The 72,089-nt window shown below is 34.5% G+C and overlaps 1 protein-coding gene and 1 non-coding gene across 2 annotated transcripts; one reads left to right on the forward strand and one right to left on the reverse strand.

The window, feature by feature from the left end:
* Nucleotides 1-16,385: 16,385 nt before the first annotated feature.
* On the forward strand, nt 16,386-18,592 carry LOC115719972 (transcription factor MYB36-like). The gene is made up of 3 exons (XM_030649141.2): nt 16,386-16,616; nt 16,724-16,853; nt 17,419-18,592. Exons 1-3 carry the CDS (start codon nt 16,481-16,483, stop codon nt 18,257-18,259), a joined length of 1,107 nt encoding a protein of 368 aa, XP_030505001.2. The 5' UTR covers nt 16,386-16,480; the 3' UTR covers nt 18,260-18,592.
* Nucleotides 18,593-26,102: 7,510 nt separating this feature from the next.
* Nucleotides 26,103-26,209, reverse strand: LOC115721516 (small nucleolar RNA R71). The gene has a single exon (XR_004012533.1). It is a non-coding gene; the product is annotated as a small nucleolar RNA R71 (small nucleolar RNA).
* Nucleotides 26,210-72,089: the final 45,880 nt, after the last annotated feature.

Genomic DNA, 72,089 nt, shown 5'->3' on the forward strand with positions numbered 1-72,089 from the left:
TGTATTTTCTTTGATTCTCTTTATTTATTCTATTTATTTTAAATATATATTTATTTAATTAAAATTTCCAATTTAGAATGAAAAATTCTAAATATAAATTTTAATTTAATATTTATAAATTTTACTTAGATGGATATGAAAATAACATGAATTATTTCCATATTAGTAATAATTTCCAATAAATATTTAGAAAAAATATTTAAGTTGTTACAAAATTAATTTAAACTAATTTACAACTCAAATTTATTTTTCTATAAATATATATTGCATTTCGAAAAATTAAAGTATTCAAGGATACAATTTTCAAAAATGCATAATAAAATAAAAAATAAATCCTGGAAAAATTATTCTAATTTAATGTTGGCCCAAAATTAATTAATAAAATTAATTTACAACAAAAAATATAATTTTCCTATTTAATTAAATATATAAAAAAAAATTCAAATATTTAAGTATGATGATGAAAATCAACTTAAATATTAATTTTCTATTTAATTAAATACACTAGAAAAATACTTCAAGCAAAAATATCACCCATCTAGATTTTTCTTTGACTAATTAATTCAATTTCTAATAATATACTTTAATTCAATTTATTTTAAATTAATCAATTAATGAAAAAATCATTGATTTAAGTTGGTCCAAAATTAAAATAAATAATTTACAACTTTAATCTATTTTTCAAATAAAATTCGAAATTCCAGCATTTAAGAAATGCAATTTCGAAAATTGATTAATAAAATAAAGAAAAAATATATTTCGAAAATTATTTAAATTTAGTTGAAAAAATAAATTTCAACTAAAAATAATTTTCTATTTAATTAAATGTCATGAAAAAGAAATATTTAAGTATGATGATAAAATCAACTTAGATATTTAATTTTCAAATTAATTAAATGTATTAAATTCAAGAAATAAATAATTAAGTGTAGAGAAAGCTTAATTATTAATTTCTAGTTTAATACTAGGAAAAATATTCTTAAAATAAATTGTACCAAAATTAATTATTTAAATAATTAATTTCACAAGGTATAATATTTTCCTATTTAATATTAGAAATAATAAGTAGTCTAGAAATAACTATCTAGAAAATATCTTATTTGACTAAGTATCTTTTCCACAAAATTTGAAAAAATATCTAATTTAAGTTGTATTAGATAAAATCTAGAACTTAAATATTTTTCAAATTTAAATTTAATTAAATATCAAAAATTAAGTTGTAACCACTTAATTTGAAAATATTCCATTTTAAGTTAATATTCGAAAAGATATTAACTTAAAAAATATCTAAAGAATCTTAATAACCAATGCCTAAAATTCCTCAACTTAATTTTGAAATTTTGAATTCAAAAGATATTCAGATTTAAGTTGGTTAGTTGAAGATAACTAAATATCAACTTAAATAGGAATATTTAATGAAAAATTTAAATTAAGTTCCAGAAAGAATCTAGATGGTTATAATTCTATATTTAATTAAATACAAGAAAATACATATAGTTTAGCTTAGAATATAAAATTCTTTAAACTATGATTTTCTAAATTAATTTCAAAATAAATGAAATTAATTATGTTGCTAATCAATTTTAATTAGGTTAAACTAGTGTAATTAACCTAGTACAGTCATTCAAATCAGGCAAATGGGCCTTCACAATTGGGGTAGTTTAAGTGAGGGGGTGTTGGGTTCAGTATGTCGTACCCACTTCTATGGCTCCCAACTCTCACAACAAGACCCAAAAGAGAGGAATTTAACCTTAATAAGAACAACTGTTATTAATTGAATAGGCCCAAAAACTAAATGGGCCTAAATAAATTCTATCAATAACTATGATAATTTATTTTAGCAACATTAACCTATATGCATCTATAATAAAATTAAACACATAGGCTCACACAGGCACACTTTGGATGGGTCCTATCATGTTGCTAGGTCATACACAGATGAAAGAAGATTGTAAATATACCTGTTACAAATTATTATCTTGACCAAGGGAGCCATCAGATCATTAGATCTGGCAAAAGGTAACCATGGCTATTTGCAATCAAGTAATAATAGGTTTTAAAAACTTACATACAAGCTAAAACACATACTCCTGCAACAAGGTTAGCTGGATAGTTGGATGTAGGATTTATTTAATTTTAAATTAAATTTTTAAATTTCGAAAATAATTAATTAAATAATAAAAAAAATTCGAAAATTTTTAAAAAAAATTTGAAAAATTCGAAATTTTTTTTTAAAAAATTTAAATTTAAAATTAAACCTACAATTTTTGAAAAATTAGGTTTCAACCAACCTAAATATCATTTCAAAAATTTGCTAACTACTTTTAAATTTTAAATGTTATTTTATAAATAAAAATTAAATAAAAAATTAGAAAAGATAAATAAATATCTTTTCAGATTTTAAATTTAATTTAAATAAATAAAATAACAAAATTTAAAAGTTAGCAAAATATCTTACATCTATTTAAAATTACATGATTATAAATATCTTATTTGAAATTTAAATAAGGTCAAAATATCTAAAAAGATTTAATTTTAAAAAAAATCTTAAAAGATAAGATATAATTAAAAAATATCTTAAAAGATAAGATATCTTAAAAATATCTTAAAAGATTTTATAAATATCTTATAAAATCTGACCTTAAATTTAAAAAAAAAAAATAAGATATAATCAAATTTAAAAATAAGATAGATTTTTTTAAGCCAGAAGATAGATACTAATTCTATTCAAATTCAAATTACACTAATATCTTGAATTAAATTTAAAAAATATTAAATTAATTCAAAATGATAATTAGAATTGAATTAGGAATAGTAATAGTATATATACAAAACCATACAAAAAATCTGAAGTTAATTACATGAAAAAGCATGAAAAATCGAAGAAAAACGAAAAAATTCGAAACTGTACGGACAGATTTGCGATCGCAGGAAAATATCAGCACAGCCCTGATTTTTTTAAATCTTCCAAAAATCATAACTAATTCAAATAAAATCCAAATTAAGTTCTGTAAAAAGCTAACTTGCTTAATTTTTTCCATACTATCCAATAAAAATAATTCCAGAGATAAAATTGCAATTATTTTTCACGAAAATTTACAAACATCAATCAATCATCAAATAACACTCAATACAACATGATACCATCCAAAGAACATACAAACAATCGTTTTAAAGTCCAAATTTCTTGCAAGTAAATCAATTACCATGGCTCTGAGGCCAGTTGTTGGAAATTATTTTACCAGGATCTTAGATCTACTCACAAGTATGTTGATTAACACCCTAAATATGAACTTTCTAAAACGATGAAATAAACACATATAAAGTTAAGGAACCTTACATTGGTTGCAGCGGAATATAATGACTCCTTCCGTTCAGATATCTAGCCCTTGATTCCTTTCTGTAGCAGAGCATTATCAATATCTGAACCTGGATCTCTTTCTCTGATTCTTTGATGTTGAAACTCCTTCTTGCTGAAAGTCTTTCTTCACGATCTTCCTCACTATGATTGAGGTATCACTTGATGTGTGTGGGCACTACTCTAATCACTAAGGATTTCGAAATTCAAAGGAAGAAGAAAGAAGAAGTGGCAGCTAAAGATAGGGAGAGAGAAGGCTCAGTTTTTTTGAATCAGAAGAAGTGTGGAAAATTTAGTGTAATTTTCCTGAAGCCTTCACTATCTATTTATAGCATTCCACTAGGGTTAGGTTTGAATTATTTGGCATTAAAATAATGAAAAAAATCAGTTTAAATTTCCTACAAAAGTGGCTGGCCCTATACAAGTGGATTTGGGCCTCACTTTTTGCAATTTTGCAGTTTTATCTTTTCTGCATCTGATTTTCTCAAAAACGCCAATTTTCTAATTCAACCATTTAAATGCCAATTCTAACTATTTAATAACTATAAATAATTATTAAATAATATTGTCATTTATCATATTTATTAATTGAACCATACAAAGTATCATAATTAACAAATATGCCCTTATAAACTCTTTCTTTACAATTTCGCCCTTACTTAGTGAAAAATTCACAAATAGACATAGTCTAATTTGAGAATTATAATTGATTAATCAAAACCAATTACATGAGTCTTACAAGCAATATTATCTCAACTAGTGGGGGGACCATGGGTCTATATAACCGAGCTTCCAATAAGTAGATCAAGAATTTAGCACTAAAATTCACTAACTTATTAATTCTTCGTTGAATCCACGCATAGAACTTAGAATTGCACTCTCAGTATATAGAATGCTCTATATGTTCCACCATATAGACACATCATTAGTTATCCATTGTTATAATCCTAATGTGATCAATGATCCTCTATATGAATGATCTACACTGTAAAGGGATTAAATTACCGTTACACCCTACAATGTATTTATTCCTTAAAACACTTGACCCCGTATAAATGATATTTCAACTTATGTGAAATGAGTACTCCACCATTTATGTTCGTTTGGTCAAGCTCGAAGGAGATCATCCTTTACTTACTATTCGCCAGATAGAAGCTATAGATTCCATGTTTATGCTAGCGCTCCCACTCAATTGCACTACCGTGTTCCCAAAATGTACGTATCACCCTGACCTAAAAGTAGGCTTAACTAACAAATCAAAGAACACGAATAGCCTTTCAAGATTGAGCCTAATCATAACAGGATTAAGAACATTTGATCTAGGATCAACTTGGCGATATTGACTTGAATAGATTTTACGGTAAGTTTAATTAAATCTAAGTCAAAGTTCAATATCGGTCCCTTCCGATGCATACTCCATGCATCCAACCTGAGCTTTACTTTAACCAATGCTCTGGAAAGAACATAGCACTTCTCCAAATGCAAGTAAACTCTGTTGTAGATTATCATATCAGTAAAACCCTATGTCTGATAAATCTAGGAAACTTTATTCACATAGTCATGTTTACTTTCCAATGTGTTGACGGCACAATAAACAGGATCAAGTATGTGAAAAGGGTTTCAGATGAATTTATACATTATGTACATATAATCATGAAATAAATCATGTGAACCATGCAACATTAAATGTTATTTCTTATCTATATTAATAAGTAAATCTGATTATATTGAAATGAGTTTTATTTAGGGCATAAAACCCAACAGGCGACTATGTAAGACTTACAAGAATACGAAACAATGGTAGAAGCTCATAAGATAGAATTGCCTTGACTCTCGCCTAAACGGGACAACGCTGAATTCCAATCTTGATCGAATAAAAGGTTGCTAGAATGTTTGACATTTTAGATGAATTGACAACTCTATTCAATGGATGATGCTTTGACTCTCGCCTAAACGAGACACTGTATCAGTTTGTTGGAAACCTTGGAAAATAAACTATGTTAGATTTAGTATTTTTATAACATAAGTGATTATTTGTTTTCTGAACCTGCGTATGAATTTATAGAACCAAAACCTTACTTCTATTTATTGATATGTTGTAGTGCCAATATGAATAACCCTCATCCCGATCCACTCCTAGTTAGCATCTTTGCAAAAGAACTCAATAGTGTGAAAATGCATCCTGGTAGTTGCATTAACTCGCACCTATTGTTGATGAATCTGAAATTCCAAAAGGGAAATCTACTAGGAATTGATTTATCAAAGGAACAATGGGTAAAACTCATACTTTATAGTCTTCCTCAGGAGTATAACATTTTTGTTCTATATTATTTATTGAACAACCCTAACTCCTCCGACATGGACAAACTCGAGTCTGAGTTGAGGGCCCATGAGCGGGATCTGATTGCAATGAGACCTCCTAGCATTGCAAGCTTTAATCAGAGGAAGAAGATTAAGCATGAGGGCTCTAACAAAGCTGCTTCTTCAAATACAATTATCAGACATCATGTTCTATGTGCGAATTGTAATGGAAAGGGACATAAAGAAGAACAATGTCCCAGGCTTCTAGACAATTCAAACGAAGGTGATGCTTTTGTATTTGAATCATGTGTTTTAGAGAACGACAAATCCTCCTGGATTGTTGATTCTGGATCTACTAACCATGTATGTTCTTCATTGCAGCTGCTTGAAACTTGGGAGAATCTTTACCCAGATGAGTTAAAGCTTAAAGTTGGAAATGGCGAGTTGGTATCAGTTAAAGCAAGAGGAACAGCCCGAATCAAGTTTAATTCTAAGAAGTTTTTACTTTTAGAAAATGTTTTATATATTCCTAATTTTAGTAGAAACTTGATTAGTGTTTCATGTTTACAGACACAATTTTATATATTGAATTTTTCGAGTTCAAATTGTTCAATTTCTCGTAATGGATTTCATATATGTGTTGCAAACATGGAACGAGGGCTTTATGTTTTAAGACCTGATACTCAAATCTCACTAAATACTGAACTTTTCAATGTAGCTAAACCTAGAAGCCTTAAGAGAAAAGAGATTGGTAATGATGATCAAACTTATCTATGGCATTTACGTTTAGGTCATATAGGCTTTGATAGACTCAATAGGCTAACCAAAGACGGTCCATTGAAAAATGTCGTCTTAGGAGAACTGCCAGTCTGCGAGTCTTGCCTAGAAGGAAAAATGACCAAACGTTCTTTCTCTACAAAGGGAGAGCGTGCCAAGAACCCCTAGGGTTAGTATATTCAGATGTTTGCGGACCGCTGAATGTAAAAGCCAGAGGTGGTTATGAGTATTTCGTCACTTTCATTGACGATTTCTCTAGATATAGTTTTCTTTACCTAATGCAAAAGAAATCTGAAACGTTTGAAAAGTTTCAGGAATTTCATGCTTTGGCTCAAAACCAATTAGGTAAAACATTAAAGATCTTGCGAACTGATAGGTGTGGAGAATATATGGATATGCAGTTCAAAGATCATTTAATTGAACTTGGAATTGAATCCCAATATACTGCCCCAAGCACTCCACAGCAGAATGGAGTTGCAGAAAGAAGAAATCGCACTCTCTTAGAAATGGTTAGGTCTATGCTGAGTTACTCAACTCTGTCTACGTCCTTCTGGGGATATGCTATTCAAATGGCAAACGACATTTTAAATGTTGTTCCATCTAAAGCAGTCCCTAAGACACCCGTCGAACTATGGAATGGTCGCACACCTAGTTTGTGCCATTATAGGATTTGGGGGTGCCCTGCTCACGTCTTAAGTAAGAAAGAAGGCAAACTGGAATCCCAAACTGAGGTTTGCATGTTTGTCGGAAATTCTAAAGAGACTAGGGGTGGACTATTCTATAGTCACAAGGATAACAAAGTGTTTGTCTCTACAAATGCAACTTTCCTTGAAGATAACTATATGAAAGACAACAAACCGAAAAGTGAAATTGTATTAAAGGAAATGGTTAGGCCTAATTTCAAGAGTGTTATTCGTGTTCTTTGATTTGTTAGTTAAGCCTAAATCTTTAGTCTGGGCAATACATACATTTTGGGAACACGGTAGTGCGATTGAGTGGGAGCGCTAACATAAATATGGAATCTATAGCTTCTATCTGGCGAATAGTAAGCAAAGGGTGATTTCCTTCGAGCTTAACCAAACGAGATAAATGATTGAGTACTCATTTCACTTAGTTGAAATATCATTTATACAGGGTTAAGTGTTTTAAGGATAAAATACATTGTAGGGTGTTACGGTAATTTAAGTCCCTTTACAGTGTAGATCATCCATATAGAGGATCATTGATCACATTAGGATTATAACAATGGATAACTAATAATATGTCTATATGGTGGAACATATAGAGCATTATATATACTGAGAGTGCAATTCTGAGTTCTATGTGTGGATTCAACGAAGAATTAATAAGTCAGTGAATTTAAGTGGTAAATTCTAGATCTGCTTATTGGAAGCTCGGATATATAGACCCATGGTCCCCTCACTAGTTGAGATGATATTACTTGTAAGACTCATTTAATTTATTTTAATTAATCAATTAAAAATTCTCAAGATGGACTTGTCTATTTGAGCATTTAGCACTTATTAAGGGCAAAACAGTAAATAGAGATTTTGAAGGGCATATTTATTAATTAGGAAACTTTAATTAGTTTCATTATTAATAAAATAAATGATAATATATTATTTGATAATTAATTTTAATTATTAAATAATTAGATTTGTCATTAATATGGTTGAACAATGGAATTGGCGGTTTTTCACAAAACAGGAAACTATCAGTGTAGGAAAAGGAAAGTTGGAAAAGTGGCAAGCCTTGTTTCCACATTGCCTAGGTCGGCCACTTAGCTTCCTTTTCCCTTTGATTTTTTCAATTCCAAATGTCAGTCATAGCCCTTGGTGGTCTTCTATAAATAGAAGGCAAAGGCTTCAGAGTTACACACAACTGAAAAGCTTTTCACAGCATTATTCTGAAAGAATTTTCTCTCAGAAAATTCTCTCTGAGCCGCCACCCTCTCTCTCTCTCTTCCTTCAGTGTTTCGAAATGTATGAGTGCTAGAGTAGTGCCCACACACATCAAGTAATACCTCAATCATAGTGAGGACGGCTATGTAGAATTCAGAAACAACAAAGAAGGACTTTTGGGCTCAGATCTTGATTATACTCTGCTACAGAAAGGAATCAAGGGTTAGAGATCTGAGTGGGAGGAGACATATATTCCGCTGCAATCACTGTAAGATTTCTGATACTCTTATGTGTTTAATTTCATATCGTTTTAAAAGTTCATATTTAGGTTGTTAAATCAACATACTTGTGAGTAGATCTAAGTTCCTGGTAAAATAACTTCCAACACCATTAACCTACAAATAGGCAATGGCAAGTCCTGAACGAAAACAATGGTCAGTCGGCATGGATTAAAAAATGGATTCCATGAAAAAGAACAAAGTCTGGGAATATGTAGACGCACCCGATGACTATCGTCCAATTGAATGTAAGTGGGTCTACAAGAAGAAAAGAGGCTCTGGAGGCGAAGTCCAAACTTTTAAAACTAGACTAGTCACCAAGGGTTATACCCAAAGAGAAGGCATGGACTATGAGGGAACTTTTAGTCCAGTTGCCATGCTCCAATCCATTCAAATTCTTCTCTCCATAGCAGCCGCTTTCGATTATGAAATTTGGGAGATGGATGTCAATACAGCCTTCCTTAACGGAATTCTTGAAGAAACCATCTATATGGAGCAACAAGAAGCCTATGTTCTTCCAGGGTAGGAAAAGAAAGTTTACAAACTCAATAGGTCCATTTATGAACTTAAGCAAGCTTCTCGCTCCTGGAACAAAAGGTTTGATGAAATCATCAAAACCTACGGCTTTCTTCAGAATGAAGATGAACCTTGTGTTTACCAACTCAAGAAAAACCAAGTGGTAGTCTTTCAGGTCTTTTATGTTGATGACATTCTAATTATTGGCAAGAATATCAAGAAAATGACTGACATCAAGGAATGGCTTGATACTCAATTTGAAATGAAGGATTTGGGTGAAGCTGCATATGTTCTCGGTATTCAGATTATCAGAAACCGAAAGAATAGATCCCTTGCTCTCTCTCAAACAACGTACATAGATAAGGTTTTAGAGAGATTCTCATCGACAAACACCATAGGGGCAACAATGCCTTCTAGATTTGGTGTCCGTCTATCTAAGGAACAGTGTCCCACTGATCCTCAAGAGATAGAGGACATGAGAAGGGTTCCTTATGCTTCAGCAGTTGGAAGTCTAATGTATGCCATGTTATGCACTAGACCTGACATCTGTTATGCAGTAGGAATTGTGAGCAGGTATCAGAGAAATCTAGTACAAGAACATTGGAATGCTGTTAAGCATATTCTGAAGTACTTGAAAAGTGCAAGGCAATTCGTGTTAGTCTACAAGGGTGGTGCTTTGAATCCCGTAGGCTATACATATTCAGATTTTCAGGCATGTCTTGATGACAGGAAATCTACATCTGGGATGGTGTTTACTCTTTGGGGTGGAGCAGTGATTTGGAGAAGCGCTAAACAAACTGCAATTTCAGACTCTACCATGGAGGCAGAATACATAGCGGGCGCGGAGGCTGCTAAGGAACTTGTCTGGCTTAGAAAGTTCTTCACATGACTCGGTGTTGTTCCTGGAATGGAAAAACCACAGGTTTTGCTTTGTGATAACACTAGAGCCATAGCCAACAGTAAAGAGCCTCGAAGCCACAAGAGAAGCAAACACATAGAAAGGAAATATCACATCATCAGAGAGTATGTGGCAAGAGGGGATGTACTGGTGGAGAAAGTGGACACTGAGGACAACCTAGCTAATCCATTCACCAATGTTTTGGCAGGATCTACATTTGAAAAGCACCGACTGAATTTAGGATTAATTAAAATGTACTAATTGATTTATATTTGTGCAAGTGGGAGATTTTTCGGCTTTGTGCCCTAAATAAAACTCTATTTCAATGTAATCTTTATCATTTAATTATCAATAAAGAGACAGAAGTATTTTCATCACTTATTTAGTGTGTCATTTGGTTCATGTTATCATTTCTATGTTTATTTGATTTATAAATTCATCAAGACCCTTATCACATTGATATTCTTGTTTATTGTGTCGTCAGCACAGTGGAAAGTAATCAAGATTATGTGATTAAATATATTCCTAGATTTATCAGTACACAAGGTTTAACTTATATGATAATCTACAACATAGTTTACTTGCACCTTGGATAACTGCTATGTCCTTTCCAGGGCATTGGTTAAAGTAAAGCTTGGGTTGGATGCATGGAGTATGCATTGGAAGGGACCGATATTGAACTTGGATTAGATATGATAAATTTACAGTAATATCTATTCAATTCAATATCACCTTGTTGATCCTAGATCAAATGATCTTAATCCTGATATGGATTCGATCTCAAGAGTATTATTAATGTTCTTTGATTTGTTAGTTAAGCCTACTTTTTGGTCAGGGTGATACGTACATTTTGGGAACATGGTAGTGCAATTGAGTGGGAGCGCTAATCATAGATATGCAATCTATAGCTTCTATCTGGACATAGAAGTGAAGTGATGATTTCCTTCGAGCTGGCTAAACAGAGATAAATGGTTCAGTACTCATTTCAATGATTATGTTAGTTCACTGAAATATCATTTATAGGTGGCTAAGTGTTTTAAAAATAAAATATATTTAAGGGTGTAACGGTAAATTAATCCCTATACAATGTAAATCATCTATAGAGGATCATTGATTATTGGGATTATAACAATGGATAACTAATATCGTATCTATATCCTGGAACATGTTCTATATAACTGAGAGTGCAATTCCAAGTTCTATGGTGGATGCAATGAGGAATTAATAAGTTAATTAATTTACTTGGTAAATTCTAAATCTGCTTATTGGAAGCTCGAATATATAGACCGATGGTCCCCATACTAGTTGAGACAATACTACTTGTAAGACTCACTTAATTGATTTTAATTAATCAATTATAATTCTAAAATTATACTATGTCTAGTTTATGAATTTTTACTAAGCTAGGGCTTAATTGTGAAGAAAAGAGATTCTAGGGTTTATTTTTTAATTAAGAGACTTTGTTAAGTCTAATTAATGAATATATTAAATGACAATATTATTTAATAATTAATTTTAATTATTAAATAATTAGATTTGGCATTTAAATGGTTAGATTGGAAAAATGGCATTTTTGAGAAAGTAAGATGAAAAATTAGAAAAATGGTAAAATTGCAAAGTGGGGCCCACTATCCATGGCCGGCCACTTGGGAAGCAATTTGCCACTTTATTTTTTCATTATTTTAATGCCAAATAAATCTAACCTAACCCTAAGTGGTTTCTTATAAATAGGTAGTGATGGCTTCAAAGGAAAAGAAGATGCAAACTCATTCCTTTAGTAAATTTTTGAGCCACCTTCACTCTCCCTATTTGAAACCTTCTCTCTCTTTCTCTCTTCAAAACCGAAGCCCTATAGTGAAAAGAGTGAGTGCCCACACACATCAAGTAGTACTCAATCATAGTGTGTAAGGCTGTGAAGAATCCAGTTTCAAGAGAAGGAGATTCAGACTCAGATCTTGGTAATACCCTGCTACAGAAAGGATACAAAGGTTAGAGATCTGAGTGGAAGGAAAAATTAAATTCCGCTGCAACCACTGTAAGGTTCTTGAAACTTTATATGTGTTTATTTCATATCGTTTTAAAAGTTCATGTTTATGATGTTAAAAACATACTTGTTAGTAAATCTAGATCCTGGTAAAATAATTCCAACAGTTCCAGGCATAGGCCGGCCAGCCTAAGGACATAGTCCCTATGGCTGGATAGACCCCATGAAGGCCACCTATGGCCAGCCAAGCTTCAAACAAGGCCTCCTTGGCTGGCCAGGATCTGCACGGATCAGAGCACGTGTTTTTTCAAGAACTCAAACATGTTCTTCATATTCTTCGTGTTCTTTGTGACTCAAAGAGGCAAGAATCACAACAAAGGTCAATTTTAGTTCTTTTTCGTCTAAAAATCACACATTATCTATCCTAAGTCTATCATGTAGATCAAGATATCGAATGGACTACAATCTAACATAAGAATCAAAGAATATTCTAAACATGAAAAATGTTCATGCATTCATGGCAAAATTAATCAAACCAAGTGAAATGGCAGGAATAGAAAGCTTACCCACTACAAGATTTTGTTGGAGAAGAAGGTGGGAAGCTTGGATCGTTGAAACAGCGTAAAAATCTTGGGAAGAATGGTGCTTGTGGGTTCGACCAACTAGAGAGAATGAGGAGCTTTTAAAAGAGCAAGTTTCTAGTGAGAGAAAGTGAAAAGTTAAAATTGAGAAGTGAAAAAAGGGTTTCCCCCCAAAGGTCACTTATGTAGCACATGTGGGTCCCTTTTCTTCACTTACATCACATACACATCATAAAGGCAACTAAAGTAGTTATTTCTCTACTGAGGAAATGAGATCAGACAATGAAGAAAAAGTGTTTTAAAAATGCATCAACTTTTACTGGGCAAAGGCTACAACAATCCCGACAACATCAATATAGCTGGTAAAGTCCCTACCCGTATAGACATCCGCACAGGGACTTAGAGGAAAAATGTTATCCCAATTTTTGTCCTCGCGATGTGGCATGTTTACGTAGACAAAATCAGGGCCACATGGCAGTACAATTCACCAATATGAAGGCTAAGTCAACACTTGAACAAACGGAGACCCGATCACTCAAACGGGCATCAATTGATAGACCAGCTCCCTCTTAGAAGCTAGCTGGCCCTATGGCCAGCCAGCTATGGGACTACACCATGGCTGGCCAGGCTGGCCTCCACAATGGTCTGGCTAGCCAAGAGCTGCACTACAGGCTTTCCTGGACACTTCTACAGGTGGACAACAACACATGGCTTGGGAATTGGGCCCTAAGAGCCCAACAGAATCGCTGAATAATATCTAGAATCATGAGAATTTTAGTCTTTTGTAAATATCTAAAAAAACTGCAAGTATTAAGGGATTTGAACTATAAACTTAGGGTTTCAAGCGTCCTATGTAAAGGCCATAACCTTAGCCTAGAAACCTAAATTGCATCTAAGTCTGAAACCTGCCTCCAAACTCTAAGTGTTTGATAAACTCTCTCTCTCTCCTCCTAACTTCCTCTCTCTCACACGCCTACCTTAGTAACATCTCAACACTTGAGTTTTGCTCGTATTGATTCATACCTTGTAATCTAAAGGGTGCTATAGCATATCCCACCCATAGTGATCTGGATAGTAACTCTCTCGGTATAAATACAACTAAAAGTAGGTCATTACTCGCTATCACAAGGGGACCAACCCTCTATAAAAAATCTTGTTATTTATTGCTTTTCATTATTATTTGTGCAAACACGCGGCAAGCATCAAATCTATACGACCTCGCTATCAGTTGATCACTTTTGAGATCAACAATATTTATTATTGTGTATTAACAGTTTCACACATATTTGTTCGTGCAGGTAAATGTTTCAGTAGATGCATGTACTCATCCAACCAAGTACACAGATGGTGCCGTACTTGGATTCAGAAAATGGTGACGTACTAGATGATTAGAAATTCATCATTTTCACTTAGGTTCTATATCCAATATCCCACTATGTAAGTGTATTTTATATTTATAAAATTATACATGCTAACTTTACTTTTTGTGTAGATCGTTCACCATATACAACCAATGGATAACTCCTATGTGTCATGAAGAACCTGACGACTAACAATGTGGATACTACATCATGAAATTCATTGAATGTTTTATGACCATAGAAGATCCAATACACATGTTGACACAACCGGTAAAATAATTAATAAGTATTATAATAAATATTATTATATATTAAATAGCATATGGTAATAGTCTTTACTAATTAATATATACCTTTATTTTACAGGGTAGGTTCTCCAATTCGTACATAAATGACGAGATAAATGTTATGCGAGATCGATGATGGATTCTTTACGTGAAAGCGGAAGCAGAGCGACAACTATTGCCTTGTTGATCAGTGTGTATATATCTCAATTTATTGTTACTATATAGATTTGTAAATATATTCAGATGATTATTTGCGTTAGTTGAATTATTGATTTTTAAATGGAGTTTAATTATTGTTAGTTTAATGCATAGATTTTTAAATATATTTAGATGATATTAGCATTAGTTTAATTATTGTAACTATATATATATATTTAGATATATTTAAATAATATTAGCGATAGTTTAATTATTCTGACTATATACATTTGTAAAGAAAATTAAAAATTAATGCAGGGGCAAACATAATAGAAAATTTATATTTTCTCCTATTTTTCCAATGTAATGACTGTAAAAACCTGTCGCTGAAATAAAAATTTAAATAAAAAATGTAGCCTGTACTATATGGCAAGGTTTAAAATTATACAGGGAATAGGCGACAACAGTTTCGCACTGTTGTCTATTCTGTCCATTTTTCGACGGTTGTATAGGTGATGATTATAGAAACTAATGGGAATACTTACTGTTTAAAAACATCGTAAAAAACTATTTTTATAGTAGTGTCAACCAAAAAAGAGTTACAAGTAATAACAAATTCTAACTCCTCTTCAAATTACAATATATAAATTACAAAATATAAGTTAAATAACACATGTGATACACAATTTATTTACCAAACACTTTATATATTATTCTCTTGATAATATATATATGGTACTTCTTAATGGGTATAACCCATTAATGAGTAATAAACAAATTTAACTATAAATATTAATTTTAAAAATGTTAAACCATTAGATTTTGGTCCGATAGCGAACAATGAAAGAGAAATTTAAATTTATATGATTAATTTAGCTACTTAATTAAAGAACATATAAAAAATACTACTTTTTACACTATATCAAAAATATATTTGTATGAAAAAATGTTTAAGTCAAATTCAACTTTTTTGCCGAAAAACTTTTTTTTTCAATTGACCAATCTCAGCTCATATAATGTAAAAATGAGAAATTTTTCTAATTAAATAGAAAAATTAATCATAAAAACTCAAAATTTTCTAATATTACTCATTTATACGTAATACCTATTGCACCCATATATATATGGGTGATGGGTAAAATTAGAAAATTTTGAGTTTTTATGCTTAATTTTTCTATTTAATTAAAAAAAAATCTCTCATTTTTATATCATATGGGCTGAGATTGTTCCATCGGTAAAAAAAAAAAGTTTTTTAGCAAGGAAAATAAGAAAAGGAAAAGTTGATTTTGAGTTAAATATTTTTGTATGAACATATTTTTGATATAGTGTAAAAAGAGATATTTTTTAATATTTTTTTAATTAAGTAGTTAAATTAAGCATAGAAATTCAAATTTGTAATTTCATTATTTATTATTAGATCAAAATTTGATGGTTTGATATTTTTAAAATTAATATTTATAGTTAAATTTGTTTAGTAACCATTCATGGGTAATACCTGTTAAAAAGTGTTCCATATATATCAAATTTTAATCTATTTATATCAAATAATATTATAGGTCATATATGTCACATTAGTCTGGTCAAGTGTGCATGCTTACTGTACATGTTAATGAGAAAAACGTCCAAAAGTTGAGAGTATAGCTATCAATTTGATGGCTTTCTACTTATTACTTAATTAGCAAGACTATTTTGAGAAAGAAAAGGAGAACGGTGAGGTTTTATGTGTGGGCAGCCAACATATATATATATATGAGTTGGAAAATTCTATTGCCACTTAACTAATTATTATAAATTAATTTAATATCTGGTGTTAGGAAAGTTTTATAATTTTAAAAAGTATTTTCTATCTATCCATTTGACTTATGCTATATATCTTCGAACAAAAAGCCATATATAATATTAAATATATTATATCTTTTGGCATTACTCTCTCAAACCCGTCTGTTTTTATTAAGGCATAAGGCAGCACTGTCTATTAATATGTACCCCACCAGAAGTTATTCATTTGGAAAGAAAAACAAAAAGTAAATACCTTTAGGTTCTTCTCCCTCTCAACAAGTTTGAAGATATATCCAAAAGTTTTCAGAGAGAGAGAGAGAGATGGGAAGATCTCCTTGTTGCGACAAGGCAAATGTGAAGAAGGGGCCATGGTCCCCAGAGGAAGATTTAAAGCTGAAGGAATACATTGAAAAATATGGAACTGGTGGAAATTGGATTGCACTTCCGCAAAAAGCTGGTAACACAAAATTTCCATTGATGGGTTTATAGGTATATATAATCGTCGTGTATATACAGTATGTATTAATATATGTATATATATTTGTTGGTTTTGTTCTGGATCAGGTCTGAAGCGATGTGGGAAAAGCTGCAGGCTCAGATGGCTTAACTATCTAAGGCCTAACATTAAACATGGTGAATTCTCAGATGAGGAAGACAGAATCATCTGCAACTTGTTTGCTAACATTGGAAGCAGGTACAGTAATTTCTTAATCATCATCATCATCTTCTTCTTCTTCTTCTTATTATTATTATTATTATTTTTTTTTTTGATGAAAGCTTCTTCTGCTTCATTAGAATTAATATTTTTAAACGGTTGTAATGGTGTGTAAATAGAGTTACTTTTCACATAATTGTGTGTTATGTTTGTGTGTGTGTTCATATCATTACTGTGTAAATATATATATATGTGTGTGTGCCTATAGTTATTTTTGTATAGCACTAATTCGATATATTTCCTTATTTCGATTTTCCTAATAAACATATGAGGTAAGATCATCCTAAAACAGTACCCTACAATGTCAAATGTGTCTAAATTAAGTTTGCATTTCTCAGCGAAGAGAATCAACTTAATCTTGGGTAATTCCTATGCGTGCATGCCATGTTTAGATCTAAAATAAAGTATCCACTTACAGCTATTAATTAGTAACAATAGAAATCGGCCAGCTTCTGAAATCGGCCAGCTTCTGTTTTTCTTCTAATTATACTAAATTTAATTATTATTTTTTACAAAATGTTTTGAACTTTTAACTTAATCACAGGTGGTCAATTATAGCTGCTCAGCTGCCAGGAAGGACTGATAATGATATCAAGAACTATTGGAACACAAAGCTCAAAAAGAAACTCATGGGTTTGGCACCTCAAATTTCTCAGAGAAAAGTTCCACTAGTACCATTTCCTAATTCTTCTCATGAGATCCTTACTACTTCCATTTATAATATTGAACCTCTACTTCCTATACCGTCACTTTATAGGCCTTTTTCTTCAGGCTTAGAAGATCAAAAGTTAAATAGGATGTTGTCTTCCTCTTATCCAAAAATCCCACCTAGTGCTACTACTTCATTTAATTTTCAAACTCAAATGCCAGAGAAGTATTTGGTTGCTACTGCTACTAAAACTACAAATAATGATAATGATACTGATAGTAGCCCTATCTCATTCTCATATAACTGTATCCCTGTGAAGGATAACAATATTCTTTCTTTTGGAAGTAATCAAGGAAGAAGCTGTAGTAGTTCATCTGATGGGAGCTGCAACAAGCTGATTAGCTATGGTGGCTGTAAACTCAAGCAAGAGGAACTACAAATGGCTTTTCATCATCAACAACCATATAACATTAATATGGGTAATTTTAATAATGTTTTTCAAGAACAGATGATAATCAACTATGACGATAATAATCTGACCTGGGCTGCTCAAAAGCCAAATGGGTATTTTGGAGAGAGCTCATTAGAGAAATATTCATGCGGTCTTGATCAAGATCATGATGTTAAGCAGCTAATTAGTAGTAGTATTAATAATAATAATAATAATAATAATAATAATAATTTTATTAATTTTGATGAAAAAAAGACACAGGACAAGGTCATGTACTTCTACTAAATATATTTATGTACATATATATTATTAATATTATTTTTCATTTTGAGCTGAGATATGACTGACTGCAAGTGAAATCAGAAAGATTTGATGGGGTAAGGGGGCATGGTCGTGCGGTGGGGCAAAAAAAGAGATTCAGTCATAAAAGGAAAAGAGACTTTATTTGAGGAGTTGATGTGGTTTATTTATTTTTTTTTTTTTGGATGAAAAGAGACTTTTATGTTGTGCATATTTCTTTTTCTTTTCAGAACCTTGCGGTAATAATAATAATATTATTAAAGATAAATAGCGGCGTAACTACCCAAAGTTTTAAGTTTGTAAGTGGCATAATCTCAATGTTTATTTTTAGCAGCATAAGTACCCAATGTTTGTAAAACTATAATTTTTTTCTAATTATTTTGTCAGTACAAACTCTGTTATTTTCTTAAATAGATCACATATAAGATCAAAATTTTAGATCATTGGGTCTAGATATAAATATATAGTATCATTTACTTTCAAATACTTCTTTAAGAAATTCAAAAGAGAGTCTGTACTCACAAAATTGGAGGAAAATTACAGTTTTACAAATATTAGGTACTTATGCCACTAAAAATAAACATTAATTTTATGCCCTTTATAAACTTAAAACTTTGAGTACTTATGTCACTATTTACCCTATTATTAATATTAATACTTCAGGGCAAACCTAGAATCGTGCCCCCAATATGTTGTCAGCCGAACTAGATAGAGAAATAATTATAATAATAATAGAGTTATCTATAATTGTATTATTAATTATATATTGTTTTAAGAACAAGAATCTTATGCCCAAACGAAACCAACAAATGCAACTCTAATAATATTATAGTGTATACAGCTTTTTTGATATTTTATAATCTATATATAAACTAATATAAATATGTATATATGGATCATTTTTTAATAGGTATTACCCATACTAAATAAATTTAACTATAAATATTAATTTTAAAAATATTAAATCATCAAATTTTAATCCAATAACGAATAATAAAAGAGAAATTTGAATTTCTATGATTAGTTTAACTACTTAATTAAAAAAAAAAATATCAAAAAATATTTCTTTTTATACTATTTCAAAAATATGTTCACATAAAAATATTTAAGTGAAACTCAACTTTTACTTATCTTTTTTTTGCTAAAAACTTTTTTTTAATTTTTTTAAACCGATAGAACAATCTCAGCTCATATGATATAAAAGTGACAGAATTTTCTAGTTATATAGAAAAATTAAGCTTAAAAACTCAATTTTTTCTAATTTTATCCATTCATAGGTAATACCCATCAAGAGTGCACCCATATATATATATATATATATATAACAGAGATATAAAGCACTCAGGTGCTATAGTTTAAAATTACTCTAAATAGCTTAATCTACTCTTTTCTTAATTCTTTCATATTTTTAATTTTTTTAGGCTAATTAGGATTTTTGCCCCCTAAACTTTGACATGTACCAAATCATGCTCCCTGAACTTTTAATGTCGTTAAAAATGCCCCATGAACTATTGAGATTGTTGGATTTAAGGACTTCTGTCTAATTTCATTCAATTTTACTATTTCAGTGATTGTTTAAGTACTAAACCATGCTCCCCGTACTTTGATATCTACCAAATCATGCCCCTCGAACTTTGACATGTTTTAAATTATGGCACCTAAACTTTCATCCATGTTAGATTTTTTTTACTAAAATTGGAAAAAAATCTTTAAATCGAATAATCTCAATAGTGCAAGGGGCATTTTTAACGACCTTAAAAGTTCAGGGGGCATGATTTGGTACATGTCAAAGTTTTGGGAGAAAAAATCCTTATTAGCCTTTTTTATTAGATTAATGTTTACTAATCAATTAATAAATCTACCACTACTTTTTAGAATTTGGGATAATGTGAATGAGGTTTCATCTCAAAACTAATTGACAATGGGAGGAAGAGCTCATTCATGTTATTGTTGGGTTTTGTGCCCTAAATAAAATCCTTTACAATCTGATTAGTTATCAATATAAGAAATTTGAAGTGATTTATGTTTGCATGAATTTTACATGCTAATGGTTTAATATGTTTATTACATTTACACACAAAATCAGTTAAGTCCAGATCATATGTTCATTGACAATTACTGTATCGTCAACACAGTGGAATGTGATTGTGATCATATGAATCAAAAGACTAAGTCCCTGTTTCATCAGTGTTTTGGATTTACACTAATGTGATAATCAGCGATGATGTGTACTTACACTTGGAGTAAGTGTTATGTTCTTTCCAGGACATTAGTAAAGTATACTAGTTTCGAATGTATGGAGTATACATTGGACTGCACCGATATTGCAACTTAGTCAAGATATTATAAACTTACTGTTATATCTTTCCAAGTTAATATCAGTAGTTGATCTTAAGATTAAAAGAATCTAAATCCTGATATGCTTAGGCTCGACTCAGGAGTACTATTCATGTTCTTTGATTTATTAGTTAAGCCTACTTTTGGGTCAGGATGATACGTATATTTTGGGAACATGATAGTATGATTGAGTGGGAGTGCTGAACATAAATATGGAATCTATAGCTTCTACTGGTGTATAGAAGTCAAGTGATGATTCCCTTCGAGCTTAGCTAAATAGAAGTAAATGGATGAGCTCTTGTTTAAGTGACTAATTCTTAGATCACTAAACATCATTTACAGGTAGCTAAGTGTTTTAAGGGTCAAAATACATTGAGGGGTGAGAACGGTAAAATTATCCCATCTCGATGTAAATCATCTATATAGAGGATCTTTGATCACAATAAGATTATAACAATGGTTAAATGAGATAGCATATCTATATCGTGGAACATATAATATGCTCTATATAAGTCTGAGAGTGCAATTCTAAGTTCTAAGAGTGGATTCAACGAAGAATTAATAAGTAGGGATTTACTTAGTAAATTCGGTTCACTTATTGGAAGCTCAGCATATACATCCATGGTCCCCATTCTAGTTGAGACTATATTTCTTGTAAGATTCAATAATTGATTTGTGATTAATCAATTATAATTCTAAAGTTGGACTATGTCTAATTTGTGAATTTTCACTAAGTAGGGGCGAAATTGTAAAGAAAAGAGATTCTAGGTTTATTTATTTATTAATAGACTTTATATGTCTAATTAATATTAAATTAAATGACAATATTATTTAATAATCTATTTTAGTTATTAAATAATTAGTTTTGGCATTTAAATGGTTAGAATTGGAAAATTAGCGTTTTTTTAGAAAATAGAAATAAAATTTGTGAAAACTGCAAAAACCAAGTGGGGCCCATTACACACCATGGCCGGCCACTTAAACTGGTTTTTTAAATTGATATTTTCATTATTTTAATGCTAAATAATTCCTAACCTAAACCTATTAGTTGCCTATAAATAGAAAGTGATGGCTCAGTCAAATCACAAGTTTTCAATAACCTTTTCTGTCAGAAAATTCTCTCTTCAGAAAAACTAAGCCTTCCCTTTTCTCTCTATAGCCGAAATCATCTCTCTCTTTTCCTCTTCATAAATTTCGAACCTTAGTGATAGAGTAAGTGCCCACACACAGCAAGTAGTACCTCAATCATAGATTGGAAGACTGTGAAGGATCACACACAAAGAGAAGGACATTCGGGCTCAGATGTTGATAATACTCTGCGACAGAAAGGATACAAGGGTTAGAGATCTGAGTGGAAGGAGACATTAATTCCGCTGCCATCAATGTAAGGTTTTCTTAACTTTATATGTGTTTATTTATCGTTTTAGAAAGTTCATATTTAGGGTGTTAAACAACATACTTGTGAGTAGATCTAAGATCCTGGTAAAATAAATTCCAACAATTATATATGACAAGTTATTTCCACACATTGGCAATGTGGTACTAACTCTAATATACCCTCCTCACGTTTGGGCCTAAAAAGTGTGAGTATAACGAACGACCTTTAAGAGACCACAGAGCCGAACGTGACATTTGAAAGAATCCCACAAGGCCAAATATTAGGATATTTGTGGGTGTATACGTCGAGAAATTTATTGATATTGAAATAGGTCAAATATCCTGTTATACCCGAAATTTGGCTGGAGGACACGTGTCAAGGTAAAGGGAATGTGAATCGGTGCAATACCTTTTTATGGAATAACTCATTAATTGCGTAAGTATCAGAGTACATTTGTAACATGCTGACTATAAGTTCTTAGGCGAGGAATCAATGTAGAAACTGGCACTTAGTGTATTAACGAGAAACAATATGTCGCTAAAGGGGAATAGCGAGGCACCAGTTAAAAGTGACACATACCTTAGCTTGCAATGAGCAAACTAAGTGTAAAAGTCAGATCGGCTCGAAGAACAAGTATGCGAGATGACCATCTCGCTATGAGGAAACTTCCTATAGTTTCATCAAACTAACAAGAGCGAGGCTCATAACCCTAGCAAGTCAGAGGATTTCTGTATACCAGCGATCGACGTAAGACATACATTGTCGACCTCGGAAAGAAGAATGGTCCCAGCTCGCTATTGGGATCACTACAATCAAGTTTCTGTCGAGACATCTCCAGATTCAACAATTAAAGACGTGTTTAATACACGATATTCTTAACCCAGTAAAAGCAGGAAAATTACAGCTATACGATCTTCAAAATCATACACTGCATTTACATTTTGTGATATGTAATCAGATCCCACGATTTTATGGATAATGGTTGTAAACATATTTTGGTGGGATAATGGCTGTAAACATGTTTTGGTGGGATAATGGCTGTAAACATATTTTGGTAAGCTTTGTAATTAACTGCCACTATACAATTATAAATAGTGGCAAACAATCTCAAAAAAGGGACGAAAAAACTCTTATGAAAGAGGTCCTGAAAAAATACTTAGAAATTTGAATAAGACCGACTCGTGGACTATGCAGAATTTTAACTACAAGACCACGTAAAAAACCCTATGTTCATATTTTATTTTTCTATAGCTTTTATTTTTTCTGTGTTGAATTATCATCGTGAGGCTCAAATTTGGTTAACGAAAATGTGCGTTAACAGTTTGGTGATTTCATTGATAGCCTCAGTGAAAAAGCTCAGAAAAAGCCATCCCTTCTTTTAAAGAAAAACCTTCTCCTTTATGGCTGAAAATCCAGAGAATATTAACACCCCACATGAGAAAACTAACCATCGTTCTGGAAAAGAGCCCATGGGCTCTAGAAGATCTACCAATCCGCAGTCCAGAAGGACAACCTGTTCCAAGAGGGCCCAACCTGAGGATGGCCCCAGTACTCAGACCACACTTCCCCCGAGAACTCAGCCCGACGTTGGTCTTAGTACGTGAACAATGCGCTCGAGGAGAACTCAGCGTAGGAATCGTTCGAATCCTGGGACGAGGGATGAAGAGCTCAATTATGGAGGTGCCCAATCTGTGGGAGAAAGAACTTATGAAACAGAAAGTCGCCGCCTGAGACGCCGTCTAGAAGAGGCACAGTGTTGAAATGCTAAGTTAGAACGTGAGGCAGCCTCGTCCAGGGCGGTTGTTAGGTTATATTTACCCTGTGTATCGGGTCTAATAGTTAAGCATTTTCTCGGTTATTGGTGTCTTTTGGAGCGGTTTTACGCTTGATTTTCCTTGTTTCAAGTTCCCGGGGCATTAGAGTTCAAATTCAGTCAATTGACGAAAAGACGGAACAAACTGATGAAAAATCGGCCAAAGCTGCTCAATGGGAGTTAGTAGTCATGACCAGTGTGGAGCCTAGTCGTGACCCTTTTATTTGGGCACGACCATGGTCGTGACTTGGGAGATTTGGCAGAAACTCAGTTTTTCGAGTTTTTCCTGTGGTCGCGACCAGCCTTTAAGTGGGTCGCGACCAGGTACGGAAAACGTGATTTTTTACCTAATTCAGATTTTTTCCCAATTAGAGGCACATCTTTGATTCCTATATAAGGAACACGATTCAGAAAGCCAAGGCAAGCAGAAATATGCCTGAAAAGTGAATGAAAGAGGAGAGGATCAATCTTGAAGACTCGGAGCGATATCACCATCTAGTTTCTTTCTTTTACCCTCTATTTATTTTTTATGTCTAGTTTTGTTTCAGAATTAAACATGGATGTTTTTATTATTGTTATGAGCTAAATTTCCCATTTAGGGAGGATGATGGAATCTTGTTTGAAGTTTTGCCTAGTTAATGAATAATTGCCATTCCACCATCTTGATTTGTGAAATTATCTATATTTGTGTTTAAATTCCATGTGTAGGCTTCATCACCTTCTACATTTTCTATGATCTCAATTCAAAATATGAAAAGTGAGAATTGAGAATGCTAAAATTGGATAATCGAGGTTCTATGTGAAACGAGAGTATCTGCATGACCTATATGACATTTAGATTATTACTTAATGCTGATTACTAGGGGTGTTCATAAAAACCGAAAAACCGAAACCGACCATCAAACCGACCAGACCGTAACTGAATTTTCGGTTCCACGTCATCACCGAATTTGGCGGTCGGTTTCGATTTTGGTTTTTTTGACACGGCGGTCGGTTTCGGTTCTTGAAATAAAAAAATAGTTTAACCAAAAAACCGTCGAAACCGCCAAAAACCGCCAAAAACCGCCTAAAACCGCCAAAAACCGCCCAAAACCGCCAAACTGAAAACCGCCAAAAACCGTACGGTCGGTTTTATACGGTTATAATTTCTAAACGGTCGGTTATACAATTTTAAAAACCGACCATAACCGACCGATTTTCACCCCTACTGATTACATGTTAGTTTAATTAAGAGATTAATTACAGTATATGTGGTTTAGAACTTAAAAGATTTGAAAAGAGTTAGGTTAATTTTATAATCTGTCATTTACATCAAGAACAGGATAGCAATTAGGCATTAACAATTCGGTAAACACACAACAGGATTCTCCTCCCTATCTTCTCATCTTGATTAATATTCACTTGTTTCTTTAAGTTTCTTGAATTACTTTTATTTAGTTTAAATGTTGAAAATTATTGATTTGCCAAATAGAATCATAAGTATAATTTAGTGGTAATTAATCCAATTCCCTGTGGTTCGACCTCACTTGCGTGAGTTTACTACTTGATTACGTGCATTTGCGTATTGTTTTACAAATTTCGTAACAAGTTTTTGGCATCGTTGCCGGGGAATTGTATAAAGATTAATATTACATAAAATTATACTAACTTCTACTTTGGTCTATTTCTCTTGCTAATTTCTAATCTGTTTCTTACAATATTGTCTCTATCTATTTCAGGGATTTTAAGTGTATGCGCCGTCAAGGACAAGGAGTCACATTGCCCATTGATCCTGAAATTGAGAAGACTTGTAGGAGAAACAGAATGAACAAAAGGCAAGAGAAAGTTTTAGCAACAGCTGAAACACCAGAAATCATGGCTGATAACACTAATGTTGCGAATAATAGAGGTAACAACAGTAATAATGGAGGTGCCGTTGAAGATCAAGCAAATGGCCGTAGCTTGAGAGATTATATTCTCCCAACTCTCACGGGGTTCAGTCATGCATCAGACCACCAGCAGTGGATGCTAACAACTTCAAAATAAAGCCTGCCATACTTCAAATGGTGCAGTCTTCAGTCCAATTTGGTGGACTCCCTTCTAAAGAGCCCAATCTGCACTTATCAAACTTCATGGAATTATGTGAGACTTTCAAAGTCAATGGAGTTACTGATGATGCCATCCGTTTGAGACTGTTTCCATTCTCATTGAGAGAACGAGCCAAGAGTTGGTTGAACTCCTTGCCTCCAAATTCTATAGCCACATGGAATGACTTGGCAACAAAATTTCTGTCTAAGTTCTTTCCTCCAGCAAAGTCTGCTAAGTTGCGAGGAGAAATCAACAATTTTTGTCAGCTGGATAATGAATCTCTCCATGAGTCTTGGGAGAGGTTCAAGGATCTCATCAGAAAGTGCCCTCATCATGGTATTGAGAAGTGGATGTTGGTTCACAACTTTTACAACGGGTTGATAGGTAACACTAGAACCCTTATAGATGCAGCAGCTGGTGGAGCATTTATGAGGAAAAGTGCAAATGAGGTTTATGATTTGCTGGAAGAGATGGCCCTGAATAATCAGCAGTGACCAACTAAAAGCAGCCAAACAAAGAAGGTGGCTGATATGCTTGAAGTGGAGGGCATTACCAAGTTGAAAACCCAGGTAGAGGCCCTAACAAAACTGATGGTTGTTCAAGCAAAACAAGCTGAAGTGGTCTGTGAGCTATGTGGAGGTCCTCATCCCTATGCAGAGTGCCAGGAAGATGTGAATAATTTTCCAATGGATGAAGCAAAATCCATTAGAAATTACTCTCAAAACAACAACAACTATGGGTTTAATCAAGGAGGGAATCGAAGGAATAGTGGGTTCTATCAACAGAGAAATCAGAACCAGACACAGAACCAATAACAGACTCAGCAACAAAGCTCTAGTGGGAATTCTGGTCTTCAGACAGATTTATTATTGCAATTTATGACAGAGACTAGATCTTCCATTAAGGACTTACAAACTCAGATGGGGCAACTTGAAACTCAGATAGCAACTCATCCTCAAGAAAACTTGCCTAGTACAACCGAAGTTAATCCTAAAGAAAACTACATGGACATTGGGTGATGTTAAGGGAATCAGTCCCTCTACAGTTATGCATCGAATTTTAATGGAGGAGCACGCCAAGCCGACTACTGATGCACAACGAAGACTTAACCCACCAATGAAAGAAGTTGTCAGACAAGCGGTTGTAAAGTGGCTAGATGCTGGTGTGGCATATCCCATTTCAGATAGCAAGTGGGTCAGCCCAGTACAAGTGGTACCCAAGAAAGGAGGGATGACTGTGGTAAAGAATGAGAAGAATGAATTAATCCCTACTAGAACACTTACTGGTTGGAGGATCTGCATTGATTACAAAAAGCTTAACAAGGCAACCTGGAAAGACCATTTTCCCTTGCCCTTCATTGATCACATCTTAGACCGGTTGGCGGGGCAAGAATATTACTGTTTCTTAGCACCTGAGGATCAAGAGAAGACTACTTTCACATGTCCTTATGGTACTTTTGCTTTTAGGAGAATGCCCTTTGGACTATGTAATGCACCTGCAACATTTCAAAGGTGTATGATGGCTATCTTTTCGGACTTAATCGAATCATGCATAGAGATCTTTATGGATGATTTCTCAGTCTTTGGCGCTTCATTCGATCATTGTGTAGAGAATTTGGAGAAGGTGTTAATCAAATGTGAAAAGTCAAACTTGGTCCTAAACAAGGAGAAGTGTAACTTTATGGTAACAGAAGGGATAGTTTTGGGACACAAGATCTCGGAAGCAGGTATTGAGGTGGATAAACCAAATGTGTCAACAGTAGAGAATTTTCCTCCTCCAGTTTCTGTGAAAGGAGTAAGGAGTTTCTTGGGTCATGCTGGTTTCTACTGAAGATTTATTAAGGATTTCTCCAAGATCTCTAAACCGTTGTCCAATCTACTTGTTAATGGGGCTCCTTTTGAGTTTGGGGAAGAATGTTTGAAGGCATTCCAAGTTCTTAAGGAGAAATTGATTTCAGCACCAATAGTCACTTCACCAAATTGGGAGTTGCCCTTCGAGTTGATGTGTGATGCAAGTGACTACGCAATCAGAGCGGTCTTGGGTCAACGAGTTGACAGGGCGTTTCATACAATCTTCTATGCTAGTAGAACCCTGAATGATGCTCAACTAAATTATGCCACGACGGAGAAAGAGATGCTGGCAATTGTGTTTGCATGTGATAAGTTTCGCCCATATCTAATTGAAAATAAGGTAATAGTTTACACGGACCACTTAGCGATTAAGTACCTTATGACCAAGAAGGATGAAAAACCAAGGCTGATTCGATGGGTGCTCCTACTCCAGGAATTTGACATAGAGATAAAGGATCAGAAGGGGACTGAAAATCTAGTAGCAGTCTGGCAAGACTAGAATTAGAAGAAAGCCAGAATGCAAAAGAGGTGCAAATTAATGAAGAAATTCCTGATGAACAACTCTTTAGTTTGAGGGAAAACCTGATGGTACCTTGGTATGCTGATTATGTCAACTTCTTAGCTGCCAACACAACTCCTCCTGAGCTATCTCGTCAACAATCAAAGAAATTCTTTTCTGAGGTAAAGCATTACTATTGGGAAGAGCCAATTCTCTACAAACACTGTGCTGATCAGATAATTAGGAGATGTGTGCTTGAAGAGGAGATGTACTCTATTCTAAACCACTGCCATGCATTACCATGCGGGGGACATTTCAGTGGCACAAGAACTGCTGCTAAAGTGTTGCAAAGCGGATTCTTTTGGCCTATTCTTTTCAAGGATGTGATCGTTGTCAGCGAACAGGAAATATCTCAAGGAGAAACGAAATGCCTTTGACAGGAATCTTGGAAGTGGAATTGTTCGATGTTTGGTGGATAGATTTTATGGGTCCTTTTCCTTCATCTTTTAGCAATTTGTACATCTTATTGGCTGTGGACTATGTCTCGAAATGGGCTGAAGCTGCAGCAACTCCAACCAATGATGGTAAAACAGTTCTTACCTTCCTTCAAAAGAATATATTTACTCGGTTAGGTACTCCCCGAGCAATCATAAGCGATGAAGGGAGTCACTTCTGCAATAAACAGTTTGAAGCACTCCTCTCTAGATATGGCGTTTGCCATAGAACTGCTCTGCCCTACCATCCACAAAGCAATGGCCAAGCTATAATTTCTAACCGGGAAATAAAGATGATATTGGAGAAAACAGTGCATAGATCAAGAAAAGACTGGTCACGAAAGCTAGATGATGCACTATGGGCTTATAGAACAACGTTTAAAACACCGATCAGAATGTCACCATATCGGTTGGTGTTTGGAAAAGCTTGCCATCTGCCGGTAGAATTAGAGCATAAGGCCTATTGGGCTATGAAGACCCTCAACATGGACTTGAAAGCTGCAGGAGAGAAAAGACTGCTGCAATTGAATGAGTTGGAGGAGTTCAGAAACGAGGCTTACGAGAATGCTAAGATCTACAAGGAGAGAATGAAGAAGTGGCATGACCGAAGCTTAGCCAGAAAGGAGTTTCAACCTGGGCAGCAAGTTTTACTTTTCAATTCAAGGTTGAAATTTTTTCCTGGCAAGTTAAAGTCAAGATGGTCGTGACCGTTTACAGTGGTCAAGGCGTTTCCCTATGGAGCTGTAGAACTAAAAGGGGAAGGTCCAAAAACGTTTAAGGTTAATGGACAGCGTTTAAAGCTCTACTTGGGAGGTCAAATTGACTAAGCCAAGTCCGCCATTATTCTGGTGCCTCTCTAAAAGGAACAACTCGTCGTCCGACTAGATGACGATAAAGGCAACGCTCTTGGGAGGCAACCCCAGTGTTTTTCTTTACTTTTTCAAACTTTTTGCAATTTTTTTTAGTTTTTGTTTTAGTGTTTTTAGTATTTTAAATTTTTGGTAAAGTACCAGACATTATATTTTTCCAATTGAATCGGGAAAAACGTGAAAAAATAAAAAAAATAATTTTTTTCGGGACTCAGAACCCAGTGGTCACGACCATGGTGTTCCTGGGTCGCGACCCTTTTCTTTGGTCGCGACCTGGGCAATTACAGAAACCCAGGAATTTTTTAGCTCCAGTAGTCGCGACCAGGGCATAAGCTAGTCGCGACCCTTTTTCATGGTCGCGACCATGGCAGTTTCCAGAAACCACAAGAATTTCAAATTCAAGCTAGTCGCAACAAACCCATGGGCTAGTCGAGACCAGCTGACGAATTTCTATAAAAAAAACCCCAATTTTCACCCCATTAAACCTAAACCTAAACTAATTTTTCTCAGTCGTTTCCACCTTTTTCCTCAGCAGAAAACCACCAAAAGTCACCATTCTTCAATTCTTTTCATCTTCTTGCCAATTTCTCAATCCCAATCCATACCAAAACTTAATTTCACTCATCAATCTTCACTTTTCATCAAAAATCACACCAAAAATCATCAATTTCACTCCCAATCCAAAAATTAATGGTTCTTCATCTTCAACCTCAAGCTTTCAAGAATATTCAACAATGGAGGTGGAGTAGTGGCTTTTTCGGGTTTGTAAGTATCACTCTCTATCATATTTGAGAAATTGATTGAGTATTTAGGGATTTTTGGTGAACATAGTGATTATTTTGGAAATTTTTGTTGATAGTGGAATTGTTGGGTTTATATTGAGGATTTGAATTGTTATTGGTACTATCTATACTGTTGTGGTGATTTTAAAAATTTAGGAAAGTAAGAATTTTAAGGGGAAGTGCTGCCTAATTTTGTCTAGAATTATTTTTGGAAAAAACTTTGTCATTGTGATATTATGGGGCCTAAGAGAACAAGGCACATTGAAGAAGGGGGAACATCATCAAACCCGCCACCTACGGGTTTTGATTGAACCCGGTTTCTAAGTGAGGCGGCACGAATCCGGTTCATGAGGCTTAAGGTTAGGCCATACATCGATGATCGGTGTATTGAATTCTCTGAGAATCCTTTGAGGCGTCAACCAACGCTTGAAACAATTCGTGCCCCAATTGAAAGAATGAAGTGGGGCAGTTTTGTGGATGCTAGGGGCCGAGCCAATGTCACCATGGCATGTGAATTTCTCACCAATTGACCCAAGCGCGGAAATGGGGAAGTGAAGGTGCGGGGTAAGAAAGTTCCCGCTACTGCAACTACTAAAATTTGGCCTTTTAGTGACACTATTTAGTGACACGCACAAAAGTGCGCGTCACTAAATAGATAGGAGTAATTTTTAGTGACATGCACAATTAGACTCTAAATGTTCAGTGTTAGTCTCTTGCAATGCGTGTCACTAAAGATTAAAATCTATTTTTTTTTATTTTTTATTAATTTGAGACCTATATTGACACGCCAAGCACGTGTGGGTAAATGTACCCTGACACACCTGGCGCGTCACTATATCAATACTCTAATTTTTTTTTAAAAAAAGTACAGCTGTAATTTAAAATAAATAAAAAAATAAAAAAATTATCAAATCCCAACTAAAATACAATTTATATAATTATCACCTCTCTCTCTCTTCTCAAACAAAAACCCTAACAACCCTTATCTCTTTCCCCTCTCTCTCTTATACACGAAAGAAAACCCTTAACCTTCTAACAGCCAACAGCCGCATGAGGCCTCTCATCTCAGCCTCTCTTTGTTTTTGCACCGGAGCCACGACCTTAACCTCTCACACTCTCTCTATTTTCTCAACGGAGCCAGGACCCCGACCTTCTCTCTCGCTCGACTTCTCACCATCTCTCTGTTTTTGCACCGAAGCCATAGATCCATTTTCCTCCATTCCAAGAACCCAAAACACCCAACACGCAATGCCCTGACCTTCTCTCTCGCTCATCTCTCTCTCTCTCTCATTTTTTTTCAGTTCGACGGGCTACCTCCACCATCGTGAACCCAAACAGGGAGGCGGCGCTCCCAGACGTGGTTCTACCACCGAACGGGGAAGTTGGGAAGTTGGAAAGAGTTCCGATTCCATGATTGTGAAATATGAACAAGTAAAAGAAATTGTTATGTATTTTATTTAATTTTATATTGATCTGTATGTGAAGAGTTTTGTTAATTTTAATTAGTATTTCTCTGTTCTATGTTTCTGTGTGTGTATGCATGTGGATAAAATAAATTGTTATATATTTTATTTAATTTTATATTGATCAAAATACCCCTACGTATTCCTAGACCCTTTAGGGAATAATACAAGTCGTATCCATACCTTCTGAAACTTTCTCATAAAGAGAAACAGATATCGGACTTAGAAGAGAAAATAGCAACGTAACATCTATAAATGAATGTATATCAAATGAAAATATAAGTACCTCGTCCACTCAATTAACAATTCCAACCCAGAAGAGTTTTGTCAATTTAAATTAGTATTCATTCTCTGTTCTGTGTTTCTGTGTGTGTATGGAGGTGGATGAAAAAAGTTTGGGGTTATTTAGAGCTAGGCTCGTGTTCAATCTAGACTATTCATGTTTAGAAAAAGAGCAATTTTTTTTTCAGAAATGTATTTTGTAACTAGGTTTGAGTTGTAACTTTTATTTTATTTCTTATTTTCTGTGTTTGAAGTGTTGATATATGTGTTATTTTGGTTGGATTCATACTGTACATTTTAGTATTGGTAGAAAAATTGTTTATTTGTAAACTCTGGTGATTTTGGCAAAATAATTAATACAAAATATTGTTTACTTAATTAAAATTATTATTGTTATATTTAATTGTATTTATATATAATTAATATAAATTATTATTTAAAATATATAAAATTTGTATTGAAATAATTAAATATTATTTTTTGTAGAAAAATATTTAATATAGTGGCACTTTTTGTGTGTCACTATATCTCTAAAATATTAATAATAATAAAAATAAAAAAAGGATAAAGTGACACTTCATCAGTGTGGCTGTTATTTTTTCAGTCTGACAAAATCTGACTCTATATGCCTATAGTGACGCGCAAAAAATGAATGTAAAAGGGTTCAGTGACACGTGTGAAGTGTCATTAAAAATTGTCTTTCCAGTCACCCTCATTAGTGACGCGCGTTGAAGTGTCACTATATAGATTTAGAGTTACTCAATGTGTGTCACTAAAACTCAATTTTCTAGTAGTGTGCTGATGCTTTCAACGCTATGTTCACTGTCCCAAACTACTCAAGAGAAGAACAACGCCTCCGAATTATTGAGGAGGAAGAAAAGTTTGACATGGTGGATGTGGCTGAAACTGTGGGATTTCCGGGGCTGAGATTCCACGACAATGATTGTAACACCCTAACTACCTTAAACGTATTACGTGCTTTTTAAACATGCTGTGCAGCTCGTTGCTAATCAACGAGGTTTATGGAAAAACGTGATTAATTAAAATTTTGCTTTTTAATTAAACTTATAAAATAATATTACAAAAGACTCGGGATCCCGATAATAAAATCATTTACAAAAGATTTAACTGTTTAACTGATATACAAAATAAAAGTCGTCTAACGACCAGTTACAAAAATCAGCCTCGCTGTCCCGATGATCGTACGCTCCAGGCCTAACCGCCCCGACATGTACAATCTTCACAAGCTCGCTCACGGTCCATCAGCTTTAGCCTTGCCTTTACCTACACATAAACGTAGAACTGTGAGTCTACAGACTCAGTAAGAAAAGCATAATAATACTCATACATAATTCTAACTGCCGTGTCCAACACGATACTGAGTCCCGCTACTGCCATGTCCAACATGGTACTGAGCCACTACTGCCATGTCCAACATGGTACTGAGTTCTGAACGTTCATAGGGACGGTACTATTGACACGTAACAACCTGATCGGTCGAACCGGTCATACTCCGGCTGCTGGTCATACTCCAGCCTGTACCGACGTGTTACTATATCCTCCTGATCGGTCGAACCGGTCATACTCCGGCTGCTGGTCATACTCCAGCCTGTACCGACGGGATACGTCAATAGCACGGAACCACCAACCAAGTGTCAGCCTGATCGGTCAAACCGGTCATACTCCGGCTGCTGGTCATACTCCGGCACAATTACCGACGTGACAGGGTTGGATGGTTCGAAGCCAACATACAACTAATGTAATCTAATAGGCTTCCTACATGCACGCTAAACATGTAATCTACATATGCATACTGTTATACTAATCTTACCTGGATTCCGAATTCAGCTGTGCCGGTCAACTCGACCGGAATCGAAGCTGAGCGGCGGATTACTGGCTCCTAAACCATAAAAATCACAACGCTATAAGTTACACGCTAAATCACTTCCCGGGGACTTAAACTAGGAACTAAAAGTTTCCCTATCGATAAAAAGCATGGCAATACCCCTTAAAACATAAAAACGAGGAAAAACACGGGTTCTGAAAAATCCCCAACCGGTAGACCGGTTGCCCAACCGGAATTCCGGTTCTGGGAAATTCAGGACCCTCATCCGGAATTCCGGATGCACAACCGGAATTCCGGTTCCTCGCAGGCAGCAACATCAAATATTCATATCTTGCTCAAATCAACCCCAAATCACCTCAAACTTTCCAGACCTGTTCTATACCTACCCTAGAACATATCCAAGGCATCAAAACAACCCAGAAACCTCAAACACGAAAAATGCCATTGGAGCTCAAGCTTTGAGTTCTAAACTCAAACTTGAGCAAAACCACCTAATCAAGCATTCCACTAGCTTAATTCTACTTAATCAAGCTTATCTAAGCCTCTGAAAACAATTAACAACAACAATAATAACTCAGAAACAGTTTCACAACATTTTCTTCCAAAAATCACATTTTTGCATAGAAAACTCAAAGCTTTAAACAACCTAACTAACATGCTTCAAAACAGCTCAATTAACATCAATTAAACATGATTTAAACCTCAGAAATCAACAATCAAACACAGCAATATCAACAGCCACAAAAAGCATGCATTTACTCAACTTTTCACCATTTTCTTCAAGAAAATAAAGGAGGAAAAATAAGAAACACCTACCACAACAAGAGTTCCAAAGTTTTGATGAATCTAGCTTGAATTTTGATGAAAAACCCAGCCTTTGAACCACATGCACCCAGCCGAAAATGAGAAGGAAAAGAGAGAGGTTTTTGAAAGCTTTTCTTTGAAAAATTTCTAACTTTTCTAACTTATGATTTTTTTGTAAAAATGACAATGAATAATGACACCTAGCATAAACCCATTTCAGCCAAATAACACTCAAATAAATATTTATTTTTCAAATAATAAACTCACATAAGACAAAACACTAATGGGGCAAAAAGACCATTTTGCCCCTCCACCATAAAATCACATAAATCATACTAGAGGGGTATTTTTGGGAAATTCTAAATTCCCGGCCATTCCCGACATTCCCAATGTCTAAAACCCGTCCCCAAACTACTAACATACTAAGTTGTGATTTCTACTGAGCCAAACGCCGAGTTCCAAAATACCGGGCACCGGAAATGCAACAAGTGAAAACTACTGAATAACATAACCATGCATTTCTGAATTCCATAAATAACAGTATAATAAATTATTTAAATAGCTATAAATAATTTCATAATTAATCACAATTAACTGATAATTTCCAAATTAACTAAGCGGGCTTTACAACTATCCCCCCCTTAAAAGGATTTCGTCCCCGAAATCTAACCTGAATAACTCTGGATATTGAGCTCTCATATCTGACTCTAGCTCCCAGGTGGCTTCCTCCACCTTGCTGTTTCTCCAGAGAACCTTGACCAATGCTATGGTCTTATTCCGAAGGACTTTATCCTTTCTATCCAGGATCTGCACTGGCTGTTCCTCATAAGTCATGTCTGGCTGAAGCTGAAGACTCTCATAACTGAGTATATGAGAGGGGTCTGAAACGTATTTTCTCAACATCGAGACATGGAATACGTTGTGAACTGCTGATAAGGCTGGAGGCAAGGCTAACCGATATGCCACTTGACCTATCTTTTCGAGAATCTCGAAAGGTCCTGAAAATCTAGGGCATAACTTGCCTCTTTTCCCGAAACGTTTAATCCCCTTCATCGGAGATACCCGTAAAAACACATGTTCCCCTACTTGGAACTCAACATCTCTGCGTTTCGGATCTGCGTAACTCTTCTGTCTTCTCTGTGAGGCAAGCATTCTAGCTTTTTTCTTTTCTATCGCCTCATTGGTCCGCTGAACTGACTCTGGACCTAGGTATTTCCTCTCCCCTGTCTCATCCCAGTGGATAGGGGATCTGCATTTCCTACCGTACAACAGTTCATAGGGAGCCATCCCTATCGTACTCTGATAACTGTTGTTGTAAGAAAATTCTATCAACGGTAGATACTTACTCCATGAGCCTTCAAAGTCCATGACACAGGCTCTCAACATATCCTCCAATATCTGAATTGTCCTTTCGGATTGACCATCTGTCTGAGGATGGAAAGCTGTACTGAATTTCAGCTTGGTACCCATTGCCCGTTGCAAACTTTGCCAAAATTTGGAGGTGAATTTCGGATCCCTGTCCGAAACTATAGACTTCGGTACCCCGTGAAGTCTCACTATCTCTCTGACGTACAGTTCTGCCAACTGATCCACCACTACCCAGATGGAATCAAACAAACCCGTGGTCCTAGGTAACCCGACCACAAAATCCATCGTGATATCTTCCCATTTCCATTCTGGTAGGGTTAGAGGCTGCAACAACCCTGCTGGTCTCTGATGTTCAGCCTTAATCTGCTGACAAGTGAGGCATCTCGATACGAATTCTACCAAATTCTTCTTCATACCGCTCCACCAGAAGTACGGTTTCAAATCTTGGTACATCTTGGTGGTGCCGGGATGTAGAGAATACAGGATAGAATGAGCCTCATCAAAGATCTCATTCCTAAGTTCCACACTATTCGGAACACAAACCCTGGCTTTATACAAAAGCATCCCACTGTCTGACACTGAAAAGTCCTTGGCTTGACCAGCCAATACCTCATCTCGGACCTTTACTGTAACGTCCCCGCTTCAAGCCTCCATTGGGCCCTTACACCCACGGAATGAATGGCTCTTATACACGAGTACGTCACACTGGCTGCTTCCTGGATCGATGACTGACCCTACAGACCAACACGAGTGTTTCCAGCGTGCTTTGTCCTCACTCGCACGCTTCCTGGGAAAACTTCCCAGGAGGTCACCCATCCTGAAATTGCTCCCAGGTCAAGCACGCTTAACTGTGGAGTTCTTTCGTGATGGGCTACCGAAAAACAAGATGCACCTTGTTGACATAGGTAGTACCAATCAATCCATTTAAGCTCTCTTCAACTGTGTAGTCCCATACCTACACAGTCTTAGAATCATCCCAGTTGACCTTCCCCAGGCGGTGTGGGATTGCACAGCTTACCCGGTGTTTCCCCTTACGGATCACGGGACTACTGACTGTCACAATCACCCCCCCTTACGGGATCCGACGTCCTCGTCGACCACACTTCCGGCTGGGTCAAGGCTCTGATACCAAATTGTAACACCCTAACTACCTTAAACGTATTACGTGCTTTTTAAACATGCTGTGCAGCTCGTTGCTAATCAACGAGGTTTATGGAAAAACGTGATTAATTAAAATTTTGCTTTTTAATTAAACTTATAAAATAATATTACAAAAGACTCGGGATCCCGATAATAAAATCATTTACAAAAGATTTAACTGTTTAACTGATATACAAAATAAAAGTCGTCTAACGACCAGTTACAAAAATCAGCCTCGCTGTCCCGATGATCGTACGCTCCAGGCCTAACCGCCCCGACATGTACAATCTTCACAAGCTCGCTCACGGTCCATCAGCTTTAGCCTTGCCTTTACCTACACATAAACGTAGAACTGTGAGTCGATAGACTCAGTAAGAAAAGCATAATAATACTCATACATAATTCTAACCGCCGTGTCCAACACGATACTGAGTCCCGCTACTGCCATGTCCAACATGGTACTGAGCCACTACTGCCATGTCCAACATGGTACTGAGTTCTGAACGTTCATAGGGACGGTACTATTGACACGTAACAACCTGATCGGTCGAACCGGTCATACTCCGCTTGGTCATACTCCACTGTACCGACGTGTTACTATATCCTCCCGATCGGTCGAACCGGTCATACTCCGGCTTGGTCATACTCCACTCGTACCGACGGGATACGTCAATAGCACGGAACCACCAACCAAGTGTCAGCCTGATCGGTCAAACCGGTCATACTCCGGCTGCTGGTCATACTCAAGCCTGTACCGACGTGACAGGGTTGGATGGTTCGAAGCCAACATACAACTAATGTAATCTAATAGGCTTCCTACATGCTCGCTAAACATGTAATCTACATATGCATACTGTTATACTAATCTTACCTGGATTCCGAATTCAGGTGTGCCGGTCAACCTGACTGGAACTGAAGCTGAGCGGCGGATTACTGGCTCCTAAACCATAAAAATCACAACGCTATAAGTGACACGCTAAATCACTTCCCGGGGACTTAAACTAGGAACTAGAAGTTTCCCTATCGATAAAAAGCATGGCAATACCCCTTAAAACATAAAAACGAGGAAAAACACGGGTTCTGATAAATCCCCAACCGGTAGACCAGTTGCCCAACCGGAATTCCGGTTCTGGGAAATTCAGGACCCTCATCCGGAATTCCGGATGCACAACCGGAATTCCGGTTCCTCGCAGCAAGAACATCAAATATTCATATCTTGCTCAAATCAACCCCAAATCACCTCAAACTTTCCAGACCTGTTCTATACCTACCCTAGAACATATCCAAGGCATCAAAACAACCCAGAAACCTCAAACACGAAAAATGCCATTGGAGCTCAAGCTTTGAGTTCTAAACTCAAACTTGAGCAAAACCACCTAATCAAGCATTCCACTAGCTTAATTCTACTTAATCAAGCTTATCTAAGCCTCTGAAAACAATTAACAACAACAATAATAACTCAGAAACAGTTTCACAACATTTTCTTCCAAAAATCACATTTTTGCATAGAAAACTCAAAGCTTTAAACAACCTAACTAACATGCTTCAAAACAGCTCAATTAACATCAATTAAACATGATTTAAACCTCAGAAATCAACAATCAAACACAGCAATATCAACAGCCACAAAAAGCATGCATTTACTCAACTTTTCACCATTTTCTTCAAGAAAATAAAGGAGGAAAAATAAGAAACACCTACCACAACAAGAGTTCCAAAGTTTTGATGAATCTAGCTTGAATTTTGATGAAAAACCCAGCCTTTGAACCACATGCACCCAGCCGAAAATGAGAAGGAAAAGAGAGAGGTTTTTGAAAGCTTTTCTTTGAAAAATTTCTAACTTTTCTAACTTATGATTTTTTTGTAAAAATGACAATGAATAATGACACCTAGCATAAACCCATTTCAGCCAAATAACACTCAAATAAATATTTATTTTTCAAATAATAAACTCACATAAGACAAAACACTAATGGGGCAAAAAGACCATTTTGCCCCTCCACCATAAAATCACATAAATCATACTAGAGGGGTATTTTTGGGAAATTCTAAATTCCCGGCCATTCCCGACATTCCCAATGTCTAAAACCCGTCCCCAAACTACTAACATACTAAGTTGTGATTTCTACTGAGCCAAACGCCGAGTTCCAAAATACCGGGTACCGGAAATGCAACAAGTGAAAACTACTGAATAACATAACCATGCATTTCTGAATTCCATAAATAACAGTATAATAAATTATTTAAATAGCTATAAATAATTTCATAATTAATCACAATTAACTGATAATTTCCAAATTAACTAAGCGGGATTTACAATGATGGGCAAGACGGGTCGCCCAATATTCTACACCGATGTGAAATCAACCCGGTGGCGAAAACTTAGCTATACTTTGTGAGTGCTCGGTTGGTGTCGAGTAAACATTTCTCCGATGTCCCAATGGATAGACTAAAATATGTGTACGCCATCATGAAGAGGTACAATATTAATATTGGACAAGTCATCAAAGGGAGCATCAAGCAAATTGTTCAAGGAGCCACGGGTGGTGGCCTTCGTTTGGCGGGTGTAATTATTGAGCTTTGAGGGGCGTATGATGTGCCACAACTAGAATATGACAATACTGTGGTACCGCTAAGAAAAATGGACATCACTATGGTCAACAGACTAAAAGAGCCTCATCCTTATGGACAACCCCTGGCTGATGCGCAACAACAAGGCCGAAAGCGGCAAAGAGAGCCTAGTGTCCAAGAAGAGGAGGACGAGCCCCCACAACTGCTTGGGCCTATTGATCCGGCGATGCAGTATAGTCATGCACTGCTGAGTTACATAATTCAGCAAAATAATCACATGCAAAACTATATGGTGGAAAGGAGTATTCATGATGAGGGACAAGTTAACCAACTCAACTCTCTCATCAACAAAATGAACATCGGGATTGACGACCCGAATTACTTGGCGCCACGTCCTCAATTTTATCCGTATGATCAACTGCTGCCACCAAACCCTTTTTGAAAGGGCCTCTGGTAAGTCTCTCACCTTTCTGTTTTATTGTACACATTGGGGACAATATAATATTTAGTTTGGGGGAAGAGATTTAAAATTTTTAATTTGCTGCATTTTTAATTTCTGCTTTAATTTTTTATGTTTTTAGTTGGGAATGGGCAATAAGCTAAAAAATAATTGTTTGCTGTTGTTTATTGTAATGTGCTCTAAAATTGGAAAATAACTGTGTGCTTAATTCTGTTAACTCTTTTGATTAGTTTGGATGCTTGTAAAACCTGTGTATGAATGCAATTTGATGATCTGTGGAATATGTTATAATTATTTTACTATAGTTTGTGGTAAGATTGATAGGATAGCTTAGAACTTGCATGCCTTATTCTTTTGAGGCGAAATCCTTGACAACATTCAATAGGAATATGATTTAGGCATTTGTTGGATAGTTTGAGCCTTTCAAGCCTACCATGAAATGATTATCCTTAGTTAACCCTCTTGAGCCTAAACTTGTTTTCTTTTTCACCTATTGAACCGAAATTTGTATCCACGCTATTAATTTTGTCTTCACAATTTTATCAATGATATCATAAGCCATACAATTAGTTTGGGGGACCAAATACTTAGTGTGAGAGAGATGATAGAAGGGAGAAAAACTTGCAAGATTGAGAATAAAAAAGTATTGTGTAACTCAATGTCACTGAAAAGAAAAAAAAAACACAAGAAAGTAAAATGTGATTGAAAAAAAAAATATTGAAAGAAAAAAGATTTCAGTGATGTTGGGAAATAAAGAAAAAAGGGAAAAAAAATCTTTTCTCAATCATTGTTAATGTGGGAACACTTTGGAGATATTTGAAATTATAAGAAGCTTGTGGATTCTATTTGTGTGATTATGATATCTTTAGCCAAAATTGTTTTTCGATTTCCAAATATCTAAGCCATACTTTCTAAATCTCAAAAAGCCCTATTGATTCCGAAAGGATGTTGTCAACATTAGTGGAGAGAGGTAAGCATGCAAGCTTATTAGCTATGGGGTTGTGGAATAATTGGAAAGAGTAAAGCTATTATAACATTGTTTCGATTGTGAAGTCATCTTGTGGTTATGCATTGTGTGATAAATTGAGCATATAAATTAATTGTTAGAGTTGGTGGAGTTGAAATTCTAGTTTGCGCAAAGGAAGAAAACAGAACATGAGGCAGCAGTATTGTGATTATCTGATAGCGTAGTTAGTAGTTTTTATTTTTTTTATCTTACTCGAGGGCGAGTAAGAATCTAGTTTGGGGGGATTTTGTTAGTTTATATTTAGCCTATGTCTCGGGTCTAATAGTTAAGCATTTTCTCAGTTATTGATGTCTTTTGGAGCGGTTTTACACGTGATTTTCCTTATTTCAAGTTCCCGGTGTCGAAATTATATTTATCCAGGATCTTAGATCTACTTACAAGTATGTTGATTTAACAACCTAATATTGAACTTCTAAAACGATGAACTAAACACATAAAAGTTAAGAATAACTTACAGTGATTGCAGCGGAATTAATGTCTCCTTCCACTCAGATCTCTAACCCTTGATTCCTGTCTGTAGCAGAGTATAATCAAGATCTGAGCCCGAAAGTTCTTCAGTTGGATGTGATCCTTCACAGTCTTCCAAACTATAATGAGATACTGAATGATGTGTGTGGGCACTTCTCTCTCACTAGGAATTTCGAAATTTCTCTCTTGTTTTCTCTCTTGATTTCGTGTGACACACAATGCAAAGCAAAGTTTTCTCATCCACAAGAAGAGTAGAGAGGGGGCGGCTATAAATAGGAAAAGGGAAGACCACAACTTTCGAAATAAACAGTTTCCTCTATTACTGTGTAATTGAATAACTGCCTTATTTAGTGTGATTCACCACTTTCCTATTTAGGCTAGGCTTTGATTAGCAATTATATGGCAAATTAAATTGAAAATAATAATTGGGAAACATGCAATCATGTGGCCGGCCATGGTGTGTATGGGCCTCACATGAATTTTGCAGTTTCCTCAATTTTATTTCTATTTCTCCAAAAATGCCATTTTTCCAATTCTAATCATTTAAATGCCAAAACTAATTATTTAATAACTAAAATAGATTATTAAATAATATTGCCATTTAAAATAATTATTAATTTAGACATGCAAAGTCTCATAATTAATAATTAAACTTAGAAACCCTTTTATTTACAATTTCATCCCTAAACTGTGAGAATTCACAAATTAGACATAGTCTAACTTTTAGAATTGTAATTGATTAATCATAGATCAATTATAGAGTCTTACAAACAGTATAGTCTCAACTAGAATGGGGACCATGGATCTATATTCTGAGCTTCCAATAAGTTGAACCGATTTACCAAGTAAATCCCTAACTTATTAATTCCTCGTTGAATCCACTCTTAGAACTCGGAACTGCACTCTCAGACTTATATAGAGCATATCATATGTTTCATGATATCAATATGCTATCTCATTTAACCATTGTTATAATCTTAATGTGATTTAGAGATCCTCTATATAGATGATTTACATCGAGACGGGACCAATTTACCGTTTACGCCCCTCAATGTATTTTGCCCATTTGAACACTTAGTTACCTGTAAATGATGTTTTAGTGATCTAATATATAGTCACTGAAACAAGAGCTCATCCATTTACTTCTATTTAACTAAGCTCAAAAGGAATCATCACTTTACTTCTATACACCAGTAGAAGCTATAGATTTCCATATTTATGTTTAGCACTCCCATTCAGTTATGCTATCATGTTCCCAAAATATATGTATTATCCTGACCCAAAGGTAGGCTTTAAATAATAAATCAAAGAACAATAATAGCACTCCTGAGATTGAGCCTAAGCATATCAGGATTTAGATTCTCTTAATCTAAGATCAACTTCTGACATTGACTTGGAAAGATACAACGGTAAGTTTACAATATCTTTAACCAAGTTCAATATCGGTCCAGTCCAATGCATACTCCATGCATTCGAAACCAGTATACTTTGCCAATGTTCTGGAAAGAACATAACACTTACTCCAAGTGTAAGTATACTTCATCGCTGATTATCACATCAGTGTAAATCCAAAACACTGATGAACAGGGACAAAATCTTTTGAATCATATAATCACAATCACATTCCACTGTATTGACGATACTGTAATTGTGAATAACTATATGTTCTGGATTTAACTGATTTTGTGCATATATCAAGTATATGTATTAAACCATAAAGATGTAACATACATGTAATCATACTTCACTTCTAAATTGATAACTAATCAGATTGTAATGAGTTTTATTTAGGACATAAAACCCAACAAACTCCCACTTGCACTAACATAAAACAAGTTGTGCATTACAAACAATTTTTTGTCTTGATCCTCTGATCAAGTGTAGTATATTTGAATCCACCCATATATCTGGAACCAGGTTCATAAGACTCATGAAACCTCCCTAACTTATGCTTTACTCATCAAGGGATACTGAAATCCTTACTGCCCATTAAGTACATCTGAACAACCAGAAGACATATCTCTCAAATTTTAAAATTTGGAATTGAGATAATGCAGTGTAGAATTTTCTTCAGTAAAATAATTTTCTGGTAATTTTGAATTTACAAAGTTATATCTTCTCTGATGAAGCTTGAATTATTATAGATGGGTTTTAACACTCTTCTATAATGATTCCTCCACCCCCAGAGTAACCACCATCTCACAATTTTTTAGTGAGTCGGTGTGCATATCAGGATCACTAATGCATAGTTCCTTAATAACATATACGTCACTTTTGTAAATCTTTCTTGATTGTCCCCTAATGTTCCCCATTTGATTACATCTCAGATGGCTCCCACTCAATAGCAGATATCTGGTTAGAAACTTTTAACCTTTTACTATTGTTTCTGGGAACATCTCATTGTGACTTATTATCCTAAGCTGAAACTGTAAGTTTTTTTAAGATTAGGTCAACAACATAGCAGTCTAGTATTTGAAGTGTAAAATACGTGCTAGAGATTTAAGCAATCAAATCAGAATACCATAAAATGTTATGAGAAATAGACATCTTGAATCAAGTCTTTCGAATAGACTGTGCAAGAATTCTTCTATCTTACTCTCATAATTCTGATAAGTTGTTTCTATCCATGTGAATGGTTAGACTTGTTTTTATCAGAGGTGTTCTTAAGTTCCTATCACAATTATCAACCAAACGAAGATGGGTAAAGAATTTTAATATTCTCCCACTCAACCAAGGTAATGTGAAACATTATCAAAGAACTTTAATGGTATCAATAACTATTACAACAGTAAATCTAAACTGGAACATATAATCAAGATCAAGGATTTATTCTGATAATAGCTAATTTATTATATTATTTCCATGTTTCAAATTATGTGTCACAAAGGGTACTGTAGAATAAAGTCCACCCCTAAGTTTATAGAGATTATGGTCCACCCCTAAAGGTTGTAAATCTCTAAGTGTGATAGAGGGTCTGTGGAGTTGAATATAATCCAGAGTTCATTAGATATAAAAAATCGTTTGAACTGCATATGATTCTTAACTTTTCTCCACCCCTATCAGATCAAAAGATCTTTTTATTAAACAAATTCTCAAATAATTGTTTTTGGAACTAACAATTATTCATAAACATAGAAATAATTTCTAGTGTTTATGTAGTAATAACTCTGTAAGGAGTTTAAATACCTTTTGAATTTGCATCAATAATAAAAACACATACACATTCAAACATAATAAATATAATAATCGGTAATAGATAAGATAAAGTACTGAAGCTCAACTCATAAATTGCAATATAATTGAAAAAGATATTTTATTATAAACCCAAAAAAAAATTGTTTGCAATATTTATGAGAACCAAACAGGGAATTAAGATCCCAAAACTTGAAATCCAAATTGTTTGAAAAACTAAACAATTAATTCAAATGAAAGAGCTTCTTCTTTATTGTAGACAATCTCCATCCACCATCCAGGTTTCTAATCCAACTCACTAAGACAGCACCCGAGTTTAAGAAGCTTTAGCTATAAGAAGAATAATAAACAAGGTTAGTAGTCCAGAATTAATAATCCAAAAGGATAATAATTCCCTAAAAACACATCAGTTTATTAAGAAAATACCTTGTTTCTTTGCGAGATACTTAGGACATTGGGATTTCCAATGGCCTTTCTCATTGCAGTAGAAACACTTTCCTTTTGGTGTATTGCCAGAAGCTCCAGCATTTTTGTTCCTAGCTGCATTCGCAGCTTGAGCTCGCTTCTTGGCATTTTTCCACCTCTTCTTATGATTGGATTTGGAAGTAGAAGCAACAAGTGCCTCAGGATTACTCGTCTTATTACCGTTTCCAGAATATTGAGGTTTATTCCCTCTTTTCTTGGGACGTCCAATCAAATTTTCATATGTCTGAAGGTCATTGACTAAAGTATGAAAGTCTTGTTCCTTCTTATTCAAGACATAATTTGATGTGTAGGGCGGAAAATCTGGAGTCAGGCTATTCAAGATGAGACTCACTTGAGTAGTCTGATCCATTTCAGCACCATGATTCTGGGCTTCCTGGAAATAACTAGCCATCTAGAGAAGGTGATCACGCACATTCTGATGGGGTTCCATCCGTGTGCTGATGAATTTCTTAGTCGCGTCAAAACGAGACTGGATAGATGCCATACCGAATAGCTCAGTTAACTGCGTCATGATTTCTGCAGCCGTGACAGTGTTTGCAAACCTTGTTTTCAAGGTGTCAACCATGCTAGAAAGCATGAAGTAACGAGCTTTATTGTTAGCATTATGCCAACGCTCGAACTTCTCTTTCACAGACTTGGTTGCATTGTCACTTGGCTGCTCAGGGGACGGCTCAGTCAACACAAACGAGGCACTTTCACCTATGAGAGCAATATGAATGTTCTCTCTCCACTTTGGGAAGTTAGACCCATTTAGCTTATTTTCAGTTAAGAGTGACAACATGGGATTTGACATTGTAATTCAGGATACTACAAGATAACACATAGATATCAATTATGCTTTATCACAAAATCTTATTTAGAAATTATTAGCACACAGCAAGTAGGAATGACTAGAGAAAATACAAAAAAAATTCAATCCTAAATAACTTCCAAGGTTTTCAACAAACTGATATCAGTGTCCCGTTTAGGCGAGAGTCAAAGCTATCATTCATCGAATAGAGTTGTCAGCTCATCTAAAATGGCAAACATTCTAGCAACCTTTTATTCGATCGAAAAGAGAATCCGACGTTGTCCCGTTTAGGCGAGAGTCAAAGTCATTCTTATTTCATGAGCTTCTACCATTGTTTCATATGTTTGTAAGTCCTATACAGTACCCACCATTAGGGTGATCAATACCAATATAAAACACTTACAAATATACTTATCTTTCGAGATTAAACGGCGCTAACTTGCTAATGAACGTTCCTCCATTAGGGAGAATTACTCACTAAAACAATAGCTATGTAAAACCAACAATGGAGATCGAATGTCTCAAAATAATAAAGCTCATCATTTAAAATTGTATTTTCTTCTATTATTTATTTATTTTAAATCTATATATATATTTATTTAAATTTTAAATTTAGAATAGAATCTAAATAAAATTTAATTTAATATTTGTAAAATTAAACTTAGATGGTTAAGAAAATAAAATGAATTATTTCCATCTTAGTGTTAATTTTTCAACAAATATTAAGAAAATTACTTAATTTAAGTTGTATTAATTTAAATTAATTTGCAACTCAAATTAAAATTTTCTACAAATATATATATTGTATTTCCAAAAATATATAATTTTCGAAATACATTTAAAATAAATCAAACTTTACTTAGAAAAAATACTTCAAGCAAAAATATTATCTATCAAGATTTTCTTGACTAATTAATCTAATTTCTAATAATATATTTCAGTTCCTTTATTTTAAATTAATCATTAAATGAAAAGATCATTGATTTAAGTTGATTCAAAATTAATTAAAATAATTAATGTACAACTTCAATCTATCTTTCAAGATAAATTCAAAATCATCTTGCATAATTAAATGCAATTTTGGAAAAATGATTAATAAAATAAATAGAATATATTTTGAAAATTATTCACAAATTTAAGTTGTTATGGAAATACCCAACTTAAAAGAATTTTCTTATTTAATTAAATATCATGAAAATAACAATATCTAAGTATCATTATGAAAATCAACTTAGATATTTAATTTTCAATTTAATTAAATGTATTAAATTCAGGAAATAAATAATTAAGTATAGAGAAGGCTTAATCATTAATTTCCAATTTAATACAAGGAAAAATATCCTTAATTGAATTGTACCAGAATTAATTATTAAACAATTAATTTCACAATCAATGATATTTTCCTATATTAGAAATAATAATTAGTATAGAAATAACTATCTAGAAAATATCTCAAATCTACTAAGTATCTTTTCAAGATTTGGAAAATATCTGATTTAAGTTATTATAGAAAGAATCTATAAATACAAACTTAAAATTTTCCAAACAAAATTTAATTAAATATCAAAATCAGGTGGTAACTACCTAATTTAAAGATATTCCCCTATTTAAGTTTAAAGCCAACTTAAAATAATATCTTTTAAGAATCTTCAATAACTAATTCCTAGAATTTCTCAGCTTAATATTATTATCAAAATATATTCAAATTTAAGTTAAAAGGAAAAATTAGTAATCACTAATTCATAACTTAAATAAGAATATTTAATGAAATAATAAAAGTAAGTTTCAGAAAGAATCTAGTTAGTTAAAATTCTTATTTAATTAAATACAAGAAAAATACAAATAGTTTATCTAGAAATGAAATTCATTAAACTATGTTTTTCTTAAATTAATTTTGAAAAAATTAATTATGTTGCTATTCAATTTTATTAGGTCAAACTAGTATAATTAACCTAGCACAGTTATCCAAACAAGGCAAATGGGCCTTCACAATTGGGGTTGTTCATGTGAGGGGGGCTGGGTCCAGTATGTCGCACCCACTTCTAAGGCTCCCAACTCTCACACAAGGCCCAAAAGAGAGGAATTTAACCTTAAAATGAATGACTGTTATTAATTGAATAGACCCATTAACTAAATGAGCCTAAATAAAATCTATCAGGTTATGACATTTTATTTAGCAACAACAACCTATATGTATCTATAATAGAAATTAAACATATAGGCTCACACAGGCACACAGATTTGGATGGATCCTATCATGTTACTAGGTCATACACAGATGAAAGAAGTTTGTAAAAATTACCTGTTACAAATTATCTACTTCATCTATCATCAATTGAACCATGGGTTAAAATCAGATCATTTGATCTGTCAACAAGTTAACCCTGGCAATTTAGATCAAGTAATAATAGGTTTTAACCCTGGCAATTTAGATCATTTGATCCTATCATGTTACCTGTTACAAACAATCTAAAACACATACTCCTGCAAATCGTTTTAAGTCCAAATTTCTTGCAAGCAAATCAATTACCATGGCTCTAGTGCCAGATGTTGGAATTATATTTATCCAGGATCTTAGATCTACTTACAAGTATGTTGATTTAACAACCTAATATTGAACTTCTAAAACGATGAACTAAACACATAAAAGTTAAGAATAACTTACAGTGATTGCAGCGGAATTAATGTCTCCTTCCACTCAGATCTCTAACCCTTGATTCCTGTCTGTAGCAGAGTATAATCAAGATCTGAGCCCGAAAGTTCTTCAGTTGGATGTGATCCTTCACAGTCTGCCAAACTATAATGAGGTACTGAATGATGTGTGTGGGCACTTCTCTCTCACTAGGAATTTCGAAATTTCTCTCTTGTTTTCTCTCTTGATTTCGTGTGACACACAATGCAAAGCAAAGTTTTCTCATCCACAAGAAGAGTAGAGAGGGGGCGGCTATAAATAGGAAAAGGGAAGACTACAACTTTCCAAATAAACAGTTTCCTCTTTTACTGTGTAATTGAATAACTGCCTTATTTAGTGTGGTTCACCACTTTCCTATTTAGGCTAGGCTTTCATTAGCAATTATATGGCAAATTAAATTGAAAATAATAATTAGGAAACATGCAATCATGTGGCCGGCCATGGTGTGTATGGGCCTCACATGGATTTTGCAGTTTCCTCAATTTTATTTCTATTTCTCCAAAAATGCTATTTTTCTAATTCTAATCATTTAAATGCCAAAACTAATTATTTAATAACTAAAATAGATTATTAAATAATATTGCCATTTAAAATAATTATTAATTTAGACATGCAAAGTCTCATAATTAATAATTAAACCTAGAAACCCTTTTATTTACAATTTCATCCCTAAACTGTGAGAATTCACAAATTAGACATAGTCTAACTTTTAGAATTATAATTGATTAATCATATATCAATTATAGAGTCTTACAAACAGTATAGTCTCAACTAGAATGGGGACCATGGATCTATATTCTGAGCTTCCAATAAGTTGAACCGATTTACCAAGTAAATCCCTAACTTATTACTTCCTCGTTGAATCCACTCTTAGAACTCGAAACTGCACTCTCAGACTTATATATAGCATATCATATGTTTCACGATATCAATATGCTATCTCATTTAACCATTGTTATAATCTTAATGTGATTTAGAGATCCTCTATATAGATGATTTACATCGAGACGGGACCAATTTACCGTTACACCCCTCAATGTATTTTGCCCATTTGAACACTTTGTTACCTGTAAATGATGTTTTAGTGATCTAATATATAGTCACTGAAACAAGAGCTCATCCATTTACTTCTATTTAACTATGCTCAAAAGGAATCATCACTTTACTTCTATACACCAGTAGAAGCTATAGATTTCCATATTTATGTTTAGCACTCCCATTCAGTTATGCTATCATGTTCCCAAAATATATGTATTATCCTGACCCAAAGGTAGGCTTTAACTAATAAATTAAAGAACAATAATAGCACTCCTGAGATTGAGCCTAAGCATATCAGGATTTAGATTCTCTTAATCTAAGATCAACTTCTGACATTGACTTGGAAAGATACAACGGTAAGTTTACAATATCTTTAACCAAGTTCAATATCGGTCCAGTCCAATGCATACTCCATGCATTCGAAACCAGTATACTTTGCCAATGTTCTGGAAAGAACATAACACTTACTCCAAGTGTAAGTATACTTCATCGCTGATTATCACATCAGTGTAAATCCAAAACACTGATGAACAGGGACCAAATCTTTTGAATCATATAATCACAATCACATTCCACTATATTGACGATATTGTAATTGTGAATAACTATATGTTCTGGATTTAACTGATTTTGTGCATATATTAAGTATATGTATTAAACCATAAACATGTAACATACATGTAATCATACTTAACTTCTAAATTGATAACTAATCAGATTGTAATGAGTTTTATTTAGGGCATAAAACCCAACACCCAGGGCATTATAGTTCAAATTCAATCAATTGACGAAAAGACAGGACAAACTGGTGAAAAATCGGCCAAAGCTTCTCAATGGGAGTCAGTAGTCGCAACCAGTGTGGATCCTAGTCGCGACCCTTTTATCTGGTCGCGACTTGGGAGATTTGGCAGAAACTCGATTTTTCGAGTTTTGCCTGTGGTCGCGACAAGCCTTTAAGTGGGTCGCGACCAGGTAAGGAAAACGAGATTTTTGACCTAATTTAGATTTTTTCCCAATTGGAGGTATATCTTTGATTCCTATATAAGGAACACGATTCACAAAGCCAAGGCAAGCAGAAATAGGCCTGAAAAGTGAATGAAAGAGGAGAGGAAGCAATCTTGAAGAACCGGAAGAATATCACCATCTAGTTTCTTTCTTTTACCCTCAATTTATTTTTTATGTCTAGTTTTGTTTCAGAATTAATCATGGATGTTTTTATTATTGTTATGAGCTAAATTTCCCATTTAGGGAGGATGATGAATGTTGTTTAAAGTTTTGCCTAGTTAATGAATAATTGCCATTCCTCCATCTTGATTTGTGAAATTATCTATATTTATGTTTAATTCCATGTGTAAGCTTGATCACCTTCTACATGTTATATGATCTCAATTCAAAATCTGAAAAGTTAGAATTGAGAATGCTAAAATTGGATAATCGAGGTTCCATGTGAAAGGAGAGTATTTGCATGACCTGTGTGACATTTAGATTATTACTTAATGCTGATTACATGTTAATTTATTTAAGAGATTAATTAGAGAACATGTGGTTTAGGACCTAAAAGATCTGAAAAAAAGTTAGGTTAATTTTATAATCTGTTATTCACATCAAGAACAGGATAGCGATTAGGCATTAACAATTGGGTAAACAAACAACAGGATTCTCCTCCCTATCTGCTCATCTTGATCAATATTCACTTGTTTCTTTAAGTTTCTTGAATTACTTTTATTTAGTTTAAATCTTGAAAATTATCGATTTGCCAAATAGAATCATAAGTATAATTTAGTGGTAATTACTTAATGCCCTTTGGAGTAATTTGGGCAGGGCAGAGACCAAAGAAGTCTGCCACATCCCTGAAGTACTTGTGCAAGGGCATCAGCGCCCCTTGCTGGCCGTGAGCCCCCGACCAGGTGCACATTCCCTTATCAGGATTTGTGGCACGATTATCGTGGGCGGGAATGTAGCAGTCCAGCTCGCCCAGGGACCTGTCCTGGTTGAGAGTTCTAAGGGGTGCCTCCGAAATCTTGGATGGAGGACTTACCCACTGGCACCCAAGCCACCCTGCCTCCTATGAGGAACCGCCTCAGCTAGCTCTTCACTGACGTAGTCCACGCCCTTAACCAGGACGTCTCCGTCAGCATTGACTGGCTGCCCAACCTCGTTGTACTCCCAGAAGTGAGGGGGTTCAACCTCTTCCTCTCTTTCTACCTTGGAAGGACTTCCCGCACACATCTCGTCCAGCTCCTCAACCTCCTGGACCTCAGCATCCCCCTGACGGTCCACCTCCATCGAGACGTTCGAATCCTGTTCGGCATCGGGCAGAGTGGCAAGCCGAGCCACTTGAGGATTAGAAGCGTTGACCAGACGCGTGGTTTTCTTTGCACGAGCCATCATCCTATGGCTGGGTACAAGGTCAAAAGAGTTTCCTTTGCTAGAATGAGGACTAGCATGAAGACGAGGATGAACCTCGTGCAGAAGTTAAAGCAAATCTTTGTCGATCTGATGCCCGAGTTCCCAAGACTCACTCGGGTTCATCTACAAAAGACAACACACAAGATGAGTGTTGGACGGAGTATCAAGCGAGATACAAGCAAATATGCCGACCAGAAGTACTCAACAGATTACTTAGCCCACATGAAGACGTGGTAAAGAAGAGTCGCAAAAGTTTCTAACCCTAGGGTTTTCCTAAGCATTCTTTCTACAGCATAGTTGCATTCAAAGTGTAAACATGCAAAGAAAAGCATAACAGAATTAGAAACTTACTCAAAGATTCCAATGTCTGAGTTCAAGCCAACCAGTAATCGTCTGAAGGCACTTCTGCAACTTTAAAGCCAGAAAACTCTCTTTTTGCTCTGAAGTTTACTTAACAACGAAGGGTGATAAAATGAGTTATGTGCCAGTACTATGGGTATTTATAGGCAAAGGGGTAGCTGTATCAAAAGGAACCTTAGACGCCTCAGCTTCCCGCCTTAAAAGCGAATATGGGAAATCAAAAGTAATCGAGTGCAACCGTCAGCCGTGCAGAGAGAAAGTCCGATTTCAAAATATTAATTGTCAGAGCATTAATTAGCCGAAAACCGAAGGGAAACCCAATCAGCTTCACATCGAGTCTCGAACAGTCATGCTCGAAACGTGTCCCCATCCAAAGGCAGAGCCAGCTCGGAATAAGTCTACACGCAACCTTAGAGGTCCCGTACAGACTTGGGGGGGCAAATGTTATCCCAAATTTTGTACTCTGACGTGGCATCACGAGAATGGTGACACGTGGAGTCCACTTGGAACATTTGCTCGGGAAGACAGGCCGAGTAGGATGCCTCGCTGGCATGCCCAGAGTAAGGTATTCAACGATCCGCGCAGGGAAATCAACACTTAGCGAATTCAGCTTTCGCATCATGAGTCATCAGCTCAATCCCTATAACTCAGGGATCAACTTACGTGGATATGGCATACACACGATCCCACTATCAGTGTACTTAGCCTCAATCCCACGATCTTTGCATTCAGCATTGATCACACGATCTTTCTGTTTATGCGCATTGTAACGAGAGAGGAAACTCTTCCTCCTCAAGTTTCCCAGCCCTATAAATAGGGAGGAATGTTCACTGGGCAAGGGACCTAGAAATTATAAGCTGATACGTAGCTAAGCTAAGGCTATACTATTATCTAAGAATTATATATTCAGAGATACCGTTGTAAGAGCTATAAGAAAAGGAACCTTCTTCCTTGTTCTTAAGTCAATACAAATAACGAGGATTAAGCTATTATCGAACTGCTCGGGGCTGAACCTCTATCAAATTCTTGTGTTTTATTATTGCTTTATTACATATATCCATTACGACATATCGTTTATCGCTTATCAAAAAGACTCATTATCGTTGGCTAAAAGCGAAGTCAACAGAGAGCCTCCTTCAATTGATTTTAAAATACATCTCCCTATAGTGATAAAGTATCTTTCCCGCTCATATCAAGTCAGTACTCAATCAGAGTGTTGAAGATTATGAAGAATTCCAATACTTGAAGGAGATCCAGATTCAGATCTTGTTATTACTCTGCGACAAAAAGGAACAAGAGTTAGAGATCGAAACGAAAGGAGCCATAATATTCTACTGCCACCAATGTAAGGTTTTCTAAAATTTTAAATATGTTTATTTCATTATTTTAGGAAATTCATGTTTAGGGTGTTAGATTATAGAATATAATCCAACATACTTTTTAGTAAATCTAGATCCTGATAAAATAAGTTCCAACATACGCGCACTACCATTGGACAAGATCTGATCTCGTGCCAAAAAGAGGTGTAATCGTCTATAGGTCGATTTCCATATGAAGCGGACATGGTAATTTTCCTTAAGGTAGCAGTTATGACCTAAGACCAGTTTGTGGAGATCTCTTCCCGGAAGCCACTTACTTTAGTTGTGCTCTAGGGCTTCTTAGAGTTGGGGATTATTATGGCTATGTTGGGTCCCAAATACGCTACTTGTATTGTGGATGGCTTTCCCCCACCAAGTATCCATTAAACTCTGCTAATCCTAAAAGTTAATACACTTTTTCCCCTACTCATGACATGTGTCTATCGCTTGAAAACACAGATAACAAATATGTTGCTGGCTATTTTATTCATGGCTAAGTGATCTTAATTCTCCATACAATACAAGTCACAACTGTTAGGTTTTATGCCCTAAATAAAACTCCATTTCAATGTAATCTATTTTATTCAACATCAATAAAGAAACAGAAGTATTTTTCATTCATTTGTGTATGTTTTGGTTCACTTTATCAATTGCTTGTCTAATTGATTTATAAATTCATCTTAAACCCTTTTCACATACTTGATCATGTTTATTGTGCTGTCATCACATTGGAAAGTAAACATGACAATGTGAATAAAGTTTCCTAGATTTATCAGACACAGGGTTTTACTGATATGATAATCTACAACAAGAGTTTACTTGTATTTGGAGAAATACTATGTTCTTTCCAGAACATTGGTTAAAGTAAAGCTCAGGTTGGATGCATGGAGTATGCATCGGAAGGGACCGATATTGAACTTTGAATTAGATTTAATTAAAGTTACCGTAAAATCTATTCAAGTCAATATCGCCAAGTTGATCCTAGATCAAATGATCTTAATCCTGTTATGATTAGGCTCAATCTTGAAAGGCTATTCGTGTTCTTTGATTTGTTAGTTAAGCCTACTTTTAGGTCAGGGTGATACGTACATTTTGGGAACACGGTAGTGCAATTGAGTGGGAGCGCTAGCATAAACATGGAATCTATAGCTTCTATCTGGCAAATAGTAAGCAAAGGATGATTTCCTTCGAGCTTGGCCAAACGAAAATAAATGGTGGAGATCTCATTTCACATAAGCTGAAATATCATTTATACGGGGTCAAGTGTTTTAAGGATAAAATACATGGTAGGGTGTTACGGTAATTTAATCCCTTTACTATGTAGATCATTCATATAGAGGATCATTGATCAAATTAGGATTATAACAATGGATAACTAATGATGTGTCTATATGGTGGAACATATAGAGCATTCTATATACTGAGAGTGCAATTCTAAGTTCTATGCGTGGATTCAACGAAGAATTAATAAGTTAGTGAATTTTAGTGCTAAATTCTTGATCTACTTATTGGAAGCTCGGTTATATAGACCCATGGTCCCCCCACTAGTTGAGATAATATTGCTTGTAAGACTCATGTAATTGGTTTTGACTAATCAATTATAATTCACAAATTAGACTATGTCTATTTGTGAAATTTTCACTAAGTAAGGGCGAAATTGTAAAGAAAGAGTTAACAGGGGCATATTTGTTAATTATGATACTTTGTATGGTGCAATTAATAAATATGATAAATGACAATATTATTTAATAATTATTTATAGTTATTAAATAGTTAGAATTGACATTTAAATGATTGAATTAGGAAATTGGCATTTTTGAGAAAAACAGATACAAAAGTGGTAAAATTGCAAAATTGCAAAAATCAAGGCCCAGTCCACCTAGCCTAGGGCAGGCCACTTGTGTTATTTTTTTTAAATGATTTTTTCATTATTTTAATGCCATATAATTCAAATCAAGCCCTAGAGGAATGCTATAAATAGATAGTGAAGGCTTCAGGAAAATTACACTTTCTGAATCAGAAAAACCTGAGCCTCCACTCTCTTCTCTAGCCGCCACTCTCTCTCTCTTTTCTTCCTCAATATTTCGAACCTCTCTTAGTGATTAGAGTAGTGCCCACACACATCAAGCAATACCTCAATCATAGTGAGGAAGATTGTGAAGAAAGATCAACAGCAAATGAGATACAGCATCAAGGATTCAGAGAAGAAGATCCAGGTTCAGATCTTGATAATACTCTGCTACAGAAAGGAATCAAGGGTTAGAGATCTGAACGGAAGGAGTCATTATAATTCCGCTGCACCCAATGTAAGGTTTCTTAAACTTTATATGTGTTTAATTTATCGTTTTAGAAAGTTCATATTTAGGATGTTAATAAACATACTTGTGAGTAGATCTAAGATCCTGGTAAAATAATTTCCAACAACTGGCCTCAGAGCCATGGTAATTGATTTACTTACATGAAATTTGGACTTTAAAACGATTGTTTGTATGTTCTTTGGATGGTATCATGTTGTATTGAGTGTTATTTGATGAATGATTGATGTTTGTTAAATTTTCGTGATAAATAATTGTGATTTCGATTCTGTAATTATTTTTATTGGATAGTATGGAAAAAATTAAGCAAGTTAGCCTTTTACAGAACTCAATTTGGATTTTATTTGAATTAGTTATGATTTTTTGAAGATTTGACAAAATCGGGGCTGTGCTGATATTTTCTGCGATCGCAGAACTGTCCGTATAGTTTCGGTTTTTTCCCTTTTTCTTCAATTTTTCATACCTTTTCATGGAATTAACTTCCAAATTTTTGTATGGTTTTGTATATATACTAATACTATTCCTAATTCAATTCTAATTATCATTTTGAATTAATTTTATTTTTTTTAATTAATTAAAGATATTAGTGTAATTTGAATTCGAATAGAATTAGTATTTATCTTTTTGCTTAAAAACCTATCTTATTTTTTAAATTTGATTATATTTTTTTTTAAATTTAAGGTCAGATTTTTTAGATATTTATAATATCTTTTGAGATATTTATAATATCTTTTTTAAGATATTTATAATATCTTTTAAGATATTTTTTAAAAAATATCTTTTAAAATATTTATAAAATCTTTTAAGATATTTTAAAATATCTTATCTTTTAAGATATTTAAAAATATCTTATCTTTTAAGATTTTTTTTAAATCTTTTTAGATATTTTGACCTTATTTAAAATAAGATATTTATAATCATGTAATTTTAAATAGATATAAGATAAAAAGTAGGTTTAATTTTTTAAATTTTTTTTAAATTTTCGAAATTTATTTTTTAATTCCGAAATTATTTTTTTTTCGAATATTAAATTTTTATTTAATTATTTATTTATTCGAAATTTATTATAAAAAAAAAAAAATTAAATAAATCCTACTTCCAACTATCCAACTAACCCTATTGCAGGAGTATGTGTTTTAACTTATGTGTAAGTTTTCAAAACCTGTTATTACTTGATTGCAAATAGCCATGGTTACCTTTTGCCAGATCTAATGATCTGATGGCTCCCTTGGTCAAGATAATAATTTGTAACAGGTATAATTTACAATCTTCTTTCATCTGTGTATGACCTAGCAACATGATAGGACCCATCCAAAGTGTGCCTGTGTGAGCCTATGTGTTTAATTTTATTATAGATGCATATAGGTTAATGTTGCTAAAATAAATTATCATAATTATTGATAGGATTTATTTAGGCCCATTTAGTTTTTGGGCCTATTCAATTAATAACAGTTGTTCTTATTAAGGTTAAATTCCTCTCTTTTGGGCCTTGTGTGAGAGTTGGGAGCCATAGAAGTGGGTACGACATACTGAACCCAGCACCCCCTCACACAAACTACCCCAATTGTGAAGGCCCATTTGCCTGATTTGAATGACTGTACTAGGGTTAATTACACTAGTTTAACCTAATTAAAATTGAATTAGCAACATAATTAATTTCATTTATTTTGAAATTAATTTAGAAAATCATAGTTTAAAGAATTTAATATTCTAAGCTAAACTATATGTATTTTCTTGTATTTAATTAAATATAGAATTATAACCATCTAGATTCTTTCTGGAACTTATTTTAAATTTTTCATTAAATATTCCTATTTAAGTTGATATTTAGTTATACATAACTAACCAACTTAAATCTGAATATCTTTTGAATTCAAAATTTTAAATTAAGTTGAGGAATTTTAGGAATTGGTTATTAAGATTCTTTAGATATTTTTTAAGTTGATATTTTTCAAATATTAACTTAAAATGGAATATCTTAGATATTTTTAGGTTAATATCTTTTTTGAATATTTAACTTAAAATATCTACAAAATTAAGTGGTTACAACTTAATTTTGAATTTAATTAAATCTGATTTGAAAGATATTTAAGTTGATTTTTTAGATTCTTTCTAAAACAACTTAAACAAGATATTTTCAAATTTGTTCCATTTAAAATTCAAATTTTTGAATTTAATTAATAATTGAAAATTAATTAAAGTTGATTTTTTATTTAAATCAATTTTGATTTTTAATTTTTCATTATTATATTATGGAACTTATTCGATATTTATTTGAATTTATTTTTCAAATTTAAATAATAATTAAAAATTAATTAAAGTTGATTTTAATTAAACCAACTTTAATTTGTAATTTTTCATTATTATAATATCGAATATTATGATTATACAAAATACATATATATATATATTTTTTTTAAATAATGAGCTTTTAATCAAAAGATATTCGATCTCCATTGTTGGTCTTACAATAGTTAAACTTATTCAATATAACCTCGAGACGCTAGACTTCGTCCCCCTATGGATGGTTATTCGTTGAACACTTTTAACACCGTAAGATTTCATTTGATAAGTGTTTTGTGAGTTTTCGTCTCTATTTAGACTCTCCCCTACGGTGACTACTTAGAGATAAACTCATAGAACATGAAACAATGGTGGAAGCTCATAAAATGAGAATAACCTTGACTCTCGCCTACCGGGACAACGTTGGATTCTCATTTTGATCGAATAAAAGGTTGCTAAAATGTTTAATTTTAGATGAGCTGACAACTCTATTCAACTAATGTTATCTTTGACTCTCGCCTACCGGGACACTGCATTTCATTATGTTGGAAACCTTGGAAAATAAACTATGTTAGATTTAGTATTTCTATAACATATGTCATGACTGTTATTTTCTGAACTTGTGTATGAATTTTGAACCAAAATCTTACTTCTGTTTTATTGATGTGTTGTAGTGTCTATAATCCCCTTCTCATTCCACTCCTAGTTAATATCTTAGCAATTGAACTTGAAGTTATAAACTCCTTGTCAGAGTAATACTTCACATATGCTCATGATGGACTTTAAATTCCAGAAAGGTGTAAGGCGGGAATTGTTCACTCTGAAGAGCAAATAGTTCATAACTCCATAAATCCTACTACTTCAAGCTTAGTTGAGAAGATAAGAGAAAGTGATTCCACTTCCTCAAGTTATACTTCACAACAAAATGAACTAGCAAGAACAACAATTAACAAACGAATAAGCAGTAATGCTTTAGTCTTCGAATCATGTGTGTTAGAGAATGATAAATCCATTTGGATTCTTGATTCTGGGTCTACAAACCATGTAAGTTGTTCATTGCAATTGCTTGAGAATTGGAATTATTTGAAATCCGGAGAGTTGAAACTTAAAGTTGGTAATGGCGAAATGGTTTCGGTTAGAGCTAGAGGAAAAGCCAAACTCAAGTTTCAAAACAGAATTTTGGAATTAGACAATGTCTTATACATTCCAAATTTCAGTAGAAACTTAGTTTATGTTTCATGCTTACAATTGCAACAATACAAATTAGATTTTTCGGATTCTGGTTCTACCATTTCTCGAAATGACATTCAGATTTGTGTTGCATCCATGGAACAAGGACTTTATGTTCTTAGACCAGAAACACCATTTGCCCTACATAACGAACTTTTTAAAGTAGCTAAACCTAGAAACCACAAAAAGCAAAAGATCGATGATGATAATGAAACATATCTATGGCATTTACGTTTAGGTCATATAGGCTTTGATAGACTCAATAGGCTAACCAAAGACGGTCCATTGAAAAATGTCGTCTTAGGTGAATTGCCAGTTGCGAGTCCCGCCCGGAAGGAAAAATGACTAAACGTTCTTTCTCGCAAAGGGAGAGCGTGCCAAAATCCCTCTAGGGTTAGTGCATTCCGATGTACGCGGACCTTTGAATGTCAAAGCCCGAGGTGGTTATGAGTACTTCGTCACTTTCATTGACGATTACTCTAGATATGGACATATTTACCTTATGCATAAGAAATCTGAAACATTTGCAAAGTTTCAAGAATTTCATGCTTTGGCCCAAAACCAATTAGGTAAATCATTAAAGATCTTGCGAACTGATAGGGGTGGAGAATATATGGATATGCAGTTCAAAGATCATTTAATTGAACTTGGAATTGAATCTCAATTAACCGCCCCTAGCACTCCACAGCAAAATGGAGTTGCAGAAAGACGGAATCGCACGCTTTTGGAAATGGTTAGGTCTATGCTTAGTTTTTCAACTCTACCTACGTCCTTCTGGGGATATGCAATTCAGATGGCAACTGACATTTTAAATGTTGTTCCATCTAAATCAATCCCCAAGACACCTTTAGAACTTTGGAATGGTCGTACACCTAGTTTACGCCATTACAGAATCTGGGGGTGCCCTGCTCATGTCTTAAGAAAGAAAGACGGCAAACTTGAGTCACGTACTGAAGTTTGCATGTTTGTCGGTAATTCTAAAGAGACTAGGGGTGGACTATTTTATAGTCGCAAGGATGATAAAGTGTTTGTTTCTACAAATGCCACTTTCCTTGAAGATGACTATATTAAGAATTTCAAATCACAAAGTAAAGTAGTGTTGGAGGAAATGCTTTCAGATATAAGTCCTTCCAATGTTCCGTTCTCTTCCACACGTGAAGAGGACAATCCCACTCCCTCAGTTGAACAAACTGAGCAATCTACTACTAAAGTTTCTGTTCAGAAGACAACCGTACCTCGTCGTAGTGGGAGGGTTTCAACAAAACCTGCTCGTTATGGCTTGGATGGTGAAATCAATATGGTCGTAGGTGACGGTATTGATGACGATCCATTAACCTATAAACAGGCAATGGCTAGTCCGCAACGGAAACGATGGTCAGCCGGAATGGATTCAGAAATGGATTCCATGAAAAAGAACAAAGTCTGGGAATATGTAGACGCACCTGACGACTATCATCCGATAGGATGCAAGTGGGTTTACAAGAAGAAAAGAGGAGCTGGAGGCGAAGTCGAAACTTTCAAAGCTAGACTTGTAGCCAAGGGTTATACCCAAAGAGAAGGCGTGGACTATGAGGAAACTTTTAGTCCTGTTGCCATGCTCAAATCCATCCGAATTCTTCTCTCCATAGGCTTCTTTCGATTATGAAATCGGCAAATGGATGTCAAGACCGCCTTCCTTAATGGGGTACTTGAAGAAACCATCTATATGGAGCAACCGAAGGTTATGTTCTTCACAGGCGGGGAAAAGAAAGTTTGCAAGTTAAACAGGTCTATCTATGGACTTAAGCAAGCTTCTCGCTCATGGAACAAGAGGTTTGATGAAATCATCAAGACCTACGGCTTTCTTCAGAATGAAGATGAACCTTGTGTTTACCAACTCAAGGAAGACCAAATAGTAGTATTCCTGGTCCTTTATGTTGATGACATTTTGATCATTGGAAACAATGTCAAGAAAATGACTCACATTAAGGAATGGCTCAACACTCAATTCGATATGAAAGATTTGGGTGAAGCAGCCTATGTTCTTGGTATTCAAATTATAAGAAACCGGAAGAACAGATCTCTTGCTCTCTCTCAAACAACCTACATAGAAAAAGTCTTAGAGAGATTCTCCATGAACAACACCAATGGGGCAAACATGCCTTCTAGATATGGTATTCGTCTATCTAAGGCACAGTCACCGACTGATCCTCAAGAGATAGAGGACATGGCGAGAATTCCCTATGCCTCTGTAGTTGGAAGTCTAATGTATGCAATGTTATGCACTAGACCTGACATCTGTTATGCCGTTGGAATCGTGAGCAGGTATCAGTCTAATCCAGGACAAGAACATTGGAATGCAGTTAAGTATATTCTAAAATACTTAAAGAGTACAAGGAATCTTGTGTTAGTCTACAAGGGTGGTGCTTTAAATCCCATAGGCTACACTGATTCAGATTTCCAGGCAAGTCTTGAAGACAGGAAATCAACATGCAGGATGGTGTTTACTCTTGGGGGTGGAGCGGTGGTTTGGAGAAGTGCTAAACAAACCGCAATATCGGACTCAACTATGGAAGCCGAATACATAGCGAGAAGGCCGCAAAAGAACTTGTCTGGCTAAGAAAGTTCTTCAGCAGCATAGGAGTTGTTCCTGGAATGGAAAAGCCTCTGGTACTACTCTGTGATAACAATGGAGCAATAGCAAACAGTAAAGAACCTCGAAGCCACAAGAGAAGCAAACACATTGAAAGGAAGTATCACATTATCAGAGAATACGTGGCAAGAGGGGATGTACTAGTTGAGAAAGTTGACACAGAGGACAACCTAGCTGATCCATTTACCAAAGTCTTGGCCGTGACAGCCTTTGAAAAGCACCGTCAAAATATAGGATTAATTGATATGTACTAATTAGTTTTATATTAGTGCAAGTGGGAGTTTGTTAGGTTTTATGCCCTAAATAAAACTCCATTTCAATGTAATCTATTTTATTCAACATCAATAAAGAAACAGAAGTATTTTTCATTCATTTGTGTATGTTTTGGTTCACTTTATCAATTGCTTGTCTAATTGATTTATAAATTCATCTTAAACCCTTTTCACATACTTGATCATGTTTATTGTGCTGTCATCACATTGGAAAGTAAACATGACAATGTGAATAAAGTTTCCTAGATTTATCAGACACAGGGTTTTACTGATATGATAATCTACAACAAGAGTTTACTTGTATTTGGAGAAATACTATGTTCTTTCCAGAACATTGGTTAAAGTAAAGCTCAGGTTGGATGCATGGAGTATGCATCGGAAGGGACCGATATTGAACTTTGAATTAGATTTAATTAAAGTTACCGTAAAATCTATTCAAGTCAATATCGCCAAGTTGATCCTAGATCAAATGATCTTAATCTGTTATGATTAGGCTCAATCTTGAAAGGCTATTCGTGTTCTTTGATTTGTTAGTTAAGCCTACTTTTAGGTCAGGGTGATACGTACATTTTGGGAACACGGTAGTGCAATTGAGTGGGAGCGCTAGCATAAACATGGAATCTATAGCTTCTATCTGGCAAATAGTAAGCAAAGGATGATTTCCTTCGAGCTTGGCCAAACGAAAATAAATGGTGGAGATCTCATTTCACATAAGCTGAAATATCATTTATACGGGGTCAAGTGTTTTAAGGATAAAATACATGGTAGGGTGTTACGGTAATTTAATCCCTTTACTATGTAGATCATTCATATAGAGGATCATTGATCAAATTAGGATTATAACAATGGATAACTAATGATGTGTCTATATGGTGGAACATATAGAGCATTCTATATACTGAGAGTGCAATTCTAAGTTCTATGCGTGGATTCAACGAAGAATTAATAAGTTAGTGAATTTTAGTGCTAAATTCTTGATCTACTTATTGGAAGCTCAGTTATATAGACCCATGGTCCCCCCACTAGTTGAGATAATATTGCTTGTAAGACTCATGTAATTGGTTTTGACTAATCAATTATAATTCACAAATTAGACTATGTCTATTTGTGAAATTTTCACTAAGTAAGGGCGAAATTGTAAAGAAAGAGTTAACAGGGGCATATTTGTTAATTATGATACTTTGTATGGTGCAATTAATAAATATGATAAATGACAATATTATTTAATAATTATTGATAGTTATTAAATAGTTAGAATTGACATTTAAATGATTGAATTAGGAAATTGGCATTTTTGAGAAAAACAGATACAAAAGTGGTAAAATTGCAAAATTGCAAAAATCAAGGCCCAGTCCACCTAGCCTAGGGCAGGCCACTTGTGTTATCTTTTTTAAATGATTTTTTCATTATTTTAATGCCATATAATTCAAATCAAGCCCTAGAGGAATGCTATAAATAGATAGTGAAGGCTTCAGGAAAATTACACTTTCTGAATCAGAAAAACCTGAGCCTCCACTCTCTTCTCTAGCCGCCACTCTCTCTCTCTTTTCTTCCTCAATATTTCGAACCTCTCTTAGTGATTAGAGTAGTGCCCACACACATCAAGCAATACCTCAATCATAGTGAGGAAGATTGTGAAGAAAGATCAACAGCAAAGGAGATACAGCATCAAGGATTCAGAGAAGAAGATCCAGGTTCAGATCTTGATAATACTCTGCTACAGAAAGGAATCAAGGGTTAGAGATCTGAACGGAAGGAGTCATTATAATTCCGCTGCACCCAATGTAAGGTTTCTTAAACTTTATATGTGTTTAATTTATCGTTTTAGAAAGTTCATATTTAGGATGTTAATAAACATACTTGTGAGTAGATCTAAGATCCTGGTAAAATAATTTCCAACAACAACCTCATGTATGAATAAGGAATATTCTGATATTTATACATAAATTATTTAATACTAAATACGAATAACGTAACATTCATGTATATATCAAATTGTTCAACTCTTATTCATAATGGGAAAATATCTTTACAAGATTTTTAGGGCATAAACCCTACACACGGGTCTCTTATTTATAGGCAAAAATGGTTGTTGAACCACTCCCTACTCTCGTTCAAATTGGTCCACGTGTACTCAACTCTGTTCATGTCCTCGCGTGTTTTCTTGTCCGCTTATGCTCTTTCAACTCTGTTTTAATTCTTTTGACCTCTGTTGTAATTGCTGCTTAGCTTTATTATGAGAATTAGGCCTTATAATTAGAAATAAATTTTTTATTATAATTTATGAAATTATGGAGGTATATTTAAATTCTAGGTGTATTAATTATGATGTATGTGAAATTTTAAAATTTTCATATATTATGCCCGGTAATAGTGAAATGCGATGTATGACCTGTACAGTCACTTAAATATAGTTTTGTACGTTAGAAATATCAGGGCCCTAGAGTTAGACATTTGGAATATCAGAAATATCTCGGGTTATGAATTAGGACCATTTTACCCCTTGGAGTGTTGTTTACATCTTGGTTATGAAAGGGTAAGAAGGTCATTTTACCTAGATTATTATTATCTTTTATTTTGAGTGGAATTTGAATAATCTTAAGTTTAGTAATTAATGGTATGAACTGAATAAAACATAAATTTTTTATTCCAAATAACACTAAGCATTTTCACAAAAAAAAATAAAAATTCCAAGTCTTTCTCTCTCTCCTAGGATCGGCACCTAGGCCTAAGGGGATTCAAGTTTTTCTTAGCAATTCAAGGAGGTTTGGCTAGAAAATTCATAGGATTTGAAAGATCAAAGCTCAAGGTAAGCTTGTTCTTCTTCTTCTCTTTGAATTTTAAGTTTTGGGATAAGTTTTGTCATGCAAAATTCTTAATTGGGTTACTGTACGAATTACTTGGGTTTAGTTTTTTTTTTTGGTTTTAGTATTGAGTTAATTGAACTATTTTATGCTAGTTTTGGTTGTTTTGGTTGAGATAGACCAAGGTTTGAGCTTTTAAGCTCAAACTTAGGTCATTAGTGACAGACTTGATTCTAGGGGTTTTTCTTGCAATTTTCTGGTTGTATTATGTTTTTTGTGGCTTAATTAGGTATTTTGAAAAGTTTGGTGTAATTTGGGGAAAACTTGAGCGAGTTTCAAAGTTTTTAGGGTTTTCTGTACAGAACTGGTTAACCGGTTGAGTATAACCGGTTAATCATGTTGGGTTTTGTGCCCTAAATAAAACTCATTTCAATATAATCAGATTTACTAGTTAATAAAGATCAGAAATCGCATTTTATGTTGCATTGTCACATGATTAATTTCATGATTATATTTAATTTATAAATTCTATTAGGTCCAGAACATATGTATTTGTTCATGATTATAGTGTTGTCAACACAGTGGAATATAATCATGATTATATGTTCAAAAGTTTAATTCCCTGATTTGTCAGTTCACTAAATTTAGACTCGCATGATAATCAGTGATAGGTATCCTTACACCTTGGATAAGTGTTATGTCCTTTCTAGGGCATTCGCAAAGTTTACCAGTATCGGATGTATGGAGTAATTGGAAGGGACCGATATTGATCTTGGTAAAGATATTATAATACTTACCGTTGTATCTTTCTGAGTCAATATCACTGGTTGATCTTAGATCAAAAGATCTTAATCCTGACATGCTTAGGTTCAATCTCAGGAGTCATATGCATGTTCTTTGATTTGTTAGTTAAGCCTACTTTCTGGTCAGGGTGATACGTACATTTTGGGAACATGATAGTATAATTGAGTGGGAGCGCTAAACATAGATATGGAATCTACAGCTTCTCTCAAGACATAGAAGTGAAACGATGATTTCCTTTGAGCTTGGCTAAATAGAGGTAAATGGAAGAGCTTTTATTTCAGTGATTACATTTTAGTTCACTGAAATATCATTTACAGGAAGCTAAGTTTTTTAAGGATAAAATACATTGAGGGGTGAAATGGTAAATTTATCCCTACTCGGTGTAAATCATCTATAAAGGATCTTTGATTATTGAGATTAGAACGATGGTTAAATGTTTATAGCGTATCTATATCGTGGAACATATAGAGCGTTCTATATGACTGAGAGTGCAATTCCAAGTTCTATGAGTGGATGCAATAAGGAATTAATAAGTTAGGGAATTTACTTGATAGATTCTAGTTCTGCTTTTTGGAAGCTCGGTTGTATAGGCCCATGGTCCCGATACTAGTTGAGACCATACTGCTTGTAAGACTCAGATAATTGATTTTAATTAATCAATTATAATTCTAAAATTAGACTATGTCTAGTTTATGAATTTTCACTAAGCAAGGGCTTAATTGTGAAGACAAGAGACTCTACGTTTTGTTTATTAATTAAGAGACTTTATTAAGTCTAATTAATAAATATATTAAATGAAAATTTTATTTGATAATTATTTTTAATTATTAAAAAAATTAGTTTTGGCATTTAAATGGTTATAATTGGAAAACCGGCATTTTTGAGAAAATAAGGAATAATTTGTCAAAAGTGGGAAAATACCCAAGTAAGGCCCACTAACTATGGTCAGCCACTTGCAAGGGTTTTTGCGCTTAATTTTTCCATTATTTTAATGCCTAATAAATCCTAACCTAAACCTAGGTGGTTGCCTATAAATAGATTGTGATTCCTCACACTGAAAAGATGATGAAAATTCACCTTCAGTCAAATTTTCCTGAGCCTTCTATTCTATTAATTTCGAGCCAGCCACTTCTCTTTCCTTCTTCATAATTTCATAGCTTGGGTGATAGAGTGAGTGCCCACACACATCAAGTGGTATCTCAATCATAGTGTGTAAGGCTGTGAAGAATCCAGAATCAAGAGAAGGACATTCGGGCTCAGATCTTGGTGATACTCTGCTACAGATAGGATACAAGGGTGAGAGATCTGAGTGGAAGGAGCCATTAATATTCCGCTCCACCAATGTAAGGTTTCCTAAACTTTATATGTGTTTATTTACATTGTTTTAGATATTCATATTTAGGATGTTAAATAACATATATGTTAGTAAATCTAGATCTTGGTAAAATATATTCCAACAACTGGCCTTAGAGCCATAATAATGATTTACTTTCATGAAATATTAATTAAAACGATGTTTGTGTTGATTTTGATGGTTTCATGATAGTTTAAGTGATTATATGATGAATGTATGTGATTTACGAAATTTTGCCATGAAAATAATTTTATTTTCTTTCTGAAAATATTTTATTTGAATTCCTTGTGAAAATTAAGCAACTTTTGTTTTTACGGAACTCAATTCCGATAAAAAATGAGAGAGTTATGGTGTTTTGAAATATCGAATGCATATGGTGTCGAGTAGGTGCATCAGGTGCACCAGGCGCTCAGACAAGGCACGCTTACGCGCGCACGCATCTCAGACAAAATCCTTGTCTAAAGCTGTGTCCACCCATGTGCCTCGCCCGTGACCATGCATCCAACGCCAAGGAACCCTTCAACTCGCCGAGATTTCTCGGCAGATGAGGCTACAAGTTCCTCATTCTGCGCGAATCATGGGCATTTTGCAGCCTGTCAAGGATGCACGTGCAGCCGTGTTGTCAGCATGCCCCAAAAATGCAATTTTTGTGGGATTTTTCCCCAAATTTTGAATTTTACAATTTTCAAACCCCAAAAATTAAAATAAAATATTATTTTTAATATATTTGAACTTAAATATTATTTTTAAATTAATAATATTTATTTTTTAATAGATTATTATTAATTTTTGATATTTTGAGGTTTAAATTTAAAAGTTAATTAGTTTATTTTTTAAATTATGGTCAGATTTAAAAATTTGTTAATTTCTTTAATATTTATATATTATTTAATTATAAGATCAAATATTTTAATATTGTACATATTTCAAATTAAATGATAGCCTTATCATTTCTAATTTAAAATATTATATTAAAATTTTCTTATAAGATAAATTAAATAATTAATAAATTTGAAATTAACCTAAATATTTTTATAGATATTATAACCATGATATTTTCAAATTCAATATTTTTTTATTTTGTTAAATATTTAATTGTTTATAAATTATAAGTTTGAAAAATGATATTGTACTATTTTATATCATTTTACTTACAAGAAATTTATAAATTGTATTTTAAATATTTAAATAACCTAGATATTTTTGTAGAAATTTGAGTAATGCTTAATTTGAGATATTTTGACATATAATTAGGATAATTATTATTTATTTATTATTTTATTCTTAAAATAATAATTGTCTAACAACATCTATTTTAAAATTGGTTTATTTTATTATTTTAATTTTATTACATTATAAGATTAGAAAATGATATTGAAAATATTTTTTTTTCAAATCTTTTATCTTATTTGATATTTAATTTAATTTGACAAAATAATTCAAATACACCTAGATATTTTAAATTAGTTTTCATTTTTTAAATTTTAAATTTTGATGAGATTTTTAAGGTTGGTTTAAACAACCGTAAATTTTCAAAATTTAGCTGTGTTGACTTCACTTTTAGACAACGACAATGAGTCTATTTTATAAGCGATAAACGATATGTAGTAACAGATATATGATAAAGCAATAATAAGACACAAGAATTTTATAGAGGTTCAGCCCCGAGCAGTTCGGTAATAGCCTAATCCTCGGTATTTGTATTGACTTAAGATCAAGGAGAAAGATTCCTTTTCCTATAGCTCTTACAATAGTATCTCTGAATATATAATTCTTAGATAATAGTATAGTCTTAGCTTAGCTGCTTTTCGACCGAACCCTTGCCCAGTGAATATGCATCACTATTTATAGTGCTAGGAAGCTTGAGGAGGAAGAGTTTCCTCTCTCGTTACAATGCGTATAAACAGAAAGATTGTGGGATCAATACTGAATTCAAGGATTGTGAGATTGAGGCTGAATACACTGATAGCGGGATCGTGTGTATGCCATATCCACGTAAGTTGATCCCTGAGTTATAGGGATTGAGTTGATGACTCGTGATGCGAAAGCTGAATTCGCTAAGTGTTGATTTCCCTGCGCGGATCGCTGAATACCTTGCTCTGGGCATGCCAGATGGGTAAGTCCTCCGTCTAAGACTACGGAGGCGCGCCTTTGAACTCTTGACCAGGGCGGATACCTGGGCAAGCTGGACTGCTACATTCCCGCCCACAATAATCGTGCCACAAACCTTGACAAGGGGATGTGCACCTGGTCGGGAGCCCATGGTCAGCGAGCAGCATTGACGCCCTTGCACAAGTACTTCAAGGATGTGGCGGACTTCTTCGGTCTCTGCCCGGCACAGTTCACTCCTAAGGGCATTAAGTATTTGTCTTCCCTCTTCGTCCTCTACGCTTCCCAAGGATGGGGTACTCCTTCTCCCCATGAAGTTTCCTGGTTCTTCGATTGAAGTCCACCCCCAAACAAGGCAGGTCGGGGTACTTATATTTCTCTCAACCAGGCTTCAAGTGGTTGACTGGCACGGATAACAAGGCCATCAGCATAATAGTGCGTTTTGCTGATGAGTATTTCATGGTGAAGGATGCGAGCATTACCTAGACTCGGTTTCAGCAGATTCCGACATATCATTGTCCTCCCCTCACTCTTGCTCTTAGGGATAGAGCTCAAAAACTTGCTCGCTTGCCAGGGGAAGACTGGAATATTATCCAGTTGACCTCCGATGATAACCTTGTGAGGTACGGGCTCTATCCCGAGGACTTTACTCCTAAGTCCGTGGCGGGGAAGAAGAGGAAATCTGATGCTGGCCGGACCGAACGAGCTCATAAGGAGGATGAACTCATTCAACTTAAGCGCGAGGCTAAGTTGAAGGGAGGTGCAAGGGCCAAGCAATATGCTCAGGAGCCTTTTAATCCTGAAGATGAAGCTGAGGAAGAGCAGGTGACTCCACTGAAGAGGAAGAAGAAACTCCCGGCCTCGCCCAGGCCTGTTGAACATGCAATTCGCATAAGGGAGCCCATTTCACCTACTGGCCATCTCCTCCCGTGTTCGGAAAAGGGAAAGCTGTTATGTCTGAGATAAGATCGATGTCAGGTGATGATGGACTTCTGAGTCTTGTGCGGACGGTCACCTTGCATTTTACTTTATCTTGTTCTCGAGCTTCTTGATTTTCATGCCTTGTGTTTCTGATGGGTGTCTTCTAACCATATTGTTTTTGTTCTGTGCAAACATGTCTCGGCAAATGATCGACGCTCTGAGGAAGAGAATGGGCAGAAGCTCTAGCGCCTCTCCTCCAGCCATGAAATCTAAGGGCGGTGAGAGGTCCTCTTCAAAGGAAAAGAGGCCTTGCGGGGAGGTTATTGATCTTTCCGAGGAGCTGACTGCTGCAAACCCCTCTACCCCCAAAGATGCTAAGTCTAAGGAGTCTAGGCCACCAACGGCTGGGTCTGAACTGGTCAGGAGTGATCCTGAACGGGTGCAGGCACCAACTCCACCTTTGTCAGTGCTTTCAGAGGCCAAATTAACTGGCTGGTTCCTGAGGTCAGTGAGCAACTGGCTGGTGCTGAAAATGACTCTTCTTTGGATGTGCTGGTGGGCGGAGTCTTGAAGGAGTTCACCAGGGTAAGTCTTTTTCGATACTTCCCTTTAATTCTCCACACTTAGCTCAATATGCTAAAGTTTTTCCTCTGTGCAGGTCGGTCTGAAGTTGGCCTACACTTTACTCCCGGGATAAGTTTGCTGCTTCCAAGAATGCGACTCTGTTCGACACATTGAAGGCGGAGGTGGACTTGGCCAAGAAGGAAGCTAAAGAAGCCAGGGCGAAAGCCGGAGCTGTTCGGTTGGAGTTGGGCGAAGCCAACAAGAAGTTGTTTGCTGCTGAGAAGAAAATCACCGTGCTGACTAATGGTCTCGACGTTGCTGACCGTTTTGAGGAGATAATACATTTAATTAAATTGAAAATTAAATATTTAAGTTTATTTCATTCTTGATACTCAAATATTATTATTTTTAGAATATTTAATTAAAAAGAAAATTATTTTAAGTTTGAAATTTTAATTTTTGAACAACTTAAATTTGAATAATTTTCAAAATATATTTTATTTTTATTTTATTAATCATTTTTTTGTATAGAATTCGCAATTGGATTTTTTATTTAAATGCAAAAAATTTTGAATTTTTTGAAAAATAGATTAAAGTTGAAAATTAATTTTTTTTTAATAAATTTTGGACCAACTTTAATCAATAATTTTTCATTTAATGATTAATTAAAATAAATGAACTAAA

This window comes from Cannabis sativa, chromosome 2, assembly GCF_029168945.1.
Source record: "Cannabis sativa cultivar Pink pepper isolate KNU-18-1 chromosome 2, ASM2916894v1, whole genome shotgun sequence".
NCBI lineage: Eukaryota > Viridiplantae > Streptophyta > Magnoliopsida > Rosales > Cannabaceae > Cannabis > Cannabis sativa.

Excerpts from the sequence above, each read along its gene's own strand:
- LOC115719972 (XM_030649141.2), top strand. The coding sequence starts at position 16,481 with ATGGGAAGATCTCCTTGTTGCGACAAGGCAAATGTGAAGAAGGGGCCA. Across the intron at positions 16,617-16,723 it reads TGCACTTCCGCAAAAAGCTG|GTCTGAAGCGATGTGGGAAA; the intron begins GTAACACAAAAT and ends GTTCTGGATCAG. Across the intron at positions 16,854-17,418 it reads TTTGCTAACATTGGAAGCAG|GTGGTCAATTATAGCTGCTC; the intron begins GTACAGTAATTT and ends ACTTAATCACAG.